Genomic DNA, 72,059 nt, shown 5'->3' with positions numbered 1-72,059 from the left:
TCACACCAAGGTGCCCATCAAGAGTCCGTCCTGCCGTGGTGTCCACTGTCCCCAAGGAACACAATGCCAGATGGTCAGTGGTCACCCCCGGTGTGTCCACACCAAGGTGGCACCAAGGCCACCGTCCTGCAGTGATGTCCAGTGTCCCAAGGACACCACATGCCACATTGTCAGTGGTCACCCTCAGTGTGTCCACACCAAGATGTCCATCAAGAGTCCATCCTGCAGTGACCTCCATTGTCCCAAGGACACCTCGTGCCAGATGGTCAGTGGTCAGCCCAGATGTGTCCACACCAAGACGTCCATCAGGAGACCTTCATGCCGTGACCTCCAGTGTCCAAAAGGAACCCAATGCCAGATGACCAACGGTCACCCTCAGTGTGTCCATCAGCCACCATCGTGTGACAACATCCAGTGCCACAAGGACACCTCGTGCCAGATGGTCGATGGGTGGCCACGCTGTGTCCACACCAAGGTGTCCATCAAGAGTCCATCCTGCAGTGACCTCCAGTGTCCCAAGGACACCTCGTGCCAGATGGTCAGTGGTCACCCTCAGTGTGTCCACACCAAGGTGGCACCAAGGCCACCGTCCTGCCATGATGTCCACTGTCCCCAAGGAACCCTGTGCCAGATGACCAATGGTCACCCTCAGTGTGTCCATCAGCCACCATCGTGTGACAACGTCCAGTGCCACAAGGACACCACGTGCCAAATGGTCGATGGGTGGCCACGCTGTGTCCTCACCAAGGTGGCACCAAGGCCACCGTCCTGCCAGGATGTCCACTGTCCCCAAGGAACCCAATGCCAGATGGTCAGTGGTCACCCTCAGTGTGTCCACACCAAGGTGTCCATCAAGAGTCCGTCCTGCCGTGGTGTCCACTGTCCCCAAGGAACACAATGCCAGATGGTCAGTGGTCACCCTCAGTGTGTCCACACCAAGATGTCCATCAAGAGTCCATCCTGCAGTGACCTCCACTGTCCCAAGGACACCTCGTGCCAGATGGTCAGTGGTCAGCCCAGATGTGTCCACACCAAGACGTCCATCAGGAGACCTTCATGCCGTGACCTCCAGTGTCCAAAAGGAAGCCAATGCCAGATGACCAATGGTCACCCTCAGTGTGTCCATCAGCCACCATCGTGTGACAACGTCCAGTGCCACAAGGACACCACGTGCCAGATGATCGATGGGTGGCCACGCTGTGTCCACACCAAGGTGGCACCAAGGCCACCGTCCTGCCGTGATGTCCACTGTCCCCAAGGAACCCAATGCCAGATGACCAATGGTCACCCTCAGTGTGTCCACACCAAGGTGTCCACCAAGAGTCCATCCTGCAGTGACCTCCAGTGTCCCAAGGACACCTTGTGCCAGATGGTCAGTGGTCACCCTCAGTGTGTCCACACCAAGGGGTCCATCAAGAGTCCATCCTGCAGTGATCTCCAGTGTCCCAAGGACACCTCGTGCCAAATGACCAATGGTCACCCCCGTTGTGTCCACACGCGGCCATCGTGTGACAACGTCCAGTGCCACAAGGACACCACGTGCCAGATGATCGATGGGTGGCCACGCTGTGTCCAGACCAAGATGTCCATCAAGAGTCCATCCTGCAGTGACCTCCAGTGTCCCAAGGACACCTCGTGCCAGATGGTCAGTGGTCACCCTCAGTGTGTCCAGAACAAGGTGGCACCAAGGCCACCGTCCTGCCATGATGTCCACTGTCCCCAAGGAACCTTGTGCCAGATGGCCAATGGTCACCCTCAGTGTGTCCACACCAAGACGTCCATCAGGAGACCTTCCTGCCATGATGTCCAGTGTCCCAAGGACACCTCGTGCCAGATGACCAATGGTCACCCTCAGTGTGTCCATCAGCCACCATCGTGTGACAACGTCCAGTGCCACAAGGACACCATGTGCCAGATGGTCGATGGGTGGCCACGCTGTGTCCAGACCAAGACGTCCATCAGGAGACCTTCATGCAGTGACCTCCAGTGTCCCAAGGACACCTCGTGCCAGATGACCAATGGTCACCCTCAGTGTGTCCACACCAAGGTGTCCATCAAGAGTCCATCCTGCAGTGATCTCCAGTGTCCCAAGGACACCTCGTGCCACATGGTCAGTGGTCAACCCAGATGTGTCCACACCAAGACGTCCATCAGGAGACCTTCCTGCCGTGATGTCCAGTGTCCCAAGGACACTTCGTGCCAGATGACCAATGGTCACCCTCAGTGTGTCCACACCAAGGTGGCACCAAGGCCACCGTCCTGCCGTGATGTCCACTGTCCCCAAGGAACCTCGTGCCAGATGACCAATGGTCACCCTCAGTGTGTCCATCAGCCACCATCGTGTGACAATGTCCAGTGTCCCCAGGGCTCCTCGTGTCACCTGCTCCAGGGGTGGCCACGCTGTGTCCACACCAAGACGTCCATCAAGAGTCCATCCTGCCATGATGTCCACTGTCCCCAAGGAACCCAGTGCCAGATGACCAATGGTCACCCTCAGTGTGTCCACACCAAGGTGTCCATCAGGAGACCTTCCTGCAGTGACCTCCAGTGTCCCAAGGACACCTTGTGCCAGATGGTCAGTGGTCAACCCAGATGTGTCCACACCAAGGTGTCCATCAGGAGACCTTCCTGCAGTGACCTCCAGTGTCCCAAGGACACCTCGTGCCACATGGTCAGTGGTCAGCCCAGATGTGTCCACACGCGGCCATCGTGTGACAACGTCCAGTGCCACAAGGACACCACGTGTCAGATGATCCATGGGTGGCCACGCTGTGTCCAGAACAAGATGTCCATCAGGAGACCTTCTTGCCGTGACCTCCAGTGTCCCAAGGACACCTCATGTCGCACGGTCAGTGGTCACCCTCAGTGTGTCCACACCAAGGTGTCCATCCAGAGTCCATCCTGTGCTGATCTCCAGTGTCCCAAGGACACCTCGTGCCAGATGACCAATGGTCACCCTCAGTGTGTCCTCACCAAGGTGGCACCAACGCCACCGTCCTGCAGTGACCTCCAGTGTCCCAAGGGCTTCTCTTGTCACTTGGTCAGTGGTCATCCAAAATGCGTCCATCAGCGTCCATCCTGCCCTGATGTCCAGTGCCAGAAGGACAGCAGGTGCCAGATGGTCAGTGGTCATCCCCAGTGTGTCCCCACCAAGACGCCCATCAGGAGACCTTCCTGCCATGATGTCCACTGTCCCAAGGACACCTCGTGCCACGTGGTCAGTGGTCACCCTCGGTGTGTCCACATCCAGCCATCCTGCCGTGATGTCCACTGCCAGAAGGACAGCACGTGCCAGATGATTGATGGGTGGCCAAGGTGCGTCCAGACCAAGCTGACTCCAAGGAGACCTTCCTGCAGTGACCTCCAGTGTCCCCAGGGCACCAGGTGCAAGATGACCGATGGGTGGCCGCAGTGTGTCCATGACCAACCATCATGTCAGGATGTCCATTGTCCCAAGGACACCGTGTGCCAGATGGTCAGTGGTCATCCCCAGTGTGTCCAGACCAAGACGTCCATCAGGAGACCTTCCTGCCGTGACGTCCACTGTCCAGAAGGCACCAGATGTAAAATGACCGATGGGTGGCCGCAGTGTGTCCATCACCAACCATCCTGCCATGATGTCCAGTGCTCCAAGGACACCAAGTGTCACATGGTCAGTGGGTGGCCGCAGTGTGTCCCCACCAAGACGTCCCTCAGGAGACCTTCCTGCCGTGATGTCCAGTGCTCCAAGGACACCTCCTGTAGAATGACCGATGGGTGGCCGCAGTGTGTCCATCAGCGACCATCATGTCAGGATGTCCATTGTCCCAAGGACACCACGTGTCACATGGTCAATGGATGGCCTCGGTGTGTCCAGACCAAGCTGACCCCAAGGAGACCTTCCTGCAGTGACCTCCAGTGTCCCAAGGACACCAGGTGCAAGATGACCGATGGGTGGCCGCAGTGTGTCCATCACAAACCATCCTGCCAGGATGTCCATTGTCCCAAGGACACCACGTGTCACATGGTCAGTGGTCATCCCCAGTGTGTCCAGACCAAGACGTCCATCAGGAGACCTTCGTGCCAGGATGTCCAGTGCCAGAAGGGGACAATGTGCCAGATGGTCAGTGGGTGGCCACGGTGTGTCCAGACCAAGACGTCCATCAGGAGACCTTCATGCCGTGACGTCCACTGTCCACAAGGAACCCAATGCCAGATGACCGATGGGTGGCCGCAGTGTGTCCATCAACAGCCCTCGTGTCACGATGTCCAGTGTCCCAAGGACACCACGTGTCACATGGTCAATGGATGGCCGCGGTGTGTCCAGACCAAGCTGACCCCAAGGAGACCTTCCTGCAGTGACCTCCAGTGTCCCAAGGACACCAGGTGCAAGATGACCGATGGGTGGCCGCAGTGTGTCCATCACAAACCGTCCTGTCACGATGTCCAGTGTCCCAAGGACACCACGTGTCACATGGTCAGTGGTCATCCCCAGTGTGTCCAGACCAAGACGTCCATCAGGAGACCTTCCTGCAGTGACGTCCACTGTCCACAGGGCACCAGATGCAAGATGACCGATGGGTGGCCGCAGTGTGTCCATCAGCATCCATCTTGTAATGATGTCCAGTGCCAGAAGGGGACAATGTGCCAGATGGTCAGTGGGTGGCCACGGTGTGTCCAGACCAAGATGTCCATCAGGAGACCTTCATGCAGTGACCTCCACTGTCCACAAGGCACCACCTGTAAGATGACCGATGGGTGGCCACAGTGTGTCCATCAGCGACCATCCTGTCACGATGTCCAGTGCCAGAAGGGGACAATGTGCCAGATGGTCAGTGGGTGGCCGCAGTGTGTCCAGACCAAGACGTCCATCAGGAGACCTTCCTGCAGTGACCTCCAGTGTCCACAAGGAACCCAATGCCAGGTGACCGATGGGTGGCCGCAGTGTGTCCATCACCAACCATCATGTCACGATGTCCAGTGTCCCAAGGACACCACGTGCCACATGGTCAGTGGGTGGCCACGGTGTGTCCAGACCAAGGTGTCCCCAAGGAGACCTTCCTGCAGTGACCTCCAGTGTCCCCAAGGAACCCAATGCCGGATGACCGATGGGTGGCCGCAGTGTGTCCATCACCAACCATCCTGTCAGGATGTCCACTGTCCCAAAGACACCTCGTGCCAGATGGTCAGTGGGTGGCCACAGTGTGTCCCCACCAAGACGTCCATCAGGAGACCTTCCTGTGCTGGCCTCCAGTGTCCACAAGGAACCCAATGCCAGATGACCGATGGGTGGCCGCAGTGTGTCCATCACAAACCGTCCTGCCAGGATGTCCAGTGCCAGAAGGGGACAATGTGCCACATGGTCAGTGGGTGGCCGCAGTGTGTCCAGAGCAAGACGTCCATCAGGAGACCCTCATGCCAGGATGTCCAGTGCTCCAAGGACACCTCTTGCAAGATGGTCAGTGGGTGGCCACAGTGTGTCCCCACCACGACAGCCATCAGGAGACCTTCCTGCAGTGACCTCCACTGTCCCAAGGACACCACATGTAAGATGACCAAAGGGTGGCCAAAGTGTGTCCATCAGCGACCATCCTGCAGTAATGTCCAGTGCTCCAAGGACACCATGTGCCAGATGGTCAGTGGGTGGCCAAAGTGCATCCAGACCAAGACGTCCATCAGGAGACCTTCCTGCAGTGACCTCCAGTGTCCCCAAGGAACCCAATGCCGGATGACCGATGGGTGGCCGCAGTGTGTCCATCAGGAACCGTCCTGTCACGATGTCCAGTGCCAGAAGGGAACAATGTGCCAGATGGTCAGTGGGTGGCCAAGGTGTGTCCCCACCGAGACATCCATCAGGAGACCTTCCTGCCATGACCTCCACTGTCCCCAGGGTACCAGGTGCAAGATGACCGATGGGTGGCCACAGTGTGTCCATCACCAACCTTCATGTCACGATGTCCAGTGTCCCAAGGACACCACGTGTCACATGGTCAGGGGGTGGCCAAAGTGTGTCCCCACCAAGCTGACCCCAAGGAGACCTTCCTGCCGTGACCTCCAGTGTCGCAAGGACACCATGTGCCAGATGGTCAGTGGCCATCCCCAGTGTGTCCAGACCAAGACGTCCATCAGGAGACCTTCCTGCAGTGACCTGCACTGTCCCCAGGGCACCAGGTGCAAGATGACCGATGGGTGGCTGCAGTGTGTCCATCACCAGCCCTCGTGTCACGATGTCCAGTGCTCCGAAGGTTCCATGTGTCGGATGGTCAATGGATGGCCTCGGTGTGTCCCCACCAAGACGTCCATCAGGAGACCTTCGTGCCAGGATGTCCAGTGCCAGAAGGGGACAATGTGCCAGATGGTCAGTGGGTGGCCAAGGTGTGTCCAGAGCAAGACGTCCATCAGGAGACCTTCCTGCAGTGACCTGCACTGTCCACAAGGCACCACCTGTAAGATGACCGATGGGTGGCCGCAGTGTGTCCATCACCAACCATCGTGTCACGATGTCCAGTGTCCCAAGGACACCACGTGTCACATGGTCAGGGGGTGGCCAAAGTGTGTCCCCACCAAGATGACCCCAAGGAGACCTTCCTGCAGTGACCTCCAGTGTCCCCAGGGCACCAGGTGCAAGATGACCGATGGGTGGCCGCAGTGTGTCCATCACAACCCATCCTGTCAGGATGTCCAGTGCCAGAAGGCGACAATGTGCCAGGTCATTGCTGGGTGGCCAAGGTGTGTCCCCACCAAGACGTCCCTCAGGAGACCTTCCTGCCGTGATGTCCAGTGCTCCAAGGACACCTCCTGCAAGATGACCGATGGGTGGCCGCAGTGTGTCCATGACCAACCTTCATGTCAGGATGTCCAGTGCTCCAAGGACACCACGTGCCACATGGTCAGGGGGTGGCCGCAGTGTGTCCCCACCAAGCTGACCCCAAGGTCACCGTCCTGCAGTGACCTCCACTGTCCCCAGGACACCGTGTGCCACATGGTCAGTGGTCATCCCCAGTGTGTCCAGACCAAGACGTCCATCAGGAGACCTTCCTGCCGTGACCTCCACTGTCCCCAAGGAACCCAATGCCAGATGACCGATGGGTGGCCGCAGTGTGTCCATCACCAACCATCCTGCCAGGATGTCCAGTGCCAGAAAGGCCACGTGTGCCAGGTCATCGCTGGGTGGCCAAGGTGTGTCCCCACCAAGACGTCCATCAGGAGACCTTCCTGCAGTGACCTCCAGTGTCCCCAAGGAACCCAATGCCGGATGACCGATGGGTGGCCGCAGTGTGTCCATCACCAACCATCCTGCCAGGATGTCCACTGTCCCAAGGACACCACGTGTCACATGGTCAGTGGTCATCCCCAGTGTGTCCAGACCAAGACGTCCATCAGGAGACCTTCCTGTGCTGGCCTCCACTGTCCACAAGGCACCACCTGTAAGATGACCGATGGGTGGCCGCAGTGTGTCCATGAGCCCCCATCATGTCAGGATCTCCAGTGTCCCAAGGACACCACGTGCCACATGGTCAGGGGGTGGCCAAGGTGTGTCCCCACCAAGCTGACCCCAAGGTCACCGTCCTGCAGTGACCTCCAGTGTCCCCAGGCCACCCGGTGCCAGCTGACCGCGGGGTGGCCGCAGTGCGTCCCCGTCCGGCGCCGTGTCCGTGCCGTCCCCACCCCGACCTGCTCCGACGTCACCTGCGAGCCAGGTGCCACCTGCCAGGTGCTGCAGGGCTGGCCCAGGTGTGTCCCCAAGGCGCCATTGACCTGCCAGGACCTCACCTGCCCACCTGGATCCACCTGTCACATGGACGGAACCATGCCCAGGTGTGTTCCCATCATCTCAACCTGCCAGGACCTCACCTGCCCACCCGGCTCCACCTGTCGGATGGAGAAATCAACCCCCAGGTGTGTCCCCATCCCTCGGACCTGCCAGGACCTCACCTGCCCACCCGGCTCCACCTGTCAGATGGACAGAACCACGCCCAGGTGTGTCCCTGTGCCATTGACCTGCCAGGACCTCACCTGCCCGCCTGGATCCACCTGTCGGATGGAGAAATCAACGCCCAGGTGTGTCCCTGCCAAACTCACCTGCCAGGACCTCACCTGCCCGCCCGGCTCCACCTGTCACATGGACAGAACCACGCCCAGGTGTGTCCCTGCCAAACTCACCTGCCAGGACCTCACCTGCCCGCCCGGCTCCACCTGTCGGATGGACGGAACCACGCCCAGGTGTGTCCCCGAACCTCAGACCTGCCAGGACCTTACCTGCCCACCTGGATCCACCTGTCGGATGGAGAAATCAATGCCCAGGTGTGTCCCCATCCCTCGGACCTGCCAGGACCTCACCTGCCCGCCCGGCTCCACCTGTCAGATGGACGGAACCGCGCCCAGGTGTGTCCCCAAGGTGTCACCAACCTGCCAGGACCTCACCTGCCCGCCCGGCTCCACCTGTCACATGGACAGAACCACGCCCAGGTGTGTCCCCAAGGCGGCACCATTGACCTGCCAGGACCTCACCTGCCCACCTGGCTCGACCTGTCACATGGACAGAACCACGCCCAGGTGTGTCCCTGAACCTCGGACCTGCCAGGACCTCACCTGCCCGCCCGGCTCCACCTGTCAGATGGACAGAACCACGCCCAGGTGTGTTCCCATCATCTCAACCTGCCAGGACCTCACCTGCCCACCTGGATCCACCTGTCGGATGGAGAAATCAACGCCCAGGTGTGTCCCCAAGGTGTCACCGACCTGCCAGGACCTCACCTGCCCGCCTGGATCCACCTGTCACATGGACAGAACCGCACCCAGGTGTGTCCCCAAGGCGGCACCATTGACCTGCCAGGACCTCACCTGCCCACCTGGATCCACCTGTCGGATGGAGAAATCAACCCCCAGGTGTGTCCCTGTGCCATTGACCTGCCAGGACCTCACCTGCCCACCTGGATCCACCTGTCACATGGACAGAACCACGCCCAGGTGTGTTCCCATCATCTCAACCTGCCAGGACCTCACCTGCCCGCCCGGCTCCACCTGTCACATGGACAGAACCACACCCAGGTGTGTTCCCATCATCTCAACCTGCCAGGACCTCACCTGCCCGCCCGGCTCCACCTGTCGGATGGAGAAATCAACGCCCAGGTGTGTCCCCAAGGTGTCACCGACCTGCCAGGACCTCACCTGCCCACCTGGATCCACCTGTCAGATGGACAGAACCACGCCCAGGTGCATCCCCAAGGCACCATTGACCTGCCAGGACCTCACCTGCCCGCCCGGCTCCACCTGCCAGGCCCCGCCCTGCCCACCCGGCCTCACCTGCGCTCCCGCCTGCGCGCCGGCCCCGCCCCTCGTGTGCCACGTGCCGAGCCGGCGCCGCTTCCGCGCCTTCGACGGCCGCACCTGGCGGCTGCCGCTCACCTGCCCGCTGGCGGCCGCCTGCCGGGGCTCACCTGGGCTGCAGGTGTGGCTCCCGCGCCGGGCGGGCCCCGCGCAGGTGACGGTGGCCGCGGCCGGGCTGCAGGTGGAGCTGAGGCACGGAGAGGGGAGAACGGCCTGGGTGAGTGACGCACCTGCGCAGGTGCGCTCCGGTCTGGGCGTGTCCGTGTCCCAGGTGTGTCCTTGTCCCAGGTGTGCTCCGGTCTGGGTGTGTCCGTGTCCCAGGTGTGTCCCAGGTGTGTCTCACCTGTCCCAGGTGTGTTCCGGTCTAGGTGTGTCCTTGTCCCAGGTGTGTCCCAGGTGTGTCTCACCTGTCCCAGGTGTGTTCTGGTCTAGGTGTGTTCCTGTTCCTGTCCCAGGTGTGTCCTTGTCCCAGGTGTGTCCTTGTCCCAGGTGTGTGCTGTGTCCCAGGTGTGTCCCAGGTGTGTCTCACCTGTCCCAGGTGTGTTCTGGTCTAGGTGTGTTCCTGTTCCTGTCCCAGGTGTGTCCCAGTCCCAGGTGTGTCTCACCTGTCCCAGGTGTGTCCTTGTCCCAGGTGTGTCCCAGGTGTGTCCTTGTCCCAGGTGTGTCCCAGGTGTGTCCGTGTCCCAGGTGTGTCCCAGGTGTGTCTCACCTGTTGCAGGTGTGTCTCACCTCTCTCACCCCGTGTGTCTCACCTATCCCAGGTGTGTCTCACCTGTCTGTCTCACCTGTCTGTCTCACCTGTCCCAGGTGTGTCTCACCTGTCTCACCCTCTCTGTCTCACCTGTCCCAGGTGTGTCTCACCTGTCTCACCCTCCCTGTCTCACCTGTCCCAGGTGTGTCTCACCTGTCTCACCCTCTCTGTCTCACCTGTCCAGGTGTGTCTCACCTGTCTCACCTGTCTGTCTCACCTGTCCCAGGTGTGTCTCACCTGTCTCACCCTCCCTGTCTCACCTGTCCCAGGTGTGTCTCACCTGTCTCACCCTCCCTGTCTCACCCCGTGTGTCTCACCTGTCTCACCTGTCCCAGGTGTGTCTCACCTGTCTCACCCTCTGTCTCACCTGTCCCAGGTGTGTCTCACCTGTCTCATCCTCCCTGTCTCACCTGTCCCAGGTGTGTCTCACCTGTCTCACCTCTCTGTCTCACCTGTCCCAGGTGTGTCTCACCTGTCCCAGGTGTGTCTCACCCGTGTGTCTCACCTGTCTCACCTGTCCCAGGTGTGTCTCACCTGTCTCACCCTCTCTGTCTCACCTGTTGCAGGTGTGTCTCACCTCTCTCACCCCGTGTGTCTCACCTGTCCCAGGTGTGTCTCACCTGTCTGTCTCACCTGTCTGTCTCACCTGTCCCAGGTGTGTCTCACCTGTCTCACCCTCCCTGTCTCACCTGTCCCAGGTGTGTCTCACCTGCCTCACCTGTCCCAGGTGTGTCTCACCTCTCTCACCCCGTGTGTCTCACCTGTCCCAGGTGTGTCTCACCTGCCTCACCTGTCCCAGGTGTGTCTCACCTCTCTCACCCCGTGTGTCTCACCTGTCCCAGGTGTGTCTCACCTGTCCCAGGTGTGTCTCACCTGTCCCAGGTGTGTCTCACCTGTCTCACCTCTCTGTCTCACCTGTCCCAGGTGTGTCTCACCTGTCTCACCTGTCCCAGGTGTGTCTCACCTGTCTCACCCTCTCTGTCTCACCTGTCGCAGGTGCGCGGCCGCCCGGTGTCGCTGCCGGTGTCCCTGGCCGGGGGGCGTGTCCAGGTGCGGCGCCGGGCGGGGCAGCGCCAGGTGCTGCTCCCCTGGGCGGGGCTGCAGGTGAGCCTGGCGGGCGACGGCGCCGTCACCGTCACCGCGGCGGCCAATGGGGCGCTCTGCGGGGCCTGCGCCCACCCGCGCACCTGCCGGGCAGGTGAGGCACACCTGGGAGAGGGGAGGGGCTGGGGGGCACCTGGGGGGCACCTGGGGGGGGTCACCTGTGTGCCACAGGTCAGGGGCTCTGCGGGGCCTGCGCCCACCCGCGCACCTGCCGGGCAGGTGAGGGCACACCTGGGACAGGGGAGGGGCTGGGGGTCACCTGTGTGCCACAGGTGAGGGGTCTGTGCCCAACCGCGCACCTGCCAGACAGGTGAGGGCACACCTGGGACGGGGGAGGGGCTGGGGGGCACCTGGGGGGGGTCACCTGTGTGCCACAGGTGAGGGGCCTGCGCCGGGCAGTGCACCTGCCGCACAGGTGAGACACCTGAGGGGGTACCTGGGGGACAGGTGAGGGGCTGCAGGGAATTTGGGGGACAGCTGAGGGGCTGGGGGGTACCTGGGGGGTATCTGGGGGGTACCTGGGGGGCAGGTGAGGGGCTGGGGGGTACCTGTGCCACAGGTGAGGGGCCTGCACCGGGCAGTGCACCTGTCGGACAGGTGAGACACCTGAGGGGGCACCTGGGGGACAGGTGAGGGGCTGGGGGGCACCTGGGCGACAGGTGAGACACCTGAGAGGGTACCTGTGCCACAGGTGAGGGGCTGGGGGGCACCTGGGGGGTACCTGGGGGACAGGTGAGAGGGGGGAGGGGCACCTGGGGGGGCTCAGGTGTGGGTGGGAGGTCCCAGGTGTGTCCCCAGCTGTGCCCAGGTGTGCCCAGGTGTATCTCAGTTGTCTCCGATTGCCCCCAGGTGTGTCCCGGTTACGTCTCAGGTGCCCCCAGCTGCTCCCAGGTGTGCCCCAGGTGTATCCCAGGAGTATCCCAGGTGTGCCCCAGGTGTATCCCAGGTGTATTTACCTGTCCCAGGTGTATCTCAGGTGTATCCCAGGTGTATCTCAGGTGTATCTCACATAACTCAGGTGTATCTCAGGTATCTCAGGTGTATCCCAGGAGTATCTCAGGTGCATCCCAGGTGTCCCCAGGTGTATCTCACCTGTCCCAGGTGTATCCCAGGTGTATCCCAGGTGTGTCCCAGGTGTATCTCACCTGTCCCAGGTGTATCTCAGGTGTATCCCAGGTGTATCCCAGGTGTATCTCACCTGTCCCAGGTGTATCTCAGGTGCATCCCAGGTGTCCCCAGGTGTATCTCACCTGTCCCAGGTGTATCCCAGGTGTGTCCCAGGTGTGTCCCAGGTGTGTCTCACCTGTCCCAGGTGTATCTCAGGTGTATCTCACCTGTCCCAGGTGTATCCCAGGTGTGTCCCAGGTGTATCCCAGGTGTATCTCACCTGTCCCAGGTGTATCCCAGGTGTATCTCACCTGTCCCAGGTGTCCCCAGGTGTATCCCAGGTGTATCCAGGTACCCCCAGGTGTATCCCAGGTGTATCCCAGGTGTATCCAGGTACCCCCAGGTGTATCCCAGGTGTATCCAGGTACCCCCAGGTGTATCCCAGGTACCCCCAGGTGTATCTCAGGTGTATCTCACCTGTCCCAGGTGTATCCCAGATGTATCCCAGGTGTATCCCAGGTGTATCCCAGGTGTATCCCAGGTGTATCCCAGGTGTATCTCACCTGTCCCAGGTGTATCCCAGGTGTATCTCAGGTGTATCTCACCTGTCCCAGGTGTATCCCAGGTGTATCCCAGATGTATCCCAGGTGTATCCCAGGTGTATCCCAGGTGTATCTCACCTGTCCCAGGTGTATCCCAGGTGTATCCCAGGTGTATCCAGGTACCCCCAGGTGTATCCCAGGTACCCCCAGGTGTATCTCAGGTGTATCTCACCTGTCCCAGGTGTATCCCAGGTGTATCTCAGGTGTATCTCAGGTGTATCCCAGGTGTATCCCAGGTGTATCCCAGGTGTATCTCACCTGTCCCAGGTGTATCCCAGATGTATCCCAGGTGTATCCCAGGTGTATCTCAGGTGTATCTCACCTGTCCCAGGTGTCCCCAGGTGTATCCCAGGTGTATCTCAGGTGTATCTCACCTGTCCCAGGTGTATCCCAGGTGTATCCCAGGTGTATCTCACCTGTCCCAGGTGTATCTCACCTGTCCCAGGTGTATCCCAGGTGTATCCCAGGTGTATCTCAGGTGTATCTCACCTGTCCCAGGTGTATCCCAGGTGTCCCCAGATGTATCCCAGGTACCCCCAGGTGTATCCCAGGTGTGTCCCAGGTGGATCTCACCTGTCCCAGGTGTATCCCAGGTGTATCCCAGGTGTATCCCAGGTGTATCCCAGGTGTATCTCACCTGTCCCAGGTGTATCCCAGGTGTATCCCAGGTGTATCCCAGGTGTATCCCAGGTGTATCTCACCTGTCCCAGGTGTATCCCAGGTGTATCCCAGGTGTATCCCAGGTGTATCCCAGGTGTATCCCAGGTGTATCCCAGGTGTATCTCACCTGTCCCAGGTGTATCCCAGGTGTGCCCCCCCCTCACCTGTCGGGGGAGGTTCCCGGACATTCCCCTCCCCCCCCCTCCATGTCCGGGCCCCTCCCCCAACCCCTCCCCCCTCTCTCTCTTTCTCTCTCCCTCCCCTCCCCCCCTCCAGCCCCTCCCCCACCCCAAGCCCCTCCCCCTCCCGGCCCCGCCCCCCCCAGCCCCTCCCCCCCCACCTGCCAGGTGAGCTCGCGGCGCTTCCGGAAGGGGCGTGGCCGCCGCCCCTCCCCCCCCGCCCCGGTGGTTCTGCTGCGCACCTGCGCCCCTCCCCCACCCCGGGCGGGAGGCCACGCCCCTCCCCCGGCCCCGCCCCCCGCGCTGGAGGTGGCGCTGGAGGGGGGAGGGGCCGAGGGGGCGGGGCCGGCGACGGTGACGGTGACGGACACGGAGAGGAGGTGGAGCCTGAGCGGGGGCGGGGCTCAGGTGAGACAGCAAAGGGGCGGGGCTTACGGGAGGCGGAGGAAGGTGGTGGAGATGATGGACGGGGATGGATGGGGATGAGGATGAGGATGATGATGGTGGAGTTGATGACGGCGATGGATTGAATGATGATGATGATGATGATGATGATGATGATGACGGTGATGGATGAAGGTTGAATGGGGAAGGTTGAATGAAGGATGCCGATGATGATGATGAAGATGATGATGATCACAATGGCGATGATGATGATGACCATGATGATGATGATGACAATGACAATGATGATGATGATGATGACCATGATGATGATGATAATGATGACAATGACAATGACGATGACGATGATGACGATGATGGATGAAGGTTGAATGGAGAAGGTTGGATGAAGGATGGCGATGATGACGATGAAGATGATGATGATCACAATGACAATGATGATGACGATTATGATGATGATGATGACAATGACAATGATGATGATGACCATGACAATGATGATGACGATGATGACGATGATGGTGATGACCATGATGATGATGACCATGATGATGATGATGGCCATGATGATGATGACAATGACCATGATGATGACCACGATGATGATGATAATGACAATGACAATGATGATGATGATGACAATGACAATGACGATGATGATGATGATGATGACCATGATGATGATGATGACAATGACAATGACAATGACGACAATGACAATGACGATGATGATGATGATGGCCATGATGATGATGACAATGACAATGATGATGATGATGACGATGATGACGATGATAATGATGACAATGACAATGACGATGACGATGATGACGATGATGACAATGATGATAATGATGGTGACGATGACGATGATGATGACGATGATGACGATGATGACGATGACCATGATGATGATGACGATGATGATGATGGCCATGATGATGATGAAAATGACAATGACGATGATGATGATGATGACCATGATGATGACAATGACGATGACGATGATGACGATAATGACAATGACGATGATGATGATGATGATGGTGACCATGATGATGATGATGGCCATGATGATGATGACAATGACAATGACAATGACGATGATGATGGTGACAATGACGATGATAATGATGATGACGATGATGATGATGATGATGACCATGATGATGATGACCATGATGATGATGACCATGACCATGATGACAATGACAATGACGATGACGATGACGATGATGATGATGATGCAGCCCCTCCCTCCCTCCCCAGCTGGACGGATCCCCCCTCCCGCTGCCCTTCTGCCTCCCGGACGGCTCCGCCTGCGTTGGCCCCGCCCCCGGCCCCGCCCCCGGCCCCGCCCTGCTGCTGGTGACCCCTGACCTGCGCGTGGCCGCCGGCCCCGGGGACAGCGTGGCCGTGACCGTGTCCCCCCGGCTGCGCCGCGCCACCTGCGGCCCCTGCGGACACCGCCCGAGTGACCACGGGAGTGACCCCGGGAGGGACACCGAGAGTGACCGCGGGGACAGCAGGAGTGACCCCTGGAGGGACACCGAGAGTGACCGTGGGGACAGCAGGAGTGACCGCAGGGACACCGAGAGTGACCGTGGGGACAGCAGGAGTGACCGCAGGGACACCGAGAGTGACCGCGGGGACAGCAGGGACAGCAACAGTGACCGCTGGAGGGACACTGAGAGTGACCGCAAGGACAGCAACAGTGACCGCTGGAGGGACACCGAGAGTGACCGCAGGGACAGCAGGAGTGACCCCTGGAGGGACACCGAGAGTGACCGCGGGGACAGCAGGAGTGACCCCTGGAGGGACACCGAGAGTGACCGCGGGGACAGCAGGAGTGACCGCAGGGACACCGAGAGTGACCACGGGGACAGCAGGAGTGACCGCAGTGACCGCTGGAGGGACACCGAGAGTGACCGCGGGGACACCAGGAGTGACCACGGGAGGGACACCAGGGACACCAGGAGTGACCACGGGGACACCAGGGACAGCAGGGACAGCAGGGACAGCAGGAGTGACCCCTGGAGGGACACCGAGAGTGACCGCGGGGACAGCAGGAGTGACCACAGGGACAGCAGGGACACCAGGGACACCAGGAGTGACCACAGGGACAGCAGTGGCCACAGTGACCACGGGGACAGCAGGGACAGCAGGAGTGACCGCTGGAGGGACACCAGGAGTGACCACGGGGACAGCAGGAGTGACCACAGGGACTCCAAGAGTGACCACAGTGACCATGGGGACAGCAGGGACAGCAGGGACAGCAGGAGTGACCACAGTGACCGCAGGGACAGCAGGAGTGACCGCTGGAGGGACACCGAGAGTGACCGCAGTGACCACGGGAACAGCAGGGACAGCAGGAGTGACCACAGTGACCGCAGGGACAGCAGGAGTGACCGCTGGAGGGACACCGAGAGTGACCGCAGTGACCACGGGAACAGCAGGGACAGCAGGGACACCAGAAGTGACCACAGGGACAGCAGGAGTGACCACAGTGACCGCAGGGACAGCAGGGACACCAGGAGTGACCGCGGGAGTGACCGCAGGGACACCAGCAATGACCTTGGCACTGACCGCAAGAGTGACCACAGTGACCACGGGGACAACAGGGACACCAGGAGTGACCATGGGAGTGACCGCAAGGACATTTGGAGTGACCACAGGGACACCAGGAGTGACCACAGTGACCGCAGGGACACCGGCAACGACCTCGGCACTGACCACAAGAGTGACCACGGGAGTGACCACAGGGACAGCAGGGACACCAGCAGGGACAACAGGAGTGACCACAGTGACTGCAAGGACGCTGAGAGTGACCATGGGGACACCAGGAGTGACCTCAGGGAGACAAAGAGTGACCACAGGGAGACCAGGAGTGACCACGGGGACAATGGGAGTGACCGCAGGAGTGACCATGGGAGTGACCACAGGGACAGCAGGGACAACAGGAGTGACCACAGTGACCACAAGGACGCTGAGAGTGACCACAGGGACACCAGGAGTGACCTCAGGGACACCAGGAGTGACCACGGGGACACCAGGAGTGACCACAGGGACACCAGGAGTGACCACAGTGACCACAGGGACACCGGGAGTGACCGCAGGGACACCAGGAGTGACCGCAGGGACACCAGGAGTGACCACGGGGACACCAGGAGTGACCACGGGGACACTGGGAGTGACGGCAGGAGTGACCATGGGAGTGACCGCAGGGACACCAGGAGTGACCACGGGGAGACCAGGAGTGACCATGGGGACACTGGGAGTGACCACGAGGACGCCAACAGTGACCACGGGGACAGCAGGGACACCAGGAGTGACCTCAGGGACACCAGGAGTGACCGCAGGGACACCAGGAGTGACCGCAGTGACCACGAGGACACCGGGATTGACCCCAGGAGTGACCATGAGGAGCCCGGGCCGTGTCCCCGGGGTCGCTGCCGTGAGTGGACACGGGACAGGGATATGGGGGGGGGATGGGGTGGCGGGGACCTCACGGATCTTCGTGACCTTCTCGTGTCCGTCCGTGACCTCTGTGTCCACCCATGACCTCTGTGTCCACCCATGACCTCTGTGTCCATCCGTGACCTGTGTCCATCCATGACCTGTGTCCATTCCAGTGTCCATCCTTGACCTCTGTGTCCATCCATGACCTCTGTGTCCATCCATGACCTCTGTGTCCATCCGTGACCTCTGTGTCCATCCATGACCTGTGTCCATTCCAGTGTCCATCCGTGACCTGTGTCCACCCATGACCTCTGTGTCCACCCATGACCTGTGTCCATTCCAGTGTCCATCCATGACCTCTGTGTCCACCCATGACCTCTGTGTCCATCCATGACCTGTGTCCATTCCAGTGTCCATCCATGACCTCTGTGTCCACCCATGACCTCTGTGTCCATCCATGACCTGTGTCCATTCCAGTGTCCATCCTTGACCTCTGTGTCCACCCATGACCTGTGTCCATCCCAGTGTCCATCCTTGCATCCATCCATGACCTCTGTGTCCATTTGTGACCTTCTCACGTCCACCCATGACCTCTGTGTCCATCCCAGTGTCCATCCATGACCCCTCCATGTGTCCATGACCTTCTCCATGGCCATTGTGGGTCCATCTGTGACCTTCTCCATCCCAGTGTCCATCCATGACCTCCAAGTGTCCATCCCTGTGTCCATCCATGACCTCCAAGTGTCCATCCCTGTGTCCATCCTTGACCTCTATGTGTCCATCTCTGTGTCCACTCTTGACCTTCTCATGTCCATCCCTGACCTTTGTGTCCATCCATGACCTTCCCGTGTCCATCCCTGTGTCCATCCCTGACCTGTGTCCACCCGTGACCTCTGTGTGACCTTCACGACCTCCCCATGCCCACCCTTGACCTCTGTGTCCATCCTTGACCATCCCAGTGTCCATCCCATCCACGACCTTTGTGTCCATCCTTGACCTTCTCGTGTCCATCCATGACCTCCCCATGTCCACCCATGACCTCTGTGTCCATCCCAGTGTCCAACCTTCACCTTTGTGTCCATTTGTGACCTTCTCGTGTCCACCCATGACCTCTGTGTCCATCCCTGTGTCCACCCATGACCTTCTCGTGTCCATCGTGGTGTCCACCCCTGACCTCCAAGTGTCCATCCATGACCTCCTGGTGACCCCATGGTGACCCCTCGGTGACCCCTTGGTGACCCCTTTGTGTCCCCCCCCGCAGGCGCCGCCCCCCGGCCCCCCCGGGACCTGAACACAGGTGAGGAGGAGGAGGAGGAGGAGGAGGAAGGCCGGGGGGGAGGAAAGTGAGAAGGGTGGGATGAAGATGATGGTGAAGATGAGGGTGGGATGAAGATGATGATGAGGCTGGGATGAAGATGAGGCTGGGATGAAGATGAGGGTGGGATGAAGATGGTGATGGTGGGATGATGACGAAGATCGTGGTGGGATGATGATGATGATGAGGGTGGGATGAAGATGGTGATGGTGGGATGATGATGATGAGGGTGGGATGAAGATGAGGGTGGGATGAAGATGGTGATGGTGGGATGAAGATGGTGATGGTGGGATGATGACGAAGATCGTGGTGGGATGAAGATGGTGATGGTGGGATGATGATGATGATGACGAGGATGGGATGAAGATGAGGGTGGGATGAAGGTGGTGACGATGGGATGATGGTGAAGATCGTGGTGGGATGGGGATGATGAGGGTGGGATGAAGATGGTAATGGTGGGATGATGGTGAAGATCACGGTGGGATGATGAAGATGAGGTGGGATGAAGATGGTGAGGGTGGGATGATGGTGACGATCGCGGTGAGATGATGATGATGATGAGGGTGGGATGAAGCTGGTGATGGTGGGATGATGAGGAAGATCGTGGTGGGATGATGATGAAGATGAGGGTGGGATGAAGATGGTGATGGGATGATGATGAAGATGGTGGTGGGATGAAGATGAGGGTGGGATGAAGATGGTGATGGTGGGATGATGGTGACGATGATGAAGGTGGGATGGGGATGATGAGGGTGGGATGAAGATGGTGATGGTGGGATGATGACAAAGATCACGGTGGGATGATGGTGAAGATCATGGTGGGATGATGATGATGAGGGTGGGATGAAGATGAGGGTGGGATGAAGATGAGGGTGGGATGAAGATGGTGATGGTGGGATGAAGATGGTGATGGTGGGATGATGGTGAAGATCGCGGTGGGATGATGATGATGAGGGTGGGATGAAGATGGTGATGGTGGGATGATGGTGAAGATCGCGGTGGGATGATGATGATGAGGGTGGGATGAAGATGAGGGTGGGATGAAGATGATGATGGTGACGATGATGAAGGCGGGATGGGGATGATGATGATGATGATGATGAGGGTGGGATGAAGATGAGGGTGGGATGAAGATGGTGATGGTGGGATGATGACGAAGATCGTGGTGGGATGATGATGATGGGATGATGATGGTGGGATGATGATGATGATGGTGGGATGATGATGATGGGATGATGATGATGGGATGATGATGATGGTGATGATGGTGGGATGATGATGATGATGGTGGGATGATGATGGTGATGGTGGGATGATGATGATGATGGTGGGATGATGATGATGATGGGATGATGATGATGGTGGGATGATGATGATGGTGGGATGATGATGATGATGGTGGGATGATGATGATGATGGTGGTGGGATGATGATGATGGTGGGATGATGATGATGATGGTGGTGGGATGAAGATGACGATGATGATGATGGTGGGATGAAGGTGATGATCATGATTATTGTGATGGCGGTGGGATGACAGTTGTGGGATGATGATGAAGATGGGGTGGTGGGATGAAGATGATGGGATGATGATGGTGACAATGATGGTGGTGGTGGGATGTTGAGGGTGGGATGAAGATGATGGTGGTGGTGGAGGTGGGATGATGATGGTGATGGTGGGATGGTGAAGATGATGATGACGATGATAGGGTGGTGGGATGAAGATGACGATGATGGTGGTGTTGGTGGCATGACAATTGTGGGATGATGAAGATGACGATAATGATGGTGGTGGTGGGAGATGATGGTGGGATGATGATGATGATGATGATGATGATTGTGGGATGAAGATGATGGGGTGGTGGGATAAAGATGATGATGGTGGTGGGATGATGATGATGATGGGGTGATGAAGATGACAATGGTGGTGGTGCTAGGATGACGATGGTGGTGATGTGATGGTGACAATGACAACATGATGATGATGACGATAATGGGATGAAGATGATGATGATGATGATGGGATTAAGATGATGATGGGGTGATGAAGATGACAATGGTGGTGGCGGGATGACGATGGTGGTGATGCGGTGATGACAATGATGACATGGCGATGATGATGACGATAATGGGATGAAGATGATGATGATGATGATGATGATGATGATGATGGGGTGATGAAGATGACAATGGTGGTGGTGGAATGACGATGGTGGTGATGTGATGGTAATAACAATGATGACATGACGATGATGATGATGATGATGGGGTGATGAAGATGACAATGGTGGTGGCGGGATGACAATGGTGGTGATGTGATGGTGACAATGATGATGACATGACAACGACAATGACAATAATGGGATGAAGATGATGATGATGATGATGATGATGAGGATGATGATGATGATGGGATTAAGATGATGATGGGGTGATGAAGATGACAATGGTGGTGGTGGAATGACGATGGTGGTGATGCGATGGTGACAATGATGACATGACGATGATGATGACGATAATGGGATGAAGATGATGATGATGAAGATGATGGGATTAAGATAATGATGATGGGATTATGACGATGATGGGGTGATGAAGATGACAATGGTGGTGATGCTAGGATGACGATGGTGGTGATGCGATGGTAACAACAATGATGACATGACAATGATGATGATGATGACGATAATGGGATGAAGATGATGATGATGATGATGATGATGATGATGATGATGATGATGATGATGATGATGATGATGGGGTGATGAAGATGACAATGGTGGTGGTGGAATGACGATGGTGGTGATGTGATGGTGACAATGATGACATGACGATGATGATGATGATGACGATAATGGGATGAAGATGATGATGATGATGATGATGATGATGATGGGGTGATGAAGATGACAATGGTGGTGGTGGAATGACGATGGTGGTGATGCGATGGTGACAATGATGACATGACGATGATGATGATGATGACGATAATGGGATGAAGATGATGATGATGATGATGATGATGATGATGATGATGACGATGATGGGGTGATGAAGATGACAATGGTGGTGGCGGGATGACGACGGTGGTGATGTGATGGTGACAACAACGATGACATGACAACGACGATGACAATAACGGGATGAAGATGATGACGATGACGATGACGATGATGATGATGATGATGTGATGAAGACCACCACGATGACCATAACGAGTGATCCCACCTCGTCTCCCCCCCCAGGTCGCCTGCTGGAACCACTGGGAGCACTGGGAGCCCCACTGGGAGCACTGGGAGCTCCACTGGGAGCACTGGGGGGACTGGGGGGACTGGGAGCTCCACTGGGAGCACTGGGAGCCCCACTGGGGGCTCTGGGGGGACTGGGAGGATTGGGGGGACTGGGGGGACTGGGAGGACTGGGAGGGGCACTGGGAGCCCCACTGGGAGCACTGGGAGGAGCTGCTGGGGGGCCACTGGGAGCACTGGGAGCACTGGGAGCCCCACTGGGGGCACTGGGGCCGCTCCCGGGGGTCCCCCTGGGGCCGTGAACTGGGAGGGACTGGGGAGACTGGGATGGACTGGGGACAATAAAGGCACTGGTGTCACCTGGCGGTCACTGGTGTGAACTGGGGGGCACTGGGAGGGACTGGGACAAACTGGGAGGGACTGGGAGCACTGGGAGCACTGGGAGCCCCACTGGGGGCACTGGGGCCGCTCCCGGGGGTCCCCCTGGGGCCGTGAACTGGGGACAATAAAGGCACTGGTGTGAACTGGGGGGCACTGGTGTGAACTGGGGGGAACTGGGAGGGACTGGGACAAACTGGGAGGGGATTGGGGGGCACTGGGAGCACTGGGAGCCCCACTGGGGGCACTGGGGCCGCTCCCGGGGGTCCCTCTGGGGCCGTGAACTGGGAGGGACTGGGGGGCACTGGGGGAGCACTGGGGACAATAAAGGCACTGGTGTGAACTGGTGGTCACTGGTGTGAACTGGGGGGAACTGGGAGGGACTGGGACAAACTGGGAGGGGATTGGGGGGCACTGGGAGCCCCACTGGGAGCTCTGGGGCCGCGAACTGGGAGGGACTGGGGGAGACTGGGATGGACTGGGGACAATAAAGACACTGGTGTGAACTGGGGGGAACTGGGAGGGACTGGGACAAACTGGGAGGGACTGGGAGCACTGGGAGCACTGGGAGCCCCACTGGGAGCTCTGGGGCCGCTCCCGGGGGTCCCTCTGGGGCCGTGAACTGGGGACAATAAAGGCACTGGTGTGAACTGGGGGGCACTGGGAGGGACTGGGAGGGACTGGGAGGGAACTGGGATGGACTGGGAGGGACTGGGAGGGAACTGGGATGGACTGGGGGGGACTGGGGGGGACTGGGATGGACTGGGATGGACTGGGAGGGGACTGGGATGCACTGCAAGGCAACTCGGAGGGACTGGGACAAACTGGGAGGGACTGGGAGGGGATTGGGGGGCCCTGGGAGCACTGGGAGCTCCTCTGGGGGCACTGGGGGGGTCTCAGGTGACACTGGGAGGGGTCCCAGGTGACATTTGGGGGGTCCCAGGTGACACTGGGGGGGTCTCAGGTGACATTTGGGGTCTCAGGTGACATTTGGGGGGGTCCCAGGTGACACTGGGGGGGTCCCAGGTGACACTGGGAGGGGTCCCAGGTGACATTTGGGGTCTCAGGTGACACTGGGAGGGGTCCCAGGTGACATTTGGGGTCCCAGGTGACACTGGGGGGGGTCTCAGGTGACATTTGGGGGGTCCCAGGTGACACTGGGGGGGTCACAGGTGACATTTTGGGGTCCCAGGTGACATTTGGGGTCCCAGGTGACACTGGGGGGGTCTCAGGTGACATTTTGGGGTCCCAGGTGACATTTGGGGTCCCAGGTGACACTGGGGGGGTCTCAGGTGACACTGGGGGGGTCCCAGGTGACACTGGGGGGGGTCTCAGGTGACATTTTGGGGTCCCAGGTGACATTTAGGGGTTCCCAGGTGACACTGGAGGGGTCCCAGGTGATACTGGGGGGGTCCCAGGTGACATTTGGGGGTCCCAGGTGACATTTGGGGTCCCAGGTGACACTGGGGGGTTCTCAGGTGACACTGGGAGGGGTCCCAGGTGACATTTGGGGTCTCAGGTGACATTTGGGGGATCACAGGTGACACTGGGGGGGTCCCAGGTGACATTTGGGGTCTCAGGTGACATTTGGGGGATCACAGGTGACACTGGGGGGGTCCCAGGTGACATTTGGGGTCCCAGGTGACACTGGGGGGGGTCTCAGGTGACATTTGGGGGTTCTCAGGTGACACTGGGGGGGGTCCCAGGTGACATTTTGGGGGATCACAGGTGACATTTTGGGGGGTCCCAGGTGATACTGGGGGGTCCCAGGTGACACTGGGAGGGGTCTCAGGTGACATTTGGGGTCTCAGGTGACATTGGGGGGGTCTCAGGTGACATTTGGGGGGTCCCAGGTGACATTTGGGGGATCACAGGTGACATTTGGGGGGTCTCAGGTGACATTTGGGGGATCACAGGTGACACTGGGAGGGGTCTCAGGTGACATTTGGGGTCCCAGGTGATACTGGGGGGTCCCAGGTGACACTGGGAGGGGTCTCAGGTGACATTTGGGGTCTCAGGTGACACTGGGGGGTTCTCAGGTGACATTTGGGGGATCACAGGTGACACTGGGGGGTCCCAAACAGCCCTACAAGGTCCCAAATGTGGCGAATTCCATTGTCCCCAAATTGTCCCCAAACACCCCCAAATTGTCCCCAAATGATCCCCAGAATGTCCCCAAATGCCCCCAAATTGTCCCCAAACACCCCCAAATAGTCCCAAACCCTCCCCAAAATGTCCTCAGATGTCCCCAAACATTCCCAAATTGTCCCCAAGCTCCTCCAAATTGTCCCCAAACACCCCCAAATTGTCCCCAAATGATCCCCAAATTGTCCCCAACCACCCCCAAAATGTCCCAAACCCTCCCCAAAATGTCCCAGATGTCCCCAAACATTCCCAAATTGTCCCAAACCCTCCCAAATGTCCCCAAATTGTCCCCAAATGTCCCCTGAACTGTCCCCAAATTGTCCCCAAACACCCCCAAATAGTCCCAAACCCTCCCCAAAATGTCCCCAAATGATCCCCAAAATGTCCCCAAACACCCCCAAATTGTCCCCAGATGTCCCCAAACATTCCCAAATTGTCCCCAAACCCTCCCAAATGTCCCCAAATTGTCCTAAATGACCCCAAAAGTCCCCAGATTGTCCCCAAATGCCCCTGAACCGTCCCCAAACCCTCCCAAATGTCCCCAAATTGTCCCCAAACACCCCCAAATTGTCCCCAGATGTCCCCAAATCATTTCCAAATGTCCCCAAACTGTCCCAAACGTCCCCAGATTGTCCCTAAATGACCCCAAAAGTCCCCAGATTGTCCCCAAACCCTCCCAAATGTCCCCAAACTGTCCCTAAATGACCCCAAAAGTCCCCAGATTGTCCCTGAACTGTCCCCAAACTGTCCCCAGATGTCCCCAAATCATTTCCAAATGTCCCCAAACTGTCCCCAAACATCCCCAGATTGTCCCTAAATGACCCAAATGTCCCCAAACTGTCCCCAAACCGTCCCAGATGTCCCCACAATGAAGGGCCCCCGGTCCCAGTTTTTAACCCTTTATTGTCGGTGTCCCCTCCCCGGGGGGGTGGCACTGTCACGCTCTGGGGACAATGTCACCATGTCACAATGTCACCGTGTCACACCGCGGGGAGCAGCCGCGTCCCCCCCTCCCCCCGCGGTGCCACCTCCCCCCGGCCGTGTCCCCCCGGTGTCACCAGGGCCTGGGGACAGCTCAGATCTTGCCGGGGAAGGTGCCCTCCTCACGGGCCTCGTCCCACGCCGTCACCTGGGCACACACAGGGGACATTGGGACATTTGGGGACATTTGGGGGGTTGGGGACATTTGGGGACATTTGGGGGGTTGGGGACATTTGGGGGTTGGGGACATTTGGGGGGTTGGGGACATTTGGGGGTTGGGGACATTTGGGGACATTGGGGACATTGGGGGACATTTGGGGACATTGGGGGGATTGGGGACATTTGGGGGTTGGGGACATTTGGGGACATTGGGGACATTTGGGGACATTGAGGACACTGGGGACATTGGGGGACATTGGGGACATTGGGGGACATTGGGGACATTGGGGACATTGGGGGACATTGGGGACATTGGGGGACATTGGGGGACAGTGGGGACATTTGGGGACATTGGGGGACAGTGGGACATTGGGGACCTTTGGGGACATTTGGGGACATTTGGGGGTTTGGGGACATTTGGGGACATTGCGGATTGGGGACATTGGGGACACTGGGGGGGATTGGGGACATTTGGGGGATTGGGGACATTTGGGGACATTGGGGACATTTGGGGACATTTGGGGGGTTGGGGACATTGGGGACATTGGGGGACATTTGGGGACATTGGGGGGGATTGGGGACATTTGGGGACATTGAGGGGATTGGGGACATTTGGGGGGTTGGGGACAATTCGGGACATTGGGGGGTTGGGGACATTTGGGGGGTTGGGGACAATTCGGGACATTTGGGGGATTGGGACATTTGGGGACATTGGGGACAATTCGGGACATTGGGGGGTTGGGGACATTTGGGGACATTGTGTGGCTGGGAATGCTGGGGACATTGGGGAGTTGGGGACACTCTGGACATTTGGGGACATTGGGGACATTTGGGGGGTTGGGGACATTGGGGGGTTGGGGACATTTGGGGACATTGGGGACATTGAGGGGGATTGGGGACATTGGGGACAGAGAAGAGATTGGGGACATTGGGGACATCTGGGGGAATTGGGGACATTTGGGGACATCGGGGGAGATTGGGGGTTGGGGACATTGGGGACATGAGGGCAGTTGGGGATGTTGGGGACATTGAGGGACATGGGGGACATTGGGGGGATTGGGGACATTGGGGGGGTTGGGGACACTGAGGGGATTGGGGACATTTGGGGACATTGGGGACATTTGAGGAGATTGGGGACATTGTGTGGCTGGGAATGCTGGGGACATTGGGGAGTTGGGGACACTCGGGACATTTGGGGACATCTGGGGACATTGGGGGGGTTGGGGACATTTGGGGACATTTGGGGACATCAGAAGGATTTGGGACAGTGGGGACATTGGGGCACAGGTGGCCCTTGGTGACATTTGGGGACATTGGTGGCATCGGGGACTATTGGGGGCCCTTGGGGACAATTGGGGACACTGGGGGTTGGGGACACTGGTGACGTTTGGTGACATTTGGTGGCACTCGGTGCCATCACTCACCCACGAGGTGGGGCACAGGGGGACACTGGTGACATTTGGTGACATTTGGTGACATTTGGTGGCACTTGGTGCCATCCCTCACCCCCGAGGTGGGGCACAGGGGGACATTGGTGACACTTGGTGACATTTGGTGACATTTGGTGGCACAGGTGCCATCACTCACCCACGAGGTCGGGCACAGGGACTTGTAGACGCGGAAGTACCACTGGCACGGGGTGGCATCGGCGCCGCGGGCGTCCATGGCGCGCTGGCACCGCTGGAAATCTGGGGACAACAACGGGGACATTGGGGACATTGGGGACAATGAGGGGACAATGGGGACACACGGGGACATTGGGGGATCAGGGACGTTGGGGACAATGGGGACACTGAGGGGACAGTGAGGACATTTGGGGATTGGAGACATTGGGGACACTGGGGACACTGGGGGATCAGGAGATGAGGGACATTGGGGACACTGGGGACACCGAGGGATCAGGGACATTGGGGACACTGAGGGGACATTGGGGACATTGAAGACATTGAGGACATTGGGGACATTGGGGACACTGAGGGATCAGGGACATTGGGACACTGAGGGGACAGTGGTGGCATCAGCGCCGCGGGCGTCCATGGCGCGCTGGCACCGCTGGAAATCTGGGGACAACAACGGGGACATTGGGGACATTGGGACAATGAGGGGACATTGGGGACACACGGGGACATTGGGGGATCAGGACGTTGGGGACACTGGGGACACTGAGGGGATTGGGGACATTGGGGACAATGGGGACATCGGGGACATCGGGGACACTGAGGGATTGGGGACATCAAGGGGACATTAAAGACATCGGGACACTGAGGGGACATTGGGGACATTGGGGACGCTGAGGGACAGTGGGAACGTTGAGGGGACACTGGTGACAGTGAGGGGACATTGAGGGATTGGGGACATTGGGGACACTGAGGGGACATTGAGGACATTTGGGGGATTTGAGACATTGAGGACATTGGGGGATCAGGAGATCAGGGACATTGGGGACACTGAGGGGACAATGGGGACATTGAGGGATTGGGGACATTGGGGGATCAGAAGATCAGGGACATTTGGGGGATTGGGGACATTGAGGACACTGGGGACAATCGGGATCAGGGACGTTGGGGACATTGGGGACACTGAGGGGACAATGGTGGCATCGGCGCCGCGGGCGTCCATGGCGCGCTGGCACCGCTGGGAGTCTGGGGACACACGGGGACATTGAGGGGACATTAAGGGGACATTGTGGGACATTGAGGGGACATTGGGGACATTGGGGACACTGAGGGGACATTGGGGACAATGGGGACAATGGGGACATTGGGGACACTGAGGGGATTGGGGACATTTGGGGGATTTGAGACATTGGGGACATTGGGGACATCGGGGACATCGGGGACACTGCGGGATTGGGCACATCAAGGGGACATTAAAGACATTGGGGACACTAAGGGGACACTGAGGGGACATTGAGGGGACACTGGTGACAGTGAGGGGACATTGAGGGATTTGGGACATCGGGGACACCGAGGGGACATTGAGGACATTCGGGGGATTTGAGACATTGGGGACATTGGGGGATTGGGGACATTGGGGACACTGAGGGGACATGGGGGACACTGAGGGGACATTGGGGACATTGAAGACATTGGAGACATTGGGGACACTGCGGGATTGGGGACATCGAGGGGACATTAAAGACATTGGGGACACTGAGGGGACATTGGGAACATTGAGCACACATTGGTGACAGTGAGGGGACATTGGGGGATTGGGGACATTGGGGACACTGAGGGGACATTGGGGACATTGGGGACATTGGGGACACTGAGGGAATTGGGGACATCGAGGGGACATTGAAGACATTGGGGACACTAAGGGGACACTGAGGGGACATTGGGAACGTTGAGCACACATTGGTGACAGTGAGGGGACATTAAGGGGACATTGTGGGACGTTGAAGACATTGGGGACATTGAGGGGACATCGGGGACATTGGGGACATTGGGGGATCAGGAGATCAGGGACGTTGGGGACATTGGGGACACTGAGGGGACAATGGTGGCATCGGCGCCGCGGGCGTCCATGGCGCGCTGGCACCGCTGGAAATCTGGGGACAACAACGGGGACATTGGGGACATTGGGGACAATGGGGACACTGAGGGGACAATGGGGGATCAGGGACATTGGGGACACCGGGGACAATGGGGACATTGGGAACAATGGGGATATTGGGGACATTGGGGGATCGGGGACATTGGGGACACTGAGGGGACATTGGGACACTGAGGGGACAATGGGAACATCGGGGACATTGGGGACATTGGGGGATCAGGAGATCAGGGATGTTGGGGACACTGGGGACACTGAGGGGACAATGGTGGCATCGGCACCGCGGGCGTCCATGGCGCGCTGGCACCGCTGGAAATCTGGGGACACACGGGGACATTGGGGACACCAATGGGGACATTGGGGACATTGAGGGGACATTGAGGACATCGAGGGGACATTAAAGACATTGGGGACACTGAGGTGACATTGGGGACATTGGGAACGTTGAGGGGACGTTGGTGACAGTGAGGGGACATTAAGGGGACATTGTGGGACATTGAGGGGACATTGGGGGATTGGGGACATTGGGGACACTGGGGACATCAGGGACACTGAGGGGACATTGAGTGGCTGGAGCAGGGAGAAAAAACCCCAAATTTGGGCATTTTGGGGGCATTTTTTGTGGGAATTTTGTTGGAATTTTTTGTATTTTTGTGATTTTGGGGTTCCCCAGGTGGATTTTGGGGTGAATTTGGGGAATTTTGGGGTGAATTTTGGGGGATTTTGGGAGTTTTGGGGGAAGATTCTGGGGATAAAAACCCCAAGTTTGGGCATTTTGAGGCAATTTTGGGCATTTTTGGGGTAATTTTTGGGTTTTTTTGGGCCATTTTTGAGGGATTTTTGTGGGAATTTTTGCATTTTTGGTATTTTGGGGTTCCCCGTGTGGATTTTGGGGTGAATTTGGTGGATTTTGGGGCTCCATACCCAGGTAGTTCTGCCAGCAGTTCCTGGTCTGGTTCTGGTTGGGGAAGCGGCGACAAAAACCCCAAATTTGGGCATTTTTGGGGCATTTTTGTGGGATTTTTGTGGGAATTTTTGGCTTTTGGTATTTTGGGGTTCCCGGTGTGGATTTTAGGGTGAATTTGGAGGATTTGGGGAGTTTTTGGGAAGATTTTGGGGATAAAACCACAAACTTGGGCGTTTTGGGGGCATTTTTGAGGCAATTTTGGGTCATTTTTGGGGTAATTTTTGGGTTTTTTGGGCCATTTTTTTGTGGGATTTTTGTGGGATTTTTTGCATTTTTGTGATTTTGAGGTTCCCCGTGTGGATTTTGGGGTGAATTTGGGGAATTTTGGGGTGAATTTGGTGGATTTTGGGGCTCCATACCCAGGTAGTTCTGCCAGCAGTTCCTGGTTTGGTTCTGGTTGGGGAAGCGGCGACAAAAACCCCAAATTTGGGCATTTTTGGGGCATTTTTGTGGGAAGTTTTGTGGGATTTTTGTGGGAATTTTTGTATTTTTGGTATTTTGGGTTTCCCTGTGTGGATTTTGGGGTGAATTTGGGGAATTTTGGGGGTGAATTTGGAGAACTTGGGTCATTTTTGGGGAAGATTTTGAGGATAAAAACCACAACTTTGGGCGTTTTGAGGCAATTTTAGGGCATTTTTGGGGCACTTTTATGGGAATTTTTGTGGGATTTTTGTGGGAATTTTTGCATTTTTGTGATTTTGGGGTTCCCCGTGTGGGTTTTGGGGTGAATTTGGTTGATTTTGGGGCTCCATACCCAGGTAGTTCTGCCAGCAGTTGCGGGTCTGGTTCTGGTTGGGGAAGCGGCGACAAAAACCCCAAATTTGGGCACTTTTGGGGCATTTTTGTGGGAATTTTTGTGGGATTTTTGTGGGAATTTTTTGCATTTTTGTGATTTTGGGGTTCCCCATGTGGATTTTAGGGTGAATTTGGGGAATTTTGGGGTGAATTTGGAGGATTTGGGGAGTTTTTGGGGAAGATTTTGGGGATAAAACCACAAACTTGGGCGTTTTGGGGGCATTTTTGAGGCAACTTTGGGTCATTTTTGGGGTAATTTTTGGGTTTTTTGGGCCATTTTTTGTGGGATTTTTGTGGGAATTTTTGCATTTTTGTGATTTCGGGGTTCCCCGTGTGGATTTTGGGGTGAATTTGGGGAATTTTGGGGTGAATTTGGGGCATTTTGGGGCTCCATACCCAGGTAGTTCTGCCAGCAGTTGCGGGTCTGGTTCTGGTTGGGGAAGCAGCAACAAAAACCCCAAATTTGGGCATTTTTGGGGCATTTTTGTGGGAAGTTTTGTGGGATTTTTGTGAGAATTTTTGCATTTTTGTGATTTTGGGGTTCCCCATGTGGATTTTAGGGTGAATTTGGGGAATTTTGGGGTGAATTTGGAGGATTTGGGGAGTTTTTGGGGAAGATTTTGGGGATAAAACCACAAACTTGGGCGTTTTGGGGGCATTTTTGAGGCAATTTTGGGTCATTTTTGGGGTAATTTTTGGGTTTTTTGGGCCATTTTTTGTGGGATTTTTGTGGGATTTTTTGCATTTTGTGATTTCGGGGTTCCCCGTGTGGATTTTGGGGTGAATTTGGGGAATTTTGGGGTGAATTTGGTTGATTTTGGGGCTCCATACCCAGGTAGTTCTGCCAGCAGTTCCTGGTCTGGTTCTGGTTGGGGAAGCGGCAACAAAAACCCCAAATTTGGGCATTTTTGGGGCATTTTTGTGGGAATTTTTGTAGGATTTTTCTGGGAATTTTTGTATTTTTGGTATTTTGGGTTTCCCTGTGTGGATTTTAGGGTGAATTTGGGGAATTTTGGGGTGAATTTGGAGGACTTGGGTCATTTTTGGGGAAGATTTTGAGGATAAAAACCACAACTTTGGGCGTTTTGAGGCAATTTTGGGGCATTTTTGGGGCACTTTTATGGGAATTTTTGTGGGATTTTTGTGGGAATTTTTGCATTTTTGGTATTTTGGGGTTCCCCGTGTGGGTTTTGGGGTGAATTTGGTGGATTTTGGGGCTCCATACCCAGGTAGTTCTGCCAGCAGTTGCGGGTCTGGTTCTGGTTGGGGAAGCGGCTGTCGAACGGCGCCGTCTTGTAGCGGCAAAGCTTCAGCTTCATGTCCTCTGCCATGGCTAATTAGCACAATTAATTAATTAATTAACACCCGCGCTCGTTAATCACCTCCTAGAGAATGTTAATTAGCAGCCTGAGGGGGTTAATTGGGTATAAAGGGCGTTAATTGCTTAAAAAACACAAAAAAATTTGAGTTTTTCAATCTTTTTATGAGGGTTTAAACCACAAAAATGTTGTTAATTGAATTAATTAGCAGCTAATCAGTTAGCTAAATATCTAATTAGAACCTAATTAGCTAACTGCCAATTTCTTCATTATTAGTAGCTTATTAATACTTATTAGTCAGCTCATTAATTATTAATCAATCCCAACCCAAGAAAACTCAACTTTTACATTTTTTAATGAGTTTAAGAGAAAAATTACTTTAATTAAGTTAATTAGCAGCTAATTAATTAGCTAAATAACTAATTAGAACTTAGTTCATTGTCAATCTCTTTATTATTAATAGCTTATTAATACATATTAGTTTATTAATTACTAATAAATCCCAACCCACTACAATAAATATAAGAAGCGAAATCAGCAAAAAAAGAAATTAAAAAGTCACAAATTATGCTAATTAGCAGCTCACTAATTAACTGAGCAACTAATTAGAGCCTAGTTAAATAGTTGCCAATCTAGCTATTAATTAGCTCATTAATTATTCATCAATCCCAACCCACTGTGATAAATTTGGGAACTGAAATCAGCAGGAGAAAATATAAAAAACTCACTAATTATGCTAATTAGCAACTCATTAGCCAACTAAATAACTAATTAGGACCTAGTTAATTAGTTGCCAATCTAGTTATTAATTGGCTCGTTAATTATTCATCAATCCCAACCCACTGTGATAAATTTGGGAAGTGAAATCAGCAGGAAAAGAAATTATAAAAATCACTGATTATGCAAATTAGCAGCTAATTAATTAGCTAAACAACTGGCCAGCACCTAATGAATTAACTACCAACCCCAGCAGGTAATTAGCTCGTTAATTGTTAATTAACCATATCCAATAATAATAAACAACGCAATAAAAGAGAAACAGCAGCAGCAACAACCAGGGCTCCCAGTTCAAACCAGTTCAAACCAGTTCAAACCAGTAACCCCTGAGGTCCCTCCCAGTTCAAACCAGTTCATCCCAGTTCAAACCAGTAACCCCCGAGATCCCTCCCAGTTCATCCCAGTTCAAACCAGTAACCCCCCAGACCCCTCCCAGTTCAAACCAGTTCAAACCAGTAACCCCCGAGATCCCTCCCAGTTCATCCCAGTTCAAACCAGTAACCCCCCAGACCCCTCCCAGTTCAAACCAGTTCATCCCAGTTCAAACCAGTAACCCCCCAGACCCCTCCCAGTTCAAACCAGTTCATCCCAGTTCAAACCAGTAACCCCCCAGACCCCTCCCAGTTCAAACCAGTTCATCCCAGTTCAAACCAGTAACCCCCCAGACCCCTCCCAGTTCAAACCAGTCCGTCCCAGTTCAAACCAGTAACCCCCAGACCCCTCCCAGTTCAAACCAGTTCAAACCAGTAACCCCCGAGATCCCTCCAGTTCATCCCAGTTCAAACCAGTAACCCCCCAGACCCCTCCCAGTTCAAACCAGTTCATCCCAGTTCAAACCAGTAACCCCAGACCCCTCCCAGTTCCCTTCAGAACCCTCCCAGTCCATCCCAGTTCTCTCCCAGTTCATCCCAGTGTCATCCAGTAACCCCCAGACCCCTCCCAGTTCACCCCAGACCCCTCCCAGTTTATCCCAGTTCATCCCAGTCACCCCCCCAGTGCTCCCAGTTCACCCCAGTCCCCTCCCAGTCCCTCCCAGTCCCTCCCAGTTCCTCCCAGTTCATCCAGTCCGGCCCTCACCGCCCTCAGCGCGCCCCTCACGACCTCGCACCCTCCCCAGTCCCTCCCAGTCCCTCCCAGTTTATCCCAGTTTATCCCAGTACCCCCCTCAGCGCTCCCAGTAGCCCCCAGTCCCTCCCAGTCCCTCCCAGTTCATCCCAGTCCCTCCCAGTTCTCCCAGTACGTCCCAGCTCTCAAAGTCACTTTCACCCCCGCTCTCCGCTCGCCGGAACCAACGAGACGCGGCAGAAGCGACGGAGAGTCGCCGGAAATGACGTCAATAAAGACCATCGAGAGCAGGCTTCCGGCCGGAGCGTCTCCTCCGGAGGAAAAATGGCGGCGGCGCCCACCCGCGAGTCCGCCGGAACTGCCCCGAAACGGCGCCAAAACGCCGCGAGACGCCGAAAAAACCCGTTAGAGCCCCAAAATCCCAATTTTTTACCCCAAAATTTCCATTTTTGACCTAAAATCCCATTTTTGTCCCAAAATCGCCATTTTTTACCTCAAAATCCCCTCAGGAGCCTCCTTGAAGCGCTCTGAGGGCACTTCCGCCAAAGGTGGGCGGGGTTTGAGCGTCGGGAGCGGGATGCGCATGCGCAGGGCTGGGAGACGATGGTTGTGACGTCATTTCCGGATCCGGCAGAGACGCGCGGGCCACGCGTGGAGAGAGCGGCGCGATGAGGCCGGGTGGGAACTGGGACAAACTGGGACAAACTGGGACAAACTGGGACAAACTGGGACAAACTGGGAGGGACTGGGAAGGGATTTTGGGGTAACTGGGATAAACTGGGATGGACTGAGCGGGACTGGGACAAACTCGGATAGACTGGGAGAGGATTTGGCGGGAACTGGGACAGACTGGGATAAACTGGGAGGGACTGGGATTAACTGGGAGGGACTGGGAAGGGATTTGGGGTAACTGGGATGAACTGGGATGGACTGGGAGGGACTGGGATAAACTGGGAGGGACTGGGGGGAACTGGGAGAGGATTTCGGGGTAACTGGGATGAACTGGGAGGGACTGGATGACTGGGCAGACTGGGGGGATGTGGGAGAGAGAGGGATGAACTGGTTTGAACTGGGAGGGACTGGGAGAGGGAACTGGGGTTACTGGATGAACTGGGAGAGGACTGGGATGGGATTGGGCCAAACTGGGAGGGACTGGGATGGACTGGGAGAGGATCAGAGGGTAACTGGGATGAACTGGGAGCGAACTGGATGGACTGGATGGAGGCAGGGCTGAACTGGGCATACTGGGAGGAACTGGGAGAGGATTTGGGGGTAACTGGGATGGACTGGGATGAACTGGGAGGGACTGGGATGGACTGGGAAGGGATTTGGGGGGAACTGGGTTAAACTGGGACAAACTGGGAGAGACTGGGAGAAGATTTGGGGGAACTGGGACAAACTGGGAGGGAACTGGGACAAACTGGGAGGGAACTGGGATAAACTGGGAGGGGACTGGGATGAACTGGGAGGGGACTGGGCCAGACTGGGATGGAGCCAGAGGTGAACTGGGGACACTGGGAAGGAACTGGGGTAACTGGGATGGACTGGGAGGGAACTGGGAGCGTTTTGGGGGTAACTGGTTTATACTGGGTTATACTGGGAGCAGACTGGGGGAGGCGTTGGAGCCAAACTGGGAGCACTGGAGGCCCCAGAGCTGCTCCCAGTATAACCCAGTCCATCCCAGTATAAACCAGTACATCTCAGTTCCCTCCCAGTCCATCCCAGTATAAACCAGTACAGCCCAGTATAACCCAGTCCCTCCCAGTTCCTCCCAGTCCATCCCAGTATAAACCAGTACATCCCAGTATAACCCAGTCCATCCCAGTATAACCAGTTCAGTTCATCCCAGTATATCCCAGTTCAATCCCAGTATATCCCAGTCCATCCCAGTTCCTCCCAGTTTATCCCAGTCCATCCCAGTTCAATCCCAGTCCCTCCAGTTCAATCCAGTCCCTCCCAGTATATCCCAGTCTGACCAGTTTCCCCACAGGTTTCAGCCCCCGGGGTGGACGCGGTGGATTCCGAGGCAGAGGTGAGTCCCAGTACAAACCAGTATGGACCAGTAACACTCCCAGTATAGCCCAGTATCCCCAGTTCCCCTCCCAGTATAAACCAGTATAACCCAATTCCCTTCCCGGTCCCTCCCAGTATAAACCAGTATAACCCAGTTCCCTTCCCAGTATATCCCAGTCCCTCCCAGTACATCCCAGTTTCCCTCCTAATGTACCCCAGTATGCCCAGTTTCCTCCCAGTACAAACCAGTATATCCCAGTATAACCCAATTTCTCTTCCAGTTCCTCCCAGTATAAACCAGTATACCCCAGTTACTCTTCCAGTATCCCCAGTTCCCCTCCCAGTCCCTCCCAGTATATCCCAGTATCCCCAGTTCCCCTCCCAGTATGTCCCAGTATGTCCCAGTATCCCCAGTTCCCCTCCCAGTATGTCCCAGTATCCCCAGTTCCCCCTCCAGTATGTCCCAGTATATCCCAGTCCCTCCCAGCTCCCCTCCCAGTCCATCCAGTATCCGCAGTTCCTCTCCCAGTATAAACCAGTATACCCCAGTTACTCTTCCAGTACCCCCAGTTCCCCTCCCAGTCCCTCCCAGTATATCCCAGTATAACCCAGTTCCCCTCCCAGTCTATCCAGTATAACCCAGTTCCCCTCCCAGTCCCTCCAGTATATCCCAGTATATCCCAGTTCCCCTCCAGTCCCTCCCAGTATATCCCAGTATAACCCAGTTCCCCTCCCAGTCTATCCAGTATATCCCAGTATAACCCAGTTCCCCTCCCAGTCTATCCCAGTATAACCCAGTTCCCCTCCCAGTATCTCCCAGTATAACCCAGTTCCCCTCCCAGTATATCCCAGTATAACCCAGTTCCCCTCCCAGTCTATCCCAGTATAACCCAGTTCCCCTCCCAGTATATCCCAGTATAACCCAGTTCCCCTCCCAGTCTCTCCCAGTATAACCCAGTTCCCCTCCCAGTCTATCCCAGTATAACCCAGTTCCCCTCCCAGTCCCTCCCAGTCTATCCCAGTATAACCCAGTTCCCCTCCCAGTATATCCCAGTATAACCCAGTTCCCCTCCCAGTCCCTCCCAGTCTCTCCCAGTATAACCCAGTTCCCCTCCCAGTCCCTCCCAGTATATCCAGTATAACCCAGTTCCCCTCCCAGTATATCCCAGTATAACCCAGTTCCCCTCCCAGTCCCTCCCAGTCTATCCCAGTATAACCCAGTTCCCCTCCCAGTCTCTCCAGTATATCCCAGTATAACCCAGTTCCCCTCCCAGTCTCTCCAGTATAACCCAGTTCCCCTCCCAGTCCCTCCCAGTATATCCCAGTATAACCAGTTCCCCTCCCAGTCCCTCCAGTATATCCAGTATAACCCAGTTCCCCTCCCAGTATATCCCAGTATAACCCAGTTCCCCTCCCAGTATATCCCAGTATAACCCAGTTCCCCTCCCAGTATATCCCAGTATAACCCAGTTCCCCTCCCAGTCCCTCCCAGTATATCCCAGTATAACCCAGTTCCCCTCCCAGTCCCTCCCAGTATATCCCAGTATAACCCAGTTCCCCTCCCAGTCCCTCCCAGTATATCCCAGTATAACCCAGTTCCCCTCCCAGTATATCCCAGTATATCCCAGTATACCCAGTTCCCCTCCCAGTCCCTCCCAGTATATCCCAGTATAACCCCGTTCCCCTCCCAGTATATCCCAGTATAACCCAGTTCCCCTCCCAGTCTCTCCCAGTATATCCCAGTATAACCCAGTTCCCCTCCCAGTATATCCCAGTATAACCCAGTTCCCCTCCCAGTCTATCCCAGTATAACCCAGTTCCCCTCCCAGTCTATCCCAGTATATCCCAGTATAACCCAGTTTCCCCCCGCAGGTTCCGGGTTCGCGCCCCGCGGAGGGGCGGAGCCAGAGGAGGGGGCGTGGCCGCGGAGGGGCGGAGCCCGAGGAGGCCCCCGGGGGCGGGGCCGAGGCCGAGGGGCGGGGCCAGGGGCGGGCCCGCGGCGGCTTCAAAGGCGGCAAAAAAGTGACGGTGGAGCCGCACCGGCATGAGGGTAACTGGGGATACTGGCATATACTGGGATATACTGGATATACTGGGAGGGACTGGGAGGGTGGAGCCGCACCGGCATGAGGGTAACTGGGGATACTGGGATGTACTGGATATACTGGGAGGGACTGGGAGGGTAACTGGGACGGTGGAGCCGCACCGGCATGAGGGTAACTGGGGATACTCGGATGTACTGGGAGGGACTGGGTTATACTGGAGGGACTGGGAGGGTAACTGGGATATACTGGGTTATACTGGTTTGTACTGGGAGGGTGGAGCCGCACCGGCATGAGGGTAACTGGGGATACTGGGATATACTGGGATATACTGGGAGGGCCTGGGAGGGTAACTGGGAGGGTGGAGCCGCACCGGCATGAGGGTAACTGGGGATACTGGGATGTACTGGGATATACTGGGATATACTGGGAGGGACTGGGACGGTGGAGCCGCACCGGCATGAGGGTAACTGGGGATACTGGGATATACTGGATATACTGGAGGGACTGGGTTATACTGGGAGGGTGGAGCCGCACCGGCATGAGGGTAACTGGGGATACTGGGATGTACTGGGATATACTGGGAGGGACTGGGACGGTGGAGCCGCACCGGCATGAGGGTAACTGGGATACTGGGATGTACTGGATATACTGGGAAATACTGGGAGGGACTGGGACGGTGGAGCCGCACCGGCATGAGGGTAACTGGGGATACTGGGATGTACTGGGAGGGACTGGGAGGGACTGGGTTATACTGGAGGGACTGGGTTATACTGGGAGGGACTGGGAGGGTGGAGCTGCACCGGCATGAGGGTAACTGGGATACTGGGATATACTGGGATATACTGGGAGGGACTGGGAGGGTGGAGCCGCACCGGCATGAGGGTAACTGGGGATACTGGGATGTACTGGGATATACTGGGAGGGTAACTGGGTTATACTGGGTTATACTGGGACGGTGGAGCCGCACCGGCATGAGGGTAACTGGGGATACTGGATGTACTGGGAGGGACTGGGAGGGACTGGGAGGGACTGGGTTATACTGGGAGGGTGGAGCCGCACTGGCTCCAGGTGTAACCCCGGTGTATCCCAGGAGTATCTCACCTGTACCAGGAGTAACCCAGGTGTAACCCAGGCGTAGTTACCTGTACCAGGTGTAACCCAGGTGTAGTTACCCGGGTGTAACCCAGGTGTATCTCAGGTGTAACCCAGGTGTAACCCAGGAGTAACCCGGGAGTAACCCAGGAGTATCTCAGGTGTAACCCATGAGTATCCCATGAGTAACCCAGGTGTAACCCAGGAGTATCTCAGGTGTAACCCAGGAGTAACCCATGAGTATCCATGAGTAACCCAGGAGTAACCCAGGTGTATCTCACCTGTCCCAGGTGTGTTCATCTGCCGGGGCCGCGAGGACGCGCTGGTGACGCGGAACCTGGTGCCGGGGGAGTCGGTGTACGGCGAGAAACGGATCAGCGTCGAGGTACTGGGGAGACTGGATATACTGGTTTATACTGGGGGGGACTGGGATGGGACTGGGGGGGACTGGGAGGGACTGGGAGGGACTGGGTTATACTGGGATGGACTGGGAGGGACTGGAGGAACTGGGGGGGACTGGGATGGACTGGGAGGGACTGGGATGGACTGGGAGGGACTGGGATGGACTGGGATAAACTGGGAGGGACTGGGGGGCACTGGGTTATACTGGGATGGACTGGGAGGGACTGGGGTGACTGGGAGGCACTGGGATACACTGGGTGTACTGGGATATACTGGGAGGGACTGGGGTGTACTGGGAGGGGTTAAAATAGAGAACTGAGATAGACTGGGGGGGACTGGGATGGACTGGGTTATACTGGGAGGGACTGGAGGGACTGGAGGGACTGGGATAAACTGGGAGGGACTGGGGGATACTGGGTTATACTGGGATGGGACTGGGGGGGACTGGTTCATACCAGTCCATACTGGTTCATACTGGACCATACTGGTCTATATTAGTTTATACCAGTCTATACTGGTTCATACTGGTCCATATTGGTCTGTACTGGTCCATACTGGTTTATACTGACCATACTGGTTCATACTGGACCATACTGGACCGTACTGGTCCATAGTAGTTCATACTGGACCGTACTGGTCTGTATTAGTCTATACTGGTTTATACTGGTCCATACTGGTCTCTGCTGGTCTATATTGGACCATACTGGTCCATACTGGTTTATACTGGACCATACTGGTCTATACTGGTCCATACTGGTCTGTACTGGTCCATAGTGGTTCATACCAGTTCATACTGGTCTATATTAGTCTATACCGGTCTATACTGGTTCATACTGGTCCATATTGGTCTGTACTGGTCCATACTGGGTTATACTGGTCCATACTGGTTTATACCAGTTCATACTGGTCTATGTTAGTCTATACCCGTCTATACTGGTCTATACTGGTTTATACTGGTCTGCACTGGTCCATACTGGTTTATACTGGACCATACTGGTCCATACTGGTTTATACTGAACCATACTGGTCCTTACTGGTCCATACTGGTTTATACTGGTCTGCACTGGTCCATACTGGTTTATACTGGACCATACTGGTCCATACTGGTCCATACTGGACCACATTGGTTCATACTGGTTCATACTGAGCCATACTGGTCTATAGTGGTTCATACTGGTTCATACTGGTCTGTATTAGTCTATACTGGTTTATACTGGTCCATACTGGTTTATATTGGTCCATACTGGTCCATACTGTCTGCACTGGTCCATACTGGTCATACTGGTTCATACTGGTCTGCACTGGTCCATACTGGTATACACTAGTTCATGCTGGTCTATGTTAGCCTATACCGGTCTATACTGGTTCATACTGGTCCATACTGGTTTGTACTGGTCTATACTGGTTTGTGCCATTCCAAACTGGTTTATACTGGTCCTTACTGGTTCATACTGGTTTGTGCCATTCCAAACTGGTTTATACTGGTTTGTACTGGTTTATACTGGTTTGTGCCATTCCAAACTGGTTTATACTGGTTTGTACTGGTTTATACTGGTTTGTGCCATTCCAAACTGGTTTATACTGGTTTGTACTGGTTTATACTGTTTGTGCCATTCCAAACTGGTTTATACTGGTCCTTACTGGTTCATACTGGTTTGTATATACTGGTCCTTACTGGTTCATACTGGTTTGTGCCATTCCAAACTGGTTTATACTGGTCTGCACTGGTTTGTGCCATTTCCACAGCGGCTCATACTGGTCCAGACTGGTTTATACTGGTTTGTGCCATTCCAAAGCGGTTCATACTGGTCCTTACTGGTTTATACTGGTTTGTGCCATTCCAAACTGGGTTATACTGGTCCATACTGGTTTATAGGGATATATACCAGTCTATACTGGTCTGTACTGGTTTTTACTGGTTTGTGCCATTCCAGAGTGGTTTATACTGGTCCATACTAGTTTGTACTGGTTCATACTGGTTTATACTGGTCCATACTGGTTTATAGGGATATATAGGGATTTGTACCAGTCTGTACTGGGTTATATTGGTTTATACTGGTCCATACTGGTTCATACTGGTTTATACTGGTCCGTACTGGTTTCAGGAGGGCGAGGCCTCGGTGCAGCACCGCGCCTGGAACCCGTTCCGCTCCAAACTGGGTTATACTGGTGCATACTGGTTTATAGGGATATGTACCAGTCTATACTGGTCTATACTGGTTTATACTGGTTTGTGCCATTCCAAACTGGTTTATACTGGTCCTTACTGGTCCTTACTGGTTCATACTGGTTTGTGCCATTCCAAACTGGTTTATACTGGTTTGTACTGGTTTATACTGGTTTGTGCCATTCCAAACTGGTTTATACTGGTTTGTACTGGTTTATACTGGTTTGTGCCATTCCAAACTGGTTTATACTGGTTTGTACTGGTTTATACTGGTTTGTGCCATTCCAAACTGGTTTACACTGTCTACACTGGTTTGTGCCATTCCACAGCGGCTCATACTGGTCCAGACTGGTTTATACTGGTTTGTGCCATTCCAAAGCAGTTCATACTGGTCCATACTGGTTTGTACTGGTTTGTGCCATTCCAGAGCGGTTCATACTGGTCCTTACTGGTTTATACTGGTTTGTGCCATTCCAAACTGGGTTATACTGGTCCATACTGGTTTATAGGGATATATACCAGTCTAATACTGGTCTGTACTGGTTTTTACTGGTTTGTGCCATTCCAGAGTGGTTCATACTGGTCTGTACTGGTTTATAGGGATATGTACCAGTCTATATTGGTCTGTACTGGGTTTATACTGGTTTGTGCCATTCCAAACTGGTTTATACTGGTTTATACTGGTCCATACTGGTTTATAGGGATATATAGGGATTTGTACCAGTCTGTACTGGGTTATATTGGTTTATACTGGTCCATACTGGTCCATACTGGTTTGTACTGGTTCATACTGGTTTATACTGGTCCGTACTGGTTTCAGGAGGGCGAGGCCTCGGTGGAGTACCGCGCCTGGAACCCGTTCCGCCCCAAACTGGGTTGTACTGGTCCATACTGGTTTATAGGGATATGTACCGGTCTATACTGGTCTATACTGGTTTATACTGGTTTGTGCCATTCCGCAGTGGTTCATACTGGTTTATACTGGTCCGTGCTGGTTTCAGGAGGGCGAGGCCTCGGTGGAGTACCGCGCCTGGAACCCGTTCCGCTCCAAACTGGGTTATACTGGTGCATACTGGTTTATAGGGATATATAGGGATTTTGTACCAGTCTGTACTGGGTTATATTGGTCCTTACTGGTTTGTACTGGTTCATACTGGTCCATACTGGTCCGTGCTGGTTTCAGGAGGGCGAGGCCTCGGTGGAGTACCGCGCCTGGAAACCCGTTCCGCTCCAAGCTCGCCTCGCCGCCATCTTGGGCGGCATCGACCGCATCCACATCCGGCCGGGTGCCAAGGTGCTGTACCTGGGCGCGGCCTCGGGCACCACCGTCAGCCACGTATCGGATATCGTGGGGCAGGTATGGCACACCCGGGCACACCTGGGCACACCTGGGTACACCTGGGTATGGGTACAGACACACCTAGGTACAGGTGCCAAGGTGCTGTACCTGGGCGCGGCCTCGGGCACCACCGTCAGCCACGTGTCCGACATCGTGGGGCAGGTATGGCACACCTGGGCACACCGGGCACACCTGGGCACACCTGGGTATGGTACAGACACACTTGGGCACACCTGGGGATGGCACACACACACCTGGGTACGGGTGCCAAGGTGCTGTACCTGGGCGCGGCCTCGGGCACCACCGTCAGCCACGTCAGCGACATCGTGGGGCAGGTATGGCACACCTGGGCACACCTGGGCACACCTGGGTACACCTGGGTATGGGTACAGACACACCTAGGTACAGGTGCCAAGGTGCTGTACCTGGGGCGCGGCCTCGGGCACCACCGTCAGCCACGTGTCCGACATCGTGGGGCAGGTATGGCACACCTGGGCACACCCGGGCACACCTGGGCACACCTGGGTATGGTACAGACACACTTGGGCACACCTGGGGATGGCACACACACACCTGGGTACGGGTGCCAAGGTGCTGTACCTGGGCGCGGCCTCGGGCACCACCGTCAGCCATGTCAGCGACATCGTGGGGCAGGTATGGCACACCTGGGCACACCCGGGCACACCCTGGGCACACCTGGGATGGGTACAGACACACCTGGGGATGGCACACACACACCTGGGCACAGGTACAGGCACACCTGGGCACACCTGGGCACACCTGGGGATGGGTACAGACACACCTGGGCACACCTGGTTATGGCACACACACACCTGGGCACACTTGGGCACACCTGGGGATGGCACACACACACCTGGGTACGGGTGCCAAGGTGCTGTACCTGGGCGCGGCCTCGGGCACCACCGTCAGCCATGTATCGGATATCGTGGGGCAGGTATGGCACACCTGGGCACACCCGGGCACACCTGGGCACACCTGGGTATGGTACAGACACACCTGGGGATGGCACACACACACCTGGGTATGGTACAGACACACCTGGGCACACCTGGGCACACCTGGGTATGGTACAGACACACCTGGGGATGGCACACACACACCTGGGTACGGGTGCCAAGGTGCTGTACCTGGGCGCGGCCTCGGGCACCACCGTCAGCCATGTATCGGATATCGTGGGGCAGGTATGGCACACCCGGGCACACCTGGGCACACCTGGGCACACCTGGGCACACCTGGGGATGGCACAGACACACCTGGGTATGGTACAGACACACTTGGGCACACCTGGGGATGGGCACAGACACACCTGGGTATGGTACAGACACACCTGGGTATGGTACAGACACACTTGGGCACACCTGGGGATGGCACACACACACCTGGGTACGGGTGCCAAGGTGCTGTACCTGGGCGCGGCCTCGGGCACCACCGTCAGCCACGTCAGCGACATCGTGGGGCAGGTATGGCACACCCGGGCACACCTGGGCACACCTGGGCACACCTGGGCACACCTGGGGATGGCACAGACACACCTGGGGATGGCACACACACACCTGGGCACACCTGGGGATGGCACACACACACCTGGGTACGGGTGCCAAGGTGCTGTACCTGGGCGCGGCCTCGGGCACCACCGTCAGCCACGTGTCCGACATCGTGGGGGCAGGTATGGCACACCTGGGCACACCCGGGCACACCTGGGCACACCTGGGGATGGCACACACACACCTGGGGATGGCACACACACACCTGGGCACACCTGGGCACAGCTGGGCACAGGTACAGGCACACCTGGGCACAGCTGAGGTGGCACCCAGGCCTGGGCTGGCACCGGTTTGGTGTCCCCGGGGCGCTGGAGCAGCTGCAGCTGGCACCCGCAGGGGGCGCCGGGGGGACACCGCTGACCTTTGGTGACCTCTGGTGATCTCTGGTGACCTCTGGTGACCTTTGGTGACCTGTGGTGACCATCGCTGACCTTTGGTGGCCATTGATGACCTTTGGTGGCCATTGATGACACCGGTGACCTTTGGTGGCCATTGATGATATTTGCTGACCAGTGGTGACCATTGATGACTTTTGATGACCTTTGGTGACCTTGGGTGGACATTGCTGACCTTTGCTGACCACTAGTGGCCATTGATGGCCATTGATGACCTTTGATGACACATGGTGACCTTTTATGAACATTGATGACCTTTGGTGGTCATTGATGACCTTTGCTGACCTTTGGTGACCATTGATGACCTTTGGTGACCAGTGGTGACCATTGCTGACCTTTGGTGGCCATTGATGACACCGGTGACCTTTGGTGGACATCAATGACCATTGGTGACCTGGGGGTGACCTTTGGTGGCCATCGCTGACCTTTGGTGACCTCTGATGACCTTGAGTGACCATTGATGACCTTTGGTGACCTCTGATGACCTTTGGTGGCCATCGCTGACCTTTGATGATCTTTGGTGACCATTGATGACCTTTGCTGACCAGTGGTGGCCATCGCTGACCTTTGGTGACCTCTGATGACCTTTGGTGACCACTGATGACCTTTGGTGGCCATTGCTGACCTTTGGTGGCCATTGCTGACCTTTGGTGACCATCGCTGACCTTTGGTGGCCATCGCTGACCAGTGGTGGCCATTGCTGACCTTTGATGACCATTGCTGACCTTTGATGACCTTTGCTGACCTTTGATGACCATCGCTGACCTTTGGTGACCACTGATGACCTTTGATGACCTTTGGTGACCTTTGGTGGCCATTGCTGACCTTTGATGACCATTGCTGACCTTTGGTGGCCATTGCTGACCTGTGGTGACCACTGATGACCTTTGATGACCATCGCTGCCCTCGGGGTGGCCATCGCTGACCCCCTGGCGACACCTGGTGACCTTTGCTGACCCCTGGTGACCCCGGTGACCTTTGCCCCCCCATGCCAGGAGGGCGTGGTCTACGCCGTGGAGTTCTCGCACCCGCTCGGGCCGCGACCTGCTCAACGTGGCCAAGAAGAGAACGAACGTGGTGCCGGTCATCGAGGACGCGCGGCACCCGCACAAGTACCGCATGCTGATTGGTCAGTCACTGAAAGGGGCGGGGCTTACTGCTGGGGGGCGGGGCTTACGGCTGGGGGCGGGGCTTCGCGCTGGGGTCACACCCATGGGAACGAACGTGGTGCCGGTCATCGAGGACGTGGCACCCGCACAAGTACCGCATGCTGATTGGTCAGTCACTGAAAGGGGGCGGGGCTTCACCCTGAGGGGCGTGGTCAGTGCCCAAAGGGGGCGGGGCTTCATCCTGGGTCACACCCATGGGAACGAACGTGGTGCCGGTCATGGAGGATGCGCGGCACCCGCACAAATACCGCGTGCTGATTGGTCAGTGAGACACCAGGGGGCGTGGTCAGTGTCCAAAGGGGGCGGGGCTTCATCCTGAGGGGCGTGGTCAGTGTCCAAAGGGGGCGGGGCTTCATCCTGGGTCACACCCGTGGGAACGAACGTGGTGCCGGTCATGGAGGACGCGCGGCACCCACACAAGTACCGGCATGCTGATTGGTCAGTGAGCCAAAGGGGGCGGGGCTTACTGCTGGGGGGCGGGGCTTACGGCTGGGGGCGGGGCTTCGCGCTGGGGTCACACCCATGGGAACGAACGCGGTGCCGGTCATCGAGGACGCGCGGCACCCGCACAAGTACCGCATGCTGATTGGTCAGTGAGACACCCGGGGGCGGGGCTTACACCTGGGGGCGTGGTCAGTGTCCAAAGGGGGCGGGGCTTCATCCTGGGTCACACCCGTGGGAACGAACGTGGTGCCGGTCATTGAGGACGCGCGGCACCCACACAAATACCGCATGCTGATTGGTCAGTGACACACCCGGGGCGGGGCTTACTGCTGGGACACACCTACAGGGGCGGGGCTTCATCCTGGGGGCGGGGCTTACTGCTGGGTCACACCCATGGGAACGAACGTGGTGCCGGTCATCGAGGACACATGGCACCCACACAAATACCGCGTGCTGATTGGTCAGTGACACACCAGGGGGCGTGGCCAGTGTCCAAGGGGGGCGTGGCTTCATCCTGAGGGGCGTGGTCAGTGTCCAAAGGGGGCGGGGCTTACACCTGGGTCACACCCATGGGAACGAACGTGGTGCCGGTCATCGAGGACGCGCGGCACCCGCACAAATACCGCATGCTGATTGGTCAGTGAGACACCCGGGGGCGGGGCTTACCTGCTGAGGGGCGGGGCTTACACCTGGGATCATACCTGGGCCACACCCATGGGAACGAACGTGGTGCCGGTCATCGAGGACACATGGCACCCACACAAATACCGCATGCTGATTGGTCAGTGACACCTGGGGGGCGTGGTCAGTGTCCAAAGGGGGCGGAGCTTCATCCTGGGTCACACCCGTGGGAACAAACGTGGTGCCGGTCATCGAGGATGCGCGGCACCCCGCACAAATACCGCATGCTGATTGGTCAGTCTGGGAACGGGGGCGGGGCTTACTGCTGGGGGCGGGGCTTACACCTGGGATCATACCTGGGCCACACCCATGGGAACGAACGCGGTGCCGGTCATGGAGGACGCGCGGCACCCGCACAAATACCGCGTGCTGATTGGTCAGTCACTGAAAGGGGGCGTGGCCAGTGCCAAATGGGGGCGTGGCTTCACCCTGAGGGGCGTGGTCAGTGTCCAAAGGGGGCGGGGCTTCATGCTGGGGTCACGCCCGTGGGAAACGAACGTGGTGCCGGTCATTGAGGACGCGCGGCACCCGCACAAATGCCGCATGCTGATTGGTCAGTGAGCCAAAGGGGGCGTGGTCAGTGTCCAAAGGGGGCGGGGCTTCATGCTGGGTCACGCCCATGGGAACGAACGTGGTGCCGGTCATGGAGGACGCGCGGCACCCGCACAAATACCGCATGCTGATTGGTCAGTTTGGGAAAGGGGGCGTGGTCAGTGTCCAAAGGGGGCGGGGCTTCATGCTGGGTCACACCATGGGAACGAACGCAGTGCCGGTCATTGAGGACGTGGCACCAGCACAAATACCGCATGCTGATTGGTCAGTCACTGAAAGGGGGCGTGGTCAGTGCCCAAAGGGGGCGGGGCTTCATCCCGAGGGGGCGGGGCTTAGACCCGGGTCCCACCCGGGTGATTTTGGCGTCTCCCCCAGTTCTGGAAGGTTCTGGAGGAGCTTTTGAGGGGCTCCGAGGGGATCCGGACGTTCTGGAGATGTTCGGGTTTCTCCTCGCTCTGGCTCCAGGTGGTTTTGGGGTCTCCTCAAAATTTTGGGCGATTTTTGAGTTGGTTTGGAGCTTCTGGAGAAGGTTCTTGAAGTTCTGGAGAAGGTTCTGGAGGTTTTGGGGTGTTCTGGGTGGGGCTTGAGGTGGTTTTGGGGTCCTGGAGAAGAATTTTGGGGTCTCCTCAAAATTTTGGGGATTTTGGAGTGGATTTGGAGCTTCTGGAGAAGGTTCTGGAGGTGCCTCCAGGGGGTTTTGGGGCATCCTGAGAGAATTTTTGGGGTCCTGGAGAAGAACTTTGGGGTCTCCTCAAATATTTTGGGCATTTTTGAGTTGGTTTGGAGCTTCTGGAGAAGGTTCTGGAGAAAGTTCTGGAGGAGGTTCTGGAGAAGGTTCTGGTGTCCTGGGTGGGGCTTGAGGTGGTTTTGGAGATACAGAGAACAATTTTGGGGTCTCCTCGAAATTTTGGGCATTTTTGAGTTGCTTTGGAGCTTCTGGAGAAGGTTCTGGAGGTTCTGGAGAAGGTTCTGGAGGTTTTGGGGTGTTCTGGGTGGGGCTTGAGGTGATTTTGGGTCCTGGAGAAGAATTTTGGGGTCTCCTCAGAATTTTGGGAGGTGGTGACACCTCAGGGAGAACATTCGGGGACATTTGGGGCCGGTGGGAGAAGGTTCTGGAGATCTTGGGGTGTCCTGGGTTGGGCTTGAGGTGGTTTGGAGATCCGGAGAAGAATTTTGGGGTCTCCTTGAAATTTTGGGGATTTTGGAGTGGATTTGGAGCTTCTGGAGAAGGTTCTGGAGAAGGTTCTGAAGAAGGTCCTAGAGGAGGTTCTGGAGAAGGTTCTGGAGGTTTTGGGGTGTTCTGGGTGGGGCTTGAGGTGGTTTTGGGGTCCTGGAGAAGAATTTTGGGGTCTCCTCGAAATTTTGGGCATTTTTGAGTTGCTTTGGAGCTTCTGGAGAAGGTTCTTGAAGTTCTGGAGGAGGTTCTGGAGGTTTTGGGGTGTTCTGGGTGGGGCTTGAGGTGGTTTTGGGGTCCTGGAGAAGAATTTTGGGGTCTCCTCGAAATTTTGGGCATTTTTGAGTTGGTTTGGAGCTTCTGGAGAAGGTTCTGGAGGTTCTGGAGAAGGTTCTGGAGGTTTTGGGGTGTCCTTGGTGGAACTTGAGGTGGTTTTGGAGATCCGGAGAACAATTTTGGGGTCTCCTCAAAGTTTTGGTTATTTTTGAGTTGGTTTGGAGCTTCTGGAGAAGGTTCTGGAGGTGCCTCCAGGGGGTTTTGGGGCATCCTGAGAGAATTTTTGGGGTCCTGGAGAAGAACTTTGGGGTCTCCTCAAAATTTTGGGCTATTTTTGAGTTGGTTTGGAGCTTCTGGAGAAGGTTCTGGAGGTTCTGGAGAAGGTTCTGGAGGTTTTGGGGTGTTCTGGGTGGGGCTTGAGGTGGTTTTGGAGATACAGAGAACAATTTTGGGGTCTCCTCGAAATTTTGGGCATTTTTGAGTTGCTTTGGAGCTTCTGGAGAAGGTTCTTGAAGTTCTGGAGAAGGTTCTGGAGGTTTTGGGGTGTTCTGGGTGGGGCTTGAGGTGATTTTGGGGTCCTGAGAAGAATTTTGGGGTCTCCTCAGAATTTTGGGAGGTGGTGACACCTCAGAGAGAACATTCGGGGACATTTGGGGCCGGTGGGAGAAGGTTCTGGAGATCTTGGGGTGTCCTGGGTTGGGCTTGAGGTGGTTTTGGAGATCCGGAGAACAATTTTGGGTCTCCTTGAAATTTTGGGCATTTTTGAGTTGGTTGGGAGGTTCTGGAGAAGGTTCTGGAGGAGGTTCTGGAGAAGGTTCTGGAGGTTCTGGAGAAGGTTCTGAAGGTTTTGGGGTGTCCTGGGTGGGGCTTGAGGTGGTTTTGGGGTCCTGGAGAAGAATTTTGGGTCTCCTCGAAATTTTGGGCATTTTTGAGTTGGTTTGGAGCTTCTGGAGAAGGTTCTGGAGGTGCATCCAGGGGTTTTGGGGCATCCTGAGAGAATTTTTGGGGTCCTGGAGAAGAACTTTGGGGTCTCCTCAAAATTTTGGGCATTTTTGAGTTGGTTTGGAGCTTCTGGAGAAGGTTCTGGAGAAAGTTCTGGAGGAGGTTCTGGAGAAGGTTCTGGTGTCCTGGGTGGGGCTTGAGGTGGTTTTGGAGATACAGAGAACAATTTTGGGGTCTCCTCGAAATTATGGGCATTTTTGAGTTGCTTTGGAGCTTCTGGAGAAGGTTCTTGAAGTTCTGGAGAAGGTTCTGGAGGTTTTGGGGTGTTCTGGGTGGGGCTTGAGGTGATTTTGGGGTCCTGGAGAAGAATTTTGGGGTCTTCTCGAAATTTTGGGGATTTTTGAGTTGGTTTGGAGCTTCTGGAGAAGGTTCTGGCTGGAATTTTATGGAATTCCATGGAAATTTGGGGGTTTTTTTCTGGAATTTTGGTTTTTCTTCTGGAATTCCAGGAAATTTTGGATAAATTTGGGAAATTTGGGGATAAATTTGGGAAAATTTGGGATAAATTTGGGTTTTCCCTCCATTCCAGGCATGGTGGATGTGATCCTGGTGGGCACCAAATTTTGGGGTCATTTGGGTTCCTGGCTGGAATTTTGGGGAATTTTGAGAAATTTTGTGGAAATTTTGAGGAATTTCATGGAAATTTTGGGATTTTTTCCTGGAATTTTGGTTTTTAGTCCAGAATTCCAGGAAATTTTCGGATAAATTTGGGCAAATTTGGGATTTTCCAGGCATGGTGGACGTGATCTTGGCGGGCACCAAATTTTGGGTTCCTGGCTGGAATTTTGGGGGAATTTTGAGAAATTTTGTGGAAATTTTGGGGTTTTTTCCTGGAATTTTGGAGTTTTTTTCTGGAATTTTTGGATTTTTCTGGAATTTTGGGATAATTTTGTGCCGATTTGGGATTTCCCAGGCCTGGTGGACGTGATCCTGGTGGGCACCAAATTTTGGGTTCCTGGCTGGAATTTTGGGGGAATTTTGTGGAAATTTTGAGGAATTTCATGGAAATTTTGGGATTTTTTCTGGAATTTTGGCATTTTTTCCTGGAATTTTGGGCTTTTCCTGGAATTTTGGGACAATTTTGGGATAATTTGGTGTAAATTTGGTTTTTCCCAGGCATGGTGGACGTGATCTTGGTGGGCACCAAATTTTGAGGAAATTTTGAGGAATTCATGGAAATTTTGGATTTTTCTGGAATTTTGGGATTTTTTCCTGGAATTTTGGATTTTCTGGAATTTTGGGACAATTTGGGATAATTTGGTACAAATTTGGTTTTTCCCAGGCATGGTGGACGTGATCCTGGTGGGCACCAAGTTTTGGGTTCCTGGCTGGAATTTTGGGGGAATTTTGAGGAATTTTGTGGAAATTTTGGGATTCTTTCTGGAATTTTGGGATTTTTTTTCTGGAATTTTGGGATTTTTTCTGAAATTTTGGTATAAATTTGGTATAAATTTGGTTTTCCCAGGTCATGGTGGACGTGATCTTGGTGGGCGCCAAATCTTGGGTTCCTGGCTGGAATTTTGGGGGAATTTTAAGGAATTTTGTGGAAATTTTGGTTTTTTTCCTGAAATTTTCGGTTTTTTTCTGGAATTTTGGGATTTTTTTTCTGGAATTTTGGGATTTTTTTCTGGAATTTTGGTACAAATTTGGCACAAATTTGGTTTTTCCCAGGCATGGTGGACGTGATCTTCGCCGACGTGGCGCAGCCGGACCAGACGCGAATCGTGGCGCTGAACGCGCATCACTTCCTGCGCGCCGGGGGGCACTTCCTGATTTCTATCAAGGTATGGACCAGTATAAACCAGTATAAACCAGTATAAACCAGTACAGACCAGTATAAACCAGTATAGACCAGTATAGACCGGTATAGACCAGTACAAACCAGTATAAACCAGTACAGACCAGCACCATCCATCACTTCCTGCGCGCCGGGGGGCACTTCCTGATTTCTATCAAGGTATGGACCAGTATGGACCACTATAAACCAGTACAGACCAGTATGGACCAGTATGGGGCCAGTATAGACCAGTATAAACCAGTATAAACCAGTACAGACCAGTATAACCAGTATGGGCTGGTATAAAACCAGTACAGACCAGTATAAACCAGTATAAACCAGTACAGACCAGTATAAACCAGTATAAACCAGTACAGACCAGCACCATCCATCACTTCCTGCGCGCCGGGGGCACTTCCTCATCTCCATCAAGGTACAGACCAGTATAGACCAGTATAAAACCAGTATGGACCAGTATGGACCAGTATGGGCCAGTATAGTCCAGTATGAACCAGTACAGACCAGTACAGACCAGTATAAACCAGTACAGACCAGTATAACCAGTACAGACCAGTATAAAACCAGTAACAGACCAGTACAGACCAGTATAAACAGTACAGACCAGTATAAACCAGTACAGACCAGTATAAACCAGTACAGACCAGTACAGACCAGTATAAACCAGTACAGACCAGTATAAACCAGTATAACCAGTACAGACCAGCACCATCCATCACTTCCTGCGCGCCGGGGGGCACTTCCTGATTTCTATCAAGGTATGGACCAGTATGGACCACTATAAACCAGTACAGACCAGTATGGACCAGTATGGGCAGTATAAACCAGTATGGACCGGTATAGACCAGTATAGACAGTATAGACCAGTATAGACCAGTACAGACCAGCACCATCCATCACCTCCTGCGCGCCGGGGGCACTTCTCATTTCCATCAAGGTACAAACCAGTATAAGACAGTATAAACCAGTACAGACCAGTATAGACCAGTATAGACCAGTATAGACCAGCACCATCCATCACTTCTGCGCGCCGGGGGCACTTCCTCATCTCCATCAAGGTACAAACCAGTATAGACCAGTATAAACCAGTACGGACCAGTATGGACCAGTATGGGCTGGTATAAACCAGTACAGACCAGTATAAACCAGTACAGACCAGAATGGACCAGTATAAACCAGTATGGACCAGTATGGACTGGTATAAACCAGTATGGACCAGTAGAGACCAGTATGGACCAGTATAAACCAGTACAGACCAGTACGACCAATACGGACCAGTATAAACCAGTATGGACCAGTTATAACTAGTATGGACCAGTATGGACAGTATGGACTGGTATAAACCAGTATGGACCAGTAGAGACCAGTATGGACCAGTATAAACCAGTACGCACCAGTACAGACCAGTACAGACCAGTATAAACCAGTATGGACCAGTATAAAACCAGTACAGACCAGTGTGGACCAGTACAGGGCACGGGGTGGCTGGAACCAGTCTGAACCGGGCTTGAACTGGTTTGAAACTGGTTCTGCTGGTTTGAACTGTTTGAACTGGTTTGAGTTGGTTTTTAACTGCAGTTGAACTGGTTCCAACTGGGACGGACTGTTTGAACTGGTTTGAACTGGTTCAGGACTGGGACGGACTGGTTTGAACTGGTTTGAACTGGTTCAGACTGGGACGGACTGGTTTGAACCTGGTTCCACTGGGACGGACTGGTTTGAACTGGTTCAGACTGGACGGACTGGTTTGAACTGGTTTGAGTTGGTTTTTAACTGCAGTTGAACTGGTTTGAACTGGTTCTGCTGGTTTGAACTGGGACAGACTGGTTTGAACTGGTTCTGCTGGTTTGAACTGGTTTGAACTGGTTCGAACTGGTTTGAACTGGTTCTGCTGGTTTGAACTTGTTCAAACTGGTTTGAACTGGTTCTGCGCTGGAGTTACGCTGGCTTGAACTGGTTCTGACCGGCGCTGAACTGGTTTGTACTGGTTCTAACTGGATCTGACCGGGTTCTGGCTGGTTCTTACTGGTTCTAACTGGGATTTCACTGTTCAAGCCAACTCTAACTGGTTCTAACTGGGATCCAACTGGTTCTAACTGGATTGAACCACTTCTAACTGGCTCAAACTGGTTCTAACTGGGATCTCACTGGTTGTGAGTGGCTCAAACCAGTTCTAACTGGTTCTAACTGGGATCCAACTGGGAATCTAACTGGGATGGAACCAGCTCAAACCAGATCTAACTGGTTTTAACTGGATCCACTGGTTCTAACTGGGATTGAACCACTTCTAACTGGATCAAACTGGTTCTAACTGGGATTCACTGGTTCTAAGTGGCTCAAACCAGTTCTAACTGGATCTGACTGGATGGAACCAGCTCAAACCAGTTCTAACTGGTTCTGACTGGGATCTGACTGCTCAGACTGGTTCTGACTGGGATTGAACTGGGATTGAACTGGTTCCGAGTGCCTCAAACTGGTTCTGACTGGGATTGAACTGGTTCTGACTGGGATTGAACTGGTTCTGACCAGTTCTAACTGGGTTCTAACTGGTTCTAACTGGGTCTGACTGGCTCAGACTGGTTCTGACTGGGCTCAAACTGGTTCTAACTGGGAGCTGACTGGGATCTGACTGGTTCTAACTGGGATTGAACCAGTTCTGACTGGCTCAAACTGGTTCTAACTGGGATCTCACTGGTTGTGAGTGGCTCAAACCAGTTCTAACTGGTTCTAACTGGGATCCAACTGGGATCTAACTGGGATGGAACCAGCTCAACCAGATCTAACTGGTTCTAACTGGGATCTGACTGGCTCAGACTGGTTCTGACTGGGATCGAACTGGTTCTGACCAGTTCTAACTGGGTTCTAACTGGTTTTAACTGGGGTCTGACTGGGCTGAAACTGGTTCTAACTGGGATCTGACGGGATCTGACTGGTTCTAACTGGGAGCTGACTGACTGTAACTGGGTTCTGCTGGTTCTAACTGGTTCTAACTGGATTTCACTGGTTCAAGCCAGTTCTAACTGGTTCTAACTGGGATCTGACTGTTCTAACTGGTTCTGAGTGGGTCAAACCAGTTCTAACTGGTTCTAACTGGGATCTGACTGGCTCAGACTGTTCTGACTGGATCTGACTGGGATTGAACTGGTTCCGAGTGCCTCAAACTGGTTCTGACTGGGACTGAACTGTTCTGACAGTTCCAACTGGGTTCTAACTGGTTTTGACTGGGGTCTAACTGGCTCAGACTGGTTCTGACTGGGCTCAAACTGGTTCTAACTGGGATCTAACTGGGTTCTGGCTGGTTCTTACTGTTCTAACTGGGATTTCACTGGTTCAAGCCAACTCTAACTGGTTCTGACTGGGATCCAACTGGATCTAACTGGGATTGAACCAGTTCTGACTGGCTCAAACTGGTTCTAACTGGGATCTGACTGGGATGGAACCAGCTCAAACAGATCTAACTGTTCTGACTGGGATCTAACTGGGATTTCACTGGTTCAAACCAACTCTAACTGGTTCTAACTGGTTCTAACTGGGATCTAACCGGTTCTAACTGGAATTGAACCACTTCTAACTGGGCTCAAACTGGTTCTAACTGGGATTTCACTGGTTCTAACTGGGTTCAAACTGGTTCTAACTGGATCTGACTGGGATGGAACCAGCTCAAACCAGATCTAACTGGTTCTAACTGGATCTGACTGGCTCAGACTGGTTCTGACTGGGATTGAACTGGGATTGAACTGGTTCCGAGTGCCTCAAACTGGTTCTGACTGGGATTGAACTGGTTCTAAACTGGGCTCAAACTGGTTCTGACCAGTTCTAACTGGTTCTAACTGGTTTTAACTGGGTCTAACTGGCTCAGACCTGGTTCTGACTGGGCTCAAACTGGTTCTAACTGGGAGCTGACTGGATCTGACTGGTTCTAACTGGCTCAAACCAGTTCTAACTGGGATCTAACCGGCTCTAACTGGGTTCTGGCTGGTTCTTACTGGTTCTAACTGGTTCTAACTGGATTTCACTGGTTCAAAGCCAGTTCTAACTGGTTCTAACTGGGATCTGACTGGTTCTAACTGGTTCTGAGTGGGTCAAACCGTTCTAACTGGGATCTGACTGGGATGGAACCAGCCTCAAACAGTTCTAACTGGTTCTAACTGGGACCGAACTGGCTCAGACTGGTTCTGACTGGGATCTGACTGGGATTGAACTGGTTCTGACCAGTTCTAACTGGTTTTGACTGGGGTCTAACTGCTCAGACTGGTTCTGACTGGGCTCAAACCAACTCTAACTGGTTCTAACTGGGATCCAACTGGTCTAACTGGGATTGAACCATTTCTAACTGGATCAAACTGGTTCTAACTGGGATTTCACTGTTCTAAGTGGCTCAAACCAGTTCTAACTGGGATCTGACTGGGATGGAACCAGCTCAAACCAGATCTAACTGGTTCTAACTGGGATCTGACTGGCTCAGACTGGTTCTGACTGGATCTAAGTGGGATTGAACTGGTTCCGAGTGCCTCTAACTGGTTCTGACTGGGATCGAACTGGTTCTAACTGGGCTCAAACTGGTTCTGACCGGTTCTAACTGGGTTCTAACTGGTTTTAACTGGGGTCTAACTGGCTCAGACTGGTTCTGACTGGGCTCAAACTGGTTCTAACTGGGATCTGACTGGTTCTAACTGGTTCTAACTGGTTCAAACCAGTCCAAACCATTCCAAAACCAGTCCCAAACCAGTCCCAACCAGTTCCAACCAGTTCCAACCAGTCCCAACCAGTCCAAACCAGTCCCAACCCATTCCAACCAGTCCAAACAGTTCCAACCATTCCAACCAGTCCAAACCAGTCCAAACCAGTCCAAACCAGTTCCAACCAGTCCAAACCAGTCCACAAACCAGTCCCTTCCCAGTCCAAACCAGCTCCAACCAGTCCCAAACCAGTCCAAACCAGTCCAAACCAGTCCAAACCAGTCCCAAACCAGTCCCAAACCAGTTCCAACCAGTCCCAGCCAGTCCAAACCAGTCCAAACCAGTCCAACCAATCCACCACTCCAAACCAGTTCCAACCAGTCCAAACCAGTTCCAAACCATTCCAAACCAGTCCCTCCCACTCCAAACCAGTCCCAAACCAGTCCAAAACCATTCCAACCAGTTCCAACCACTCCAAACAGTTCCAACCAGTCCAAACCAGTTCCAACCAGTCCAAAACAAGTTCCAACCATTCCAACCAGTCCAAACCAGTTCCAACCATCCAAACCTCTCCAAACCAGTTCCAAACCATTCCAAACCAGTCCCTCCCACTCCAAACCAGTCCCATACCATTCCAAACCAGTCCAAACCAGTTCCAGCCAGTCCAAACCAGTCCAAACCAGTTCAAAACCATTCCCACCAGTCCAAACCATCCCAAACCATTTCCAACCACTCCAAACCATTGCAACCAGTCCAAACCAGTCCCAAACCAGTCCCAAACCAGTTCCAAACCATTCCAAACCAGTCCCTCCCACTCCAAACCAGTCCAAAACCAGTCCAAACCAGTTCCAACCATTCCAACCAATCCCAAACCAGTCCCAAACCAGTTCCAAACCAGTCCAAACCAGTCCCTCCCAGTTCAACCAGTCCCAAACCAGTCCAAACCCGTTCCAACCAGTCCAAACCAGTTCCAACCAGTCCAAACCAGTCCCAACCAGTCCAAACCAGTTCCAACCAATCCCAAACCAGTCCCAACCAGTCCAAACCAGTTCCAACCAGTCCCAGCCAGTCCAAACCACTCCAAACCAGTCCAAACCAGTTCAAACCAGTCCAAACCAGTCCCAAACCAGTCCAAACCAGTCCAAACCAGTCCCAGCCAGTCCAAACCAGTCCCAAACCAGTCCAACCATTCCACCAGTTCCAACCACTCCAACCATTCCAACCAGTTCCAACCACTCCAAACCAGTCCAAAGCAGTCCAACCAGTCCCAAACCAGTTCCAACCAGTCCCAAACCAGTTCCAACCAGTCCCAAACCAGTTCCAACCAGTCCCAACCAGTCCAAACCATTGCAAACCAGTTCAAACCAGTTTCCAACCAGTCCCAACCCAGTCCAATCCCAGTCCAAACCAGTCCAAACCAGTTCCAAACCAGTTCCAACCAGTCCCCAGCCAGTCCAAAACCAGTCCCTCCCACTCCAAACCAGTCCAAACCAATCCCAAACCAGTCCCTCCCAGTCCCTCCCAGTCCAAACCAATCCAAACCATTCCAACCAGTCCAAACCAGTCCGAACCAGTCCCAATCAGTCCCTCCCAGACCAAACCAATTCCAACCAGTCCAAACCACTCCAAACCACTCCAAACCACTCCAAACCACTCCAAACCAGTCCAAACCAGTTCCAACCAGTCCCAGCCAGTCCAAACCAGTCCAAACCAGTCCCAAACCAGTTCCAAACCAGTCCCAAACCAGTTCCAACCAGTCCCAAACCAGTCCAAACCAGTTCAAAAACCATTCCAACCAGTCCAAACCATCCCAAACCATTCCAACCACTCCAAACCATTGCAACCAGTCCAAACCAGTCCAAACCAGTCCCAAACCATTCCAACCAGTCCCAACCATCCCAAACCAGTTCCAACCAGTCCAAACCATTCCAACCAGTTCCAACCACTCCAAACCAGTTCCAACCAGTCCAAACCAGTCCCAAACCAGTTCCAACCATTCCAACCAATCCCAAACCAATCCCAAACCAGTCCCAAACCAGTCCCAAACCAGTCCAAACCAGTCCAAACCATTGCAACCAGTCCAAACCATTCCAAACCAGTCCAAACCACTCCAAACCACTCCAAACCATTGCAACCAGTCCAAACCAGTCCCTCCCAGTCCAAACCAGTCCAAACCAGTCCCTCCCAGTCCCTCCCAGTCCCTCCCAGTCCAACCCAGTCCAAACCGGTTCCCCGGTCCCCCGCAGGCGAACTGCATCGACTCGACGGCGCCGGCCGAGGCCGTGTTCGCGGGCGAGGTGAGGAAGATGACGGCCGAGAGGATGAAGCCGCAGGAGCAGCTGACGCTGGAGCCCTACGAGAGGGACCACGCCGTGGTGGTCGGCGTCTACCGGTGACTGGGGGATACTGGGTTGTACTGGTTTATACTGGGAGGGGCCGGGGGGAAAAAACCCGGGAGTTTTGGGTGCAAAAATGGAGATTTTGGGGTGGAAATTGGGGATTTTATGGGGATAGAAAGGGGACTGGGAGGGACAGGGAGGGACTGGTTTATACTGGTTTTATACTGGGTTATACTGGGTTATACTGGTTTATACTGGGAGGGGCCAGGGGGAAAAAACCCGGGAGTTTTAGGCGCAAAAATGGAGATTTTGGGGTGGAAGATGGGGATTTTATGGGGAAAAATGGGAATTTTGGGGCCTAAAAGGGGACTGGGTTTATACTGGTTTATACTGGGTTATACTGGTTTATACTGGTTTATACTGGGAGGGGCTGAGGGGAAAAAATCCGGGAGTTTTGGGCACAAAAATGGAGATTTTGGGGTGGAAGATGGGGATTTTATGGGGATAGAAAGGTGACTGGGAGGGACAGGGAGGGACTGGTTTATACTGGGAAGGACTGGGAGGGCACTGGTTTATACTGGTTTATACTGGGAGGGACTGGAGGAAAAAAATCGGGAGTTTTGGGCACAAAAAATGGAGATGTTGGGGTGAAAAATGGGGATTTTATGGGGGAAAATGGGAATTGGGGGGGGAAAGGGGACTGGGTTATACTGGTTTATACTGGGACAGACTGGGTTATACTGGGAGGGGACTGGGAGGGACTGGGGGGAAAAAACCCGGGAGTTTTTAGGCACAAGAATGGAGATTTTGGGGTGGAAGATGGGGATTTTATGGGGGAAAAATGGGAATTTTGGGGATTAAAAGGGGGACTGGGTTATACTGGTTTGTACTGGGAGGGAACTGGGTTATACTGGTTTATACTGGTTTATACTGGGAGGGGCCGAGGGGAAAAAAACCCGGGAGTTTTAGGCGCAAGAATGGAAATTTTGGGGTGGAAAATGGGGATTTTATGGGGAAAAAATGGGGATTTTGGGGGATAAAAGGGGGACTGGGTTATACTGGTTTATACTGGTTTATACTGGGTTGTACTGGTTTATACTGGGAGGGGCCGGGGGGAAAAAACCCGGGAGTTTTGGGCGCAAGAATGGAGATTTTGGGGTGAAAAATGGGGATTTTACGGGGAAAAAATGGGAATTTTGGGGGCTAAAAGGGGACTGGGTTATACTGGTTTATACTGGGACAGACTGGGTTATACTGGTTTATACTGGGATAGACTGGGTTGTACTGGTTTATACTGGGAGGGGCTGAGGGGAAAAAAAACCCGGGAGTTTTAGGCGCAAAAATGGAGATTTTGGGGTGGAAGATGGGGATTTTATGGGGACTTTGGGGGTTAAAAGGGGACTGGGTTATACTGGTTTATACTGGGAGGGACTGGTTTATACTGGGATATACTGGTTTGTACTGGGAGGGGCCAGGGGGAAAAAAATTCGGGAGTTCTAAGTGGAAAAATGGCGATTTTGGGGTGAAAAATGGGGATTTTATGGGGAAAAAATGGGGATTGGGGAGGGAAAAGGGGACTGGGTTGTACTGGTTTATACTGGGATATACTGGGACAGACTGGGTTGTACTGGTTTATACTGGTTTATACTGGTTTATACTGGGAGGGGGCCGGGGGGAAAAACCCGGGAGTTTTAGGCACAAAAAATGGAGATTTTTGGGGTGGGAAAATGGGGATTTTGGGGTGAAATTGGGATTTTGGGAGGAAAAATGGGAACTGGTTCATACTGGTTTATACTGGGTTATACTGGGTTATACTGGTTTATACTGGGAGGGGCTGGGAGGAAAAAATTTGGGAGATTTAGGTGCAAAAATGGAGATTTTGGGGTGAAAAGTTGGGATTTTTATGGGGAAAAATGGGGATGGGGGGGGGAAAGGGGACTGGGTTATACTGGGACAGACTGGGTTATACTGGTTTGTACTGGGAGGCCACTGGGTTATACTGGTTTATACTGGGAGGGACTGGGAGGGGCTGAGGGGAAAAAACCCGGGAGTTTTGGGTGCAAAAATGGAGATTTTGGGGTGGAAATTGGGGATTTTATGGAGGAAAATGGGAAATTTTGGGGGCTAAAAGGGCACTGGGTTATACTGGTTTGTACTGGGATAGACTGGGAAGGACTGGGAGGGCACTGGGTTGTACTGGTTTATACTGGGAGGGACTGGGGGGAATAATTTGGGAGATTCGGGCACAAAAAATGGGGAATTTTGGGGTGAAAAATGGGGATTTTACGGGGAAAAATGGGGATTGGGGGGGGAAAAGGGGACTGGGTTATACTGGGATATACTGGTTTATACTGGGACAGACTGGGTTATACTGGTTTATACTGGGACAGACTGGGTTATACTGGTTTATACTGGGAGGGACCAGGGGGAAAAAAACCCGGGAGTTTTGGGCACAAAAATGGAGATTTTGGGGTGGAAGATGGGGATTTTATGGGGGGAAAATGGGGATTTTGGGGGCTAAAAGGGGACTGGGTTATACTGGTTTGTACTGGGAGGGAACTGGGTTATACTGGGTTATACTGGTTTATACTGGGAGGGACTGGGGGGAAAAAACCGGGGAGTTTTTAGGCGCAAGAATGGAGATTTTGGGGTGAAAAATGGGGATTTTATGGGGAAAAATGGGGATTTTGGGGGCTAAAAGGGGACTGGGTTATACTGGGACAGACTGGGTTATACTGGTTTGTACTGGGAGGGCCACTGGGTTATACTGGTTTGTACTGGGAGGGAACTGGGTTATACTGGTTTATACTGGGAGGGGCTGAGGGGAAAAAATCCGGGAGTTTTAGGCACAAAAATGGAGATTTTAGGGTGGAAAATGGGGGATTTTGGGCTGAAATTGGGATTTTTGGGAGGAAAAATGGGAACTGGGTTGTACTGGTTTATACTGGGACAGACTGGGTTATACTGGTTTATACTGGGAGGGCACTGGGTTATACTGGTTTATACTGGGAGGAAAAAATTCTGCGAGGTTTAGGTGGAAAAATGGAGATTCTAGGGCAAAAAATGGGGATTTTGGAGATAGAAAGGGGACTGGGAGGGACTGGGTTATACTGGGAGGGAACTGGTTTGTACTGGGTGGGACTGGGAGGCCACTGGGTTATACTGGTTTGTACTGGGAGGGACTGGGAGGAAAAAATCCGGGAGGTTTGGGCACAAAAATGGAAATTTTGGGGTGGAAAATGGGGATTTTATGGGCAACAATGTGAACTGGTTTATACTGGGAAGGACTGGGAGGGACTGGGTTATACTGGGTTATACTGGGAGGGACTGGGTTGTACTGGTTTATACTGGGAGGAAAAAAATCCGGGAGTTTTGGGTGCAAAAATGGCGATTTTGGGGTGAAAAAATGGGGATTTTTATGGGGAAAAATGGGGATTTTGGGAGGAAAAATGGGAACTGGTTTATACTGGGAGGGACTGGTTTATACTGGTTTATACTGGGAGGGACTGGGAGGATAAAAACCTGGGAGATTTGGGCACAAAAAATGGAGATTTTGGGGTGAAAAACGGGAATTTTAGGGTGTAAAATGGGACTGGTTTGTACTGGGTTATACTGGGAGGGAACTGGGACAGACTGGGTTATACTGGTTTGTACTGGTTTATACTGGGAGGGACTGGGAGGCAAAAAAAAATGGGGGATTTGGGCACAAAGATGGCGATTTTGGGGTGAAAAATGGGAACTGGGTTATACTGGTCCGTACTGGTTTCTCACTGGTCCGTACTGGTCCATACTGGTTTATACTGGTCCGTACTGGTTTATACTGGTTTCTCACTGGCCCATACCCGTCCATACTGGTTTCTCACTGGTCCATACTGGTCCATACCGGTTTATACTGGTCCATACTGGTCCATACTGGTTTATACTGGTCCATACCGGTTTATACTGGTCTCTAACTGGTCCATACTGGTTTATACTGGTCCATACTGGTTTCTCACTGGTTTATACTGGTCCATACTGGTCCATACTGGTTTCTCACTGGTTTATACTGGTCCATACTGGTTTATACTGGTCCATACTGGTTTATACTGGTCCATACTGGTTTTCTCACTGGTTTATACTGGTCCATACTGGTTTATACTGGTCCATACTGGTTTATACTGGTCCATACTGGTTTCTCACTGGTTCTCCCCCCCCCAGGCCCCCTCCCAAGGAGAAATGACGTCATCGCTCATCCGCCGTGGGCGTGGCCTAACCCGGAAGTCACTGGCGCCATGTAAGAATGGGCCGTGGCCTAACCCCGGAAGAGCCCGGCGCTGCTCGGGAGTGGGCGTGGTCAAAGACCGGAGTGGGCGTGGCCTAACCCGGAAGTGGCCGCGGGGTTTGGGGTGTGGGCGGGGCCTGGGGGGGTTTTGTTAAATAAAGGGAATTTGATTAATTAGCGTTGTTAATTGGTTAATTAGGGGTTAATTAATGGCTTGGGGGGTTAACGGGGTAATGAACGGGGCTCGGGGCGATTAATGGAGTTATTAATTATTAATTAATCAATGGTTATTATTGACAAGTTGTTAATTAGATTTCATTAATTAATTACCGCAAGAAGTTAATTAATTCCTGGGTGTGCTAATTACCACAATGGATAATTAGCAGCGATTATTAATTAATTGGTTTGTGCAATTAGTGGGGGTGGCTAATTAAGGGCGTTAATTGGGCTAATTGATTTGATTAATTAACTGGGGTTTAATTAATTATGGGCGTAATTGGGTGTTTAATTAATTACTGGGGTTTGGGTATTGAGGGGGAGCTGTTCATTGGGGTCATTAATTAATTAATGGAGGTGGTTAATTAGCTGTGGGATTCATTAATTGGCACCTTAGTTAATGGGGTTAATTAATGATAGGTTAAATTAATGGGGGTTAATTAATGATGGGTTAAATAATGGGGGCTATTAAGGACGGTTAATTAATGATGAGGTAAATAATATCAGGGTTAATTAACGAGGGTTAATCATGGAGTTTAATAATTCTGGGCTTAATTAATAGGGTTAATTAACGAGGGCTAATTAATGCTGGTTATTTAATGCCAGGGTTAATTAATGGGGTTAAGTACTATGAGTTAATTAATGACAGAGTTAATTAGTGGGGGTCTGTTAATGGGGTTAATGGGGGCTAATTGATAGAAATTAATTAATTCTGGAGGTTAATTAATGGGAGTTAATGAGGGTTAATTAATGACCAGGTTAATTAATGGGAGTTAACTACTAGGGCCAATTAATTGGATTAATTAATGGGGTTAATTAACAGGGTAATGAATGTGGTTGATTAATGGGCATTAATTAATTCTCTGATTAATTAATATGGATAATTAATGAGAGTTTATTAATGGAGGTTAATTAATGCTGGGGTTAATGTTGGGGGTTAATTCATGGGAATTAATGGCAGGGTTAATTAATGGGGGCTTAATTGGCTTAATTAATGAGGGAAAATTAATGGAGTAATTAATGTGGCTCATTAAAATTTTTAATTAATGGGGTTAATTAATGAGGGTTAATTAAAGACTGGGTTAATTAATGGGGTTAATTAAGGAGAATTAATTAAAGACAGGGTTAATTAATGCCAGGGTAAATTAATGGGGGTTAATAATGAGGGTTAGTTAATGAGGGTTAATTAATGAGAGTTAAAGAGTACGTTAATTAATGGGGGTTAATTAATGAGGGTTAATTAATGATTATGTTAATTACTGAGTGTTCATTAAAGATGAGGGTAATTAATGAGAGTTAATTGATGCCAGGGTTAATTAATGGGGCCTAAATTAAGGAGGATTAATTAAAGACAGGGTTAATTAATGGGGCTTAATTAATGCCAGGGTTAATTAATGGGGGTTAATAATGAGGGTTAGTTAATGAGGGTTAATAAATGAGAGTTAATTAAAGATTAAGTTAATTAATGGGGGTTAATTAATGAGGTTTAATTAATGATTATGTTAATTATTGAGTGTTAATTAAAGATGAGGGTAACTAATGAGAGTTAATGAATAGGGGTTAATTAATGGGAGTTAATTAATGGGGGTTAATAATGAGGGTTAGTTAATGAGGGTTAATTAATGAGAGTTAAAGATTAAGTTAATTAATGGGGGTTAACTAATGGGGGTTAATTAATGAAGGTTCATTAATGATTATGTTAATTATTGAGTGTTATTTAAAGATGAGGGTAACTAATGAGAGTTAATAAATAGGGGTTAATTAATGCCAGGGTTAATTAATGTGAGTTAATTAATGAGGGTTAATTAAAGACAGGGTTAATTAAAGGGGGGTTAATTAATGCCAGAGTTAATTAATGTGATTTAATTAATGAGGGTTAATTAAAGACGGGGTTAATTAAAGGGGGGTTAATTAATGCCGGGGTTAATTAATGGGAGTTAATTAATGAGGGTTAATTAAAGACGGGGTTAATTAAAGGGGGGTTAATTAATGCCGGGGTTAATTAGGGCCGGGTTAATGAATCAATTGCTGTTCATTAATGGGGTTGGTCATTAACGGGGGCTGCCATTAACGAGTGGGGGAGGGGAGAGACTGGGACGGACTGGGAGCACTGGGAGGGGTTACTGGGATGGACTGGGAGGGACTGGGATGGACTGGGATGAACTGGGAGCACTGGGAGGGGTTACTGGGATGGACTGGGATGAACTGGCATGGACTGGGAGGGGTTACTGGTGTGAACTGGGAGCACTGGGAGGGGTTACTGGGAGTTACTGGTGTGAACTGGGAGGGAAACTGGGATGAACTGGTGTGAACTGGTTTGAACTGGGAGCACTGGGAGGGGTTACTGGGATGGACTGGGAGATTACTGGTTTGAACTGGGATAAACTGGGATGAACTGGGAGCGAACTGGGAGCACTGGGAGGGGTTACTGGTGTGAACTGGGAGGGAACTGGGAGCACTGGAGGGGTTACTGGGAGTTACTGGGATAAACTGGGATGAACTGGGATGGACTGGTTTGAAACTGGGATAAACTGGGATGAACTGGGAGCACTGGGAGGGGTTACTGGTGTGAACTGGGAGGGAACTGGGATGAACTGGTGTGAACTGGTTTGAACTGGGAGCACTGGGAGGGGTTACTGGGGTGGACTGGGAGTTACTGGTGTGAACTGGGATGAACTGGGAGCACTGGGAAGGCACTGGGGGGTTACTGGTGTGAACTGGGAGCACTGGGAGGGGTTACTGGGATGGACTGGGAAGGGTTACTGGGAGTTACTGGGATGAACTGGTGTGAACTGGGAGGGGTCTGGGGTGAACTGGGATGAACTGGGAGGGAACTGGGAGCACTGGGAAGGCACTGGGGAGTTACTGGTTTGAACTGGGAGCACCGGGAGGGGTTACTGGGATGAACTGGGATTAACTGGGAGTGAACTGGGAGCACTGGGAGGGGTTACTGGGGGTTACTGGGATGAACTGGGAGGGTTACTGGTTTGAACTGGGAGCACTGGGAGGGGTTACTGGGGGTTACTGGGATGAACTGGGAGCACTGGGAGGGGTTACTGGGATGGACTGGAGGGAACTGGGAGGAACTGGGAGGGGACTGGGAGGGGTGTGGGGGTTACTGGTTTGAACTGGGAGGGGTTACTGGTGCTTACTGGGATGAACTGGGGAGGGACTGGGAGAGAACTGGGGGGAACTGGGACAAACTGGGAGGGGACTGGGGGGTTACTGGGATGAACTGGTTTGAACTGGGAGGAGTCTGGGATGAACTGGGATGAACTGGGAGGGCACTGGGAAGATGAACTGGGAGCACTGGGAGGGGAGTGGGGGTTACTGGTTTGAACTGGGATGAACTGGGAGGGCACTGGGAGGGGTCACTGGTGCTTACTGGGATGGACTGGTTTGAACTGGGAGCACTGGGTCCGATACTGGGATGAACTGGGAGTTACTGGGAGGGACTGGTTTGAACTGGGAGCACTGGGAGGGGTGTGGGGAGTTACTGGGATGAACTGGGATGAACTGGGAGGGAACTGGGGGATACTGGGAGGGACTGGGGGGGGCGCTGGGGCGTTACTGGTTTATACTGGTTTGAACTGGGAGCACTGGGTGGGATACTGGGGCCAACTGGGAGGGAACTGGGGGGACACTGGGATGGACTGGGAGGGAACTGGGGGTTACTGGGATATACTGGGAGGAACTGGGAGGGGTTACTGGTGCTTACTGGGATGGACTGGGATGAACTGGGAGGGACTGGGGACTGACTGGGATGAACTGGGATGAACTGGGAGCACCGGGAGGGGTTACTGGTGTTTACTGGGATGAACTGGGAGGGACTGGGAGGGAACTGGGAGCACTGGGAGGGGTGTGGGAGGTTACTGGTTTGAACTGGGAGGGAACTGGGATGAACTGGGAGGGACTGGGGGTGACTGGGAGCACTGGGAAGGGTTACTGGTGTTTACTGGGATGAACTGGGAGGGAACTGGGGTGAACTGGGGGGTTACTGGTTTGAACTGGTTTGAACTGGGAGGGAACTGGGACAGACTGGGGGTTACTGGGAGGGTTCTGAAGCGTTACTGGTTTGAACTGGGAGATACTGGGATGAACTGGGAGCACTGGGGGGGTTACTGGGATGAACTGGGATAAACTGGGAAGTACTGGGATGGACTGGGAGGGGTCTGGGGGTTACTGGTTTGAACTGGGATGAACTGGGATGAACTGGGAGGGAACTGGGATGGACTGGTTTGAACTGGGATGAACTGGGAGGGGTCTGGGGGTTACTGGTTTGAACTGGGAGGGTTCTGGGATGGACTGGTTTGGACTGGTTTGAACTGGGATGAACTGGGAGGAGCTCCTGGCCCGAACTGGTTTGAACTGGTTTGAACTGGTTTGAACTGGGAGGTTCCCAGTCCCAGCCCTGGAGCTGCTGAGTCAGCACCGCCCTCCCAGTAACGCCCAGTTTGGGACTGGGCCAGACTGGGATTGAACTGGGAGGGACTGGGATGGACTGGGGGGAACTGGGATGAACTGGGATGAACTGGGAGGGACTGGGGTGAACTGGGATGAACTGGGATTGAATTGGGAGGGACTGGGATTGAACTGGGATGAACTGGGATGGACTGGGATTGAACTGGGATGAACTGGGATTGAACTGGGAGGGACTGGGATTGAACTGGGATTGAACTGGGAGGGACTGGGATGGACTGGGAATGAACTGGGATGGACTGGGAATGAACTGGGATGGACTGGGATGGAACTGGGAATGAACTGGGAGGGACTGGGATTGAACTGGGATTGAACTGGGATGGACTGGGATGGACTGGGATTGAACTGGGATGAACTGGGATTGAATTGGGATGGACTGGGATGAACTGGGATTGAACTGGGAGGGACTGGGATTGAACTGGGATGGACTGGGATGGACTGGGATTGAACTGGGATGAACTGGGATGGACTGGGATTGAACTGGGATTGAACTGGGAGGGACTGGGATGGACTGGGATGAACTGGGATGAACTGGGATTGAATTGGGAGGGACTGGGATTGAACTGGGATTGAACTGGGATGGACTGGGAATGAACTGGGATGGACTGGGATTGAACTGGGATGGACTGGGATGAACTGGGAGGGACTGGGAATTACTGGGATTGAACTGGGACAAACTGGGCCTTACTGGGATGGACTGGGATTGAACTGGGCTTTACTGGGCTGAACTGGGATGGACTGGTTTGAACTGGGATGGACTGGTTTGAACTGGGATTAGACTTGGATTGAACTGGGAGGGACTGGGACGAACTGGGATTGGGCCAGGCCTTACTGGGATGGGATTGGGCTTTACTGGTTTGAACTGGGATGGACTGGGCCTTACTGGGCTGAACTGGTTTGAACTGGGATTGGACTGGGATGAACTGGGATTGGACTGGGATGAACTGGGAATGGACTGGGCCTTACTGGGATTGAACTGGGATGTACTGGGATGTACTGGGCTGAACTGGGATGAACTGGGATGAACTGGGAGGGACTGGTTTGAACCAGGAATGGACTGGGAGTGAACTGGGATGGGACTCGACCTTACTGGGATGGACTGGTTTGAACTGGGATTGAACTGGGAGAGACTGGGATGAACTGGGAATGAACTGGGATTGAACTGGGAGGGACTGGGCTTTACTGGGATGGACTGGGAGGGACTGGGAGTGAACTGGGACTTACTGGAGTGAACTGGTTTGAACTGGGATGGACTGGGATGAACTGGGATTGGAGGGGGGAGAGACTGAAATGAACTGGTTTGAACTGGGAATGGACTGAGCCTTACTGGGATGAACTGGGGCGTACTGGGATGGACTGGGCTGAACTGGTTTGAACTGGGATGGACTGGGCCTTACTGGGATGAACTGGGAGGGACTGGAGTGAACTGGGAGGGACTGGGATTGGATTGGGCCTTACTGGGATGAACTGGTTTGAACTGGGAATAGACTGGGATGAACTGGGATGGACTGGGATGGACTGGGAGGAACTGGTTTGAACTGGGAATGGACTGGGAGTGAACTGGGATGGGACTCGACCTTACTGGGATGGACTAGGAATGGACAGGGTCTTACTGGGATGGGTCTGGGCCTTACTGGGATGGACTGGGATGGACTGGGATGGACTGGGATTGAACTGGGATGAACTGGGAGGGACTGGGCCTTACTGGGATTGAACTGGGAGGGACTGGGAGGGACTGGGCCTTACTGGGATTGAACTGGGATTGGACTGGGATGGACTGGGATGAACTGGGAGGGACTGGAGAGACTGGTTTGAACTGGGATTGAACTGGGATGGACTGGGATGAACTGGGATGAGACTCGGCCTTACTGGGATGGACTGGGAATGGACAGGGTCTTACTGGGATGGGTCTGGGCCTTACTGGGATGAACTGGGACGTACTGGGATGGACTGGGATGGACTGGGCCTTACTGGAGTGGACTGGTTTGAACTGGTTTGAACTGGGATTGAACTGGGATGGACTGGGATGGACTGGGCCTTACTGGGATTGAACTGGGATTGAACTGGGCCTTACTGGGATTGAACTGGGATGAACTGGGATGAACTGGGATGGACTGGGAGGGATGGGGGGGGGGAACTGGGATGAACTAGGAATGAACTGGGATTGAACTGGGAGGGACTGGGCCTTACTGGGATGAACTGGGATGGACTGGGATGAACTGGGATTGAACTGGGATGGACTGGGCCTTACTGGGATTGAACTGGGAGGGACTGGGACAAACTGGGATTGAACTGGGATGAACTGGGATGGACTGGGATGGACTGGGATTGAACTGGGAGGGACTGGGATGGACTGGGATTGAACTGGGAGGGACTGGGATGGACTGGGAGGGACTGGGCCTTACTGGGATTGAACTGGGAGGGACTGGGCCTTACTGGGATTGAACTGGGAGGGACTGGGCCTTACTGGGATTGAACTGGGAGGGACTGGGCCTTACTGGGATTGAACTGATTTTTTCCTGGATTTTTTTAGGGATTTTCCCCCAATTTTGAAGATTTTTCCCCCATTTTTTTGGGGATTTTTCCGGGATTTTTTGAAGGAATTTCCCCCCAATTTTGAGGATTTTTCCCCCCATTTTTTGGGGATTTTTCAGGAATTTTTCCGGGATTTTTTTAGGGAATTTCCCCCAATTTTGAAAACTTTTCCCCCATTTTTAAGGGATTTTCCCCCCCAATTTTTCGGGGATTTTTCCGGGATTTTTTTAGGGATTTTCCTCCAATTTGGGGGATTTTTCCCCCCAATTTTGGGGATTTTTGGGGGATTTTTTAAGGGAATTTCCCCCAATTTTGGGGATTTCTCTCCCAGTTTTGGGGGTTTTTTTTTCCGCCAATTTTTGGGATTTTTCCGGGATTTTTTTAAGGAATTTCCCCCAATTTTGAGGATTTTCCCCCCCATTTTTTGGGGATTTTTCGGGAATTTTTCCGGGATTTTTTAGGGAATTTCCCCCAATTTTGGGGATTTTTCGGGAATTTTTCAGGGAATTTTTCAGGGCATTTCCCCCCAATTTTGGAATTTTTTCTGGGACTTTTTTTAGGAATTTGCCCATTTTGAGGATTTTTTTCTGGGATTTTTTTAAGGAATTTCCCCCAATTTTGGGGATTTTTTCCGGGGTTTTTTTTAGGGATTTCCCCTGACTTTGGGGGATTTTTTAGGGAATTTTCCGGGATTTTTAAAGGGAATTTTCCCCCAATTTTGGGGATTTTTTCCGGGATTTTTTCAGGGAATTTCTCCCAATTTTGGGGATTTTTTTAGGGAATTTTTCCGGGATTTTTTTAGGGAATTTCCCCCAATTTTCGGGAATTTTTCAGGGATTTTTTCAGGGAATTTTCCCCCAATTTTGGGGATTTTTCGGGAATTTTTCCGGGATTTTTAAAGGGAATTTCCCCCAATTTTGGGGATTTTTCTGTGAATTTTTTCAGGGAATTTTCCCCCCGATTTTTGGGGATTTTTCTGTGAATTTTTCAGGGAATTTTCCCCCATTTTTGGGGATTTTTCGGGATTTTTTCCGGGATGTTTTAAAGGAATTTCTCCCCATTTTTGGGGATTTTTTAGGGGATTTTCCGGGATTTTTTTTAGGGATTTCCCCCCAATTTTGGGGGATTTTTCTGTGATTCTGTGAATTTTCTGTGAATTTCA

General features: G+C 53.6%; 3 protein-coding genes and 1 long non-coding RNA gene across 6 annotated transcripts; 3 read left to right on the top strand and 1 right to left on the bottom strand.

Moving 5' to 3' along the window:
- Positions 1-25,545: 25,545 nt before the first annotated feature.
- LOC134434218 (cytochrome c oxidase subunit 6B1-like) lies at positions 25,546-34,550 on the bottom strand. 3 transcript variants are annotated; one of them, XM_063182893.1, is made up of 4 exons: positions 34,458-34,550; positions 32,342-32,450; positions 27,390-27,490; positions 25,546-25,791 (listed from the first exon to the last, which is right to left on the bottom strand). In XM_063182893.1, exons 2-4 carry the CDS (start codon positions 32,445-32,447, stop codon positions 25,738-25,740), a joined length of 261 nt encoding a protein of 86 aa, XP_063038963.1. In that variant the 5' UTR covers positions 32,448-32,450; positions 34,458-34,550; the 3' UTR covers positions 25,546-25,737. The 3 variants fall into 3 exon arrangements, 2 of the variants coding, with proteins under 2 accessions (XP_063038963.1, XP_063038962.1); XM_063182892.1 differs by lacking the exons at positions 32,342-32,450; positions 34,458-34,550 and adding an exon at positions 31,076-31,244; XR_010031825.1 differs by lacking the exons at positions 32,342-32,450; positions 34,458-34,550 and adding an exon at positions 31,076-32,304 and having other exon boundaries at positions 25,760-25,791.
- A 357-nt stretch (positions 34,551-34,907) lies between these two features.
- LOC134434216 (uncharacterized) lies at positions 34,908-38,189 on the top strand. Its single transcript, XR_010031824.1, has 3 exons — positions 34,908-34,955; positions 36,268-36,309; positions 38,163-38,189. It is a non-coding gene; the product is annotated as an uncharacterized LOC134434216 (long non-coding RNA).
- Positions 38,190-38,207: 18 nt separating this feature from the next.
- LOC134434220 (rRNA 2'-O-methyltransferase fibrillarin-like) lies at positions 38,208-63,691 on the top strand (the record flags this gene model as incomplete). The annotated part of the gene is given in 9 exon segments (XM_063182894.1): positions 38,208-38,340; positions 39,718-39,812; positions 42,998-43,052; positions 43,232-43,353; positions 46,291-46,323; positions 46,325-46,424; positions 52,265-52,377; positions 59,314-59,459; positions 63,604-63,691. Coding segments are annotated over 9 exon segments (819 nt in total), but the record flags the coding sequence as incomplete, so codon positions are not given.
- Positions 57,277-58,408, top strand: LOC134434217 (proteoglycan 4-like; the record flags this gene model as incomplete). Its single annotated transcript, XM_063182891.1, has 2 exons — positions 57,277-57,327; positions 58,238-58,408. Coding segments are annotated over 2 exons (222 nt in total), but the record flags the coding sequence as incomplete, so codon positions are not given.
- Positions 63,692-72,059: the final 8,368 nt, after the last annotated feature.

Source organism: Melospiza melodia, unplaced genomic scaffold (genome assembly GCF_035770615.1).
Source record: "Melospiza melodia melodia isolate bMelMel2 unplaced genomic scaffold, bMelMel2.pri scaffold_335, whole genome shotgun sequence".
NCBI lineage: Eukaryota > Metazoa > Chordata > Aves > Passeriformes > Passerellidae > Melospiza > Melospiza melodia.
This window is presented reverse-complemented; position numbering and strand designations above follow the sequence as displayed.

Bases quoted from the DNA above. Each gene is read 5' to 3' on its own strand.
- LOC134434218 (XM_063182892.1), bottom strand. From the start codon at position 31,229: ATGGGGAACCCCAAAATCACAAAAATGCAAAAAATTCCCACAAAAATC. The intron at 27,491-31,075 runs GTATGGAGCCCC...TGTTGTCCCCAG, and splicing joins CTGCTGGCAGAACTACCTGG to ATTTCCAGCGGTGCCAGCGC. The intron at 25,792-27,389 runs GTGAGTGATGGC...GTGTGTGCCCAG, and splicing joins CCCTGTGCCCGACCTCGTGG to GTGACGGCGTGGGACGAGGC.